General features: G+C 47.1%; 3 protein-coding genes across 4 annotated transcripts; 1 reads left to right on the top strand and 2 right to left on the bottom strand.

The window, feature by feature from the left end:
* The first annotated feature begins 4,846 nt into the window (after positions 1 to 4,846).
* LOC144506275 (tubulin alpha-3 chain-like) lies at positions 4,847 to 8,484 on the top strand. Its single transcript, XM_078232155.1, has 4 exons — positions 4,847 to 5,063; positions 5,178 to 5,326; positions 6,099 to 6,779; positions 8,043 to 8,484. The coding sequence occupies exons 1-4, from the start codon at positions 4,943 to 4,945 to the stop codon at positions 8,340 to 8,342; spliced, it is 1,251 nt and encodes a 416-aa protein (XP_078088281.1). The 5' UTR covers positions 4,847 to 4,942; the 3' UTR covers positions 8,343 to 8,484.
* A 23,126-nt stretch (positions 8,485 to 31,610) lies between these two features.
* On the bottom strand, positions 31,611 to 56,177 carry ufc1 (ubiquitin-fold modifier conjugating enzyme 1). The gene is made up of 6 exons (XM_078232153.1): positions 56,019 to 56,177; positions 54,704 to 54,771; positions 51,096 to 51,159; positions 48,419 to 48,495; positions 33,280 to 33,370; positions 31,611 to 32,432 (listed from the first exon to the last, which is right to left on the bottom strand). The coding sequence occupies exons 1-6, from the start codon at positions 56,139 to 56,141 to the stop codon at positions 32,349 to 32,351; spliced, it is 507 nt and encodes a 168-aa protein (XP_078088279.1). The 5' UTR covers positions 56,142 to 56,177; the 3' UTR covers positions 31,611 to 32,348.
* Positions 56,178 to 62,240: 6,063 nt separating this feature from the next.
* On the bottom strand, positions 62,241 to 69,631 carry LOC144506112 (uncharacterized). 2 transcript variants are annotated; one of them, XM_078231930.1, is made up of 3 exons: positions 69,361 to 69,631; positions 67,476 to 68,355; positions 62,241 to 63,980 (listed from the first exon to the last, which is right to left on the bottom strand). In XM_078231930.1, the coding sequence occupies exons 2-3, from the start codon at positions 68,320 to 68,322 to the stop codon at positions 63,712 to 63,714; spliced, it is 1,116 nt and encodes a 371-aa protein (XP_078088056.1). In that variant the 5' UTR covers positions 68,323 to 68,355; positions 69,361 to 69,631; the 3' UTR covers positions 62,241 to 63,711. The 2 variants fall into 2 exon arrangements, with proteins under 2 accessions (XP_078088056.1, XP_078088057.1); XM_078231931.1 differs by having other exon boundaries at positions 67,485 to 68,355; positions 69,361 to 69,628.
* Between the last annotated feature and the right edge of the window lie 1,521 nt (positions 69,632 to 71,152).

Below are 71,152 nucleotides of genomic sequence, written 5' to 3'. Positions count from 1 at the left end.
GTGGTTGGTGCAGACTCGATGGGCCAAATGGCCTTCTGCACTGTAGGATTCTATGATTCTGTGATGCTGACTGTTTGCACATTTCTGTTTTCAAAGTTTAGATTAATACATTTCAAGTTTAAACACATTAAATGTTATTCATTTATATAAAACATATAAATCATGTTTTAATTTCAATGAAATCTTTTTAGTATAAATTCAGCTGTTTATTTATCCTCATGTTGGGTAAGATTGATTCTGTGTCTCTCTAACTCTTATGTGTTCGCTTGCTAATGCCTACAAATTCTGTCTGACTAAATTCCCTTCTGCAGTGATGGATTTAGATGATAGATTGGATGATGGTCTCATAGATTCTTTGACTGATTGCTTGATGATTTTGTGCATTGGATGATGGTGTGAGAGGATGAATGAATTTCTGCTGGTTTGGATATTTGTCTGATGGATTGAATAATGGTCTAAGGCACTGGCTGAATGTCTGATGGATTAGAAAATGGATTCAGTGATGGATTAGACAATGGTCTAATGGATTGGATGATGAGCTACATGTTGGTTCCATGGATAAGGTGATGGATTGGAAGCTGGCATGATTGGTTCGATGATGGATTGGATGATGGACTAATAGTTTGAATGAATGCCTGCTGGATTTGGATTGACAGTCTGCTGGAAGGATGATGGTGTGATGGATTGTATAATAGTTTGATTGTTTGGATTATCATAGAAACCCTACAGTGCAGAAGGAGGCCATTCGGCCCGTCGAGTCTGCACCGACCACAATCCCACCCAGGCCCTAACCCCGTAGTCCCACATATTTACCCCGCTAATCCCTCTAACCTACCGGTCCTGGGACACTAAGGGGCAATTGAGCATGGCCAATGCACCTAACCCGCACATCTTTGGACTGTGGGAGGAAACCGGAGCACCCAGAGGAAACCCATGCAGACACGGGGAGAATATACAAACTCCACACAATGCGACCCAAGCTAGGAATCGAACCCAGAGTCCCTGGAGCTGTGAGGCCGCAGTGCTAATCACTGTGCCACCATTATGGATTGGATGTTGGTCTGATGGGTTGTATGATGACCTGATGTTGTGGATATTGATCTGATGGATTGGATAATGAATTGGTTGATGCTCTGATGGATTTGAAGATGGTCTGACAGATTAGATGGTGGATTGGATGATGGTCTGGTGGATTGGATACTAGTCTGATGGAGCAGATAATCGATTAGATGGTGCTCTGATGGATTGGATGATGAATTGGTTGATGCTCTGATGGATTTGAAGATGGTCTGACAGATTAGATGGTGGATTGGATGATGGTCTGGTGGATTGGATACTAGTCTGATGGAGCAGATAATCGATTAGATGGCGCTCTGATTGATTGGATGATGGATTGCTTTCTTATCTGATGGACTGGACGATGGATTGGCTGATGATCTGATGGATTAGATGATACTTTAGATGATGGACAGTTAAATTAGAGGATGGATTGCATGATAATCCAATGGATTAAATCATGGTCTAAGGGATTAGATAATGGATTAGATGATGTTATCATGGATTCGGCGATGGATTCGATGATGCTCTTATGAATTAGTTGATGGATTGGATAATGATCTGGTGATTTGAATGATGGTCTGATGGAATGGATAATGGATTGGGTTATGACCTGATGGATTATGAGATGGATTGGATCATGATCTCATGGATTAGTTTATGGATTAGATTGTGGTCTGATGGATGTTTTGATGGTGTGATGGATTGGATAATGGTTTGGGTGATGATCTGATGGATTGGTTCGTTATTGGATAGATTGGATGTAGGTCTGATGAATTTGGATAATGGATTGGAAGATCATCTGTGGTTTTGGTGGTTTCATTGAATCTCTGATGGATTAGATGATGGATTCGATGATAGTTTGGACGATGGTCTCATGGATGATGATTTGCATAATGTTCTAATTGATCAGGTATTGAATTGGATGATATATTGAATGATGATCTAATGGTGTGGATGGATTAGGTGGTGGTCTGATGGATTGGGTGATCTATTGGCTGATGGGCTTTTGAATTGGATGATGGATTTGCAGATGGTCTGGTGGATTGGAGGTTGGGTTAGAAGATGGCCTTTTGAATTGGATGATGGATTGCAGGATGATCCAATCAATTAAATGATGGCCTGACGGATTAGATGATGGTTCTGTGGATTGGATGATAATCTGATGGATTGGATGAAGGTCTGATGAATTTGCAGATGGATTAGATGGTGGACTTGATGATGAAATGGATGGTGGTATTATGGGTTGGATGATGGACTACATGATGGTCTGATGGATTAGATGATGAATTGGATGATGAATTGGATCTGATCTAATGATGTGGATGATGGTCTGATGGATTAGATGACGGATTGGATGCTGATCTGATGTGTTGGCTTGTTATCAGATCAATTTTATATAGGTCTGATGGATAGGATAATGGATTGGATGACCGTTTGGTGCATTGGGTGATGGTCTCATGAATTTGTTGAATCTTTGATGGATTGGATGATGAGTTGAATGATGGTCTTTTGAATTGGGTGATAGATTGTCTGATGGTCCGGACGATTGGATGATGGTCTGATGTTGGGATGTTGGATTGAAAGATGGTCATTTGAATTGGATGATGCATTGGATGCTGATCCAATATCCACCATCCAAATTAGATTAAAGTCTGATGGATTAGATGATAGATTTGATGATGACCTGTTTTTAGTCCTATCCATTGAATGATGGACAGCATAATAATGGTTCCCTGGATTGGATAATGGTCTGATGGATTTATATGATGGTCTGATGGATTGGATGATGGTTTGATTGATTAGCAGATGGATTGGATCATGGTCTCATGGACTAGTTGATGGACTGAGTGATTGTCTGATTAATTGGATGATGGTCTGATGGTGTGCGATGTTGGTTTGATGGATTGAATGATGGATTGGTTGATAATCCGGTGGATTAGATAATCGTCTGATGGTTTGGACGATGGCTTTGATGATGCTCTGATGCGTTGTATGAACACCGGATAGAGTGGACAATGATCTGACGGTGTGGATGCTGTTCTGATTGATTGGATGATGGGTTAATCGATGGTCTGATAAATTGGATGAAAGTTGGATGGAGTGGATAGTTGTTTGAAGTAGGGGGTGATGGATAGAATGATGGATTGTTTGATGGTTTGGTGGATTGGAAGAGTTTCTGATGGATTGGATAATTGGCTGATGGATTGGATGATGGATTTGATGGTTCTCTGATGATTGAAATATGTTCAAATTGTTTGCATGATTGTCTGATGAAAGCCCCAGAGCCCACAAATGCCCAGAAACCTGAACAGACACCAATAAAACCAAAACATAGGAGAAAGGCTTAGAATAATGCTCTGTACTCAAAATGACACTCTATGGCATACTGGATGATGGATTAGATAATGTTCAGATGGTTTGGATGAATATCTGATAAATTTGGGTTATGGGCTCATAGATTAGATGGTGGTCTGATGGATTGGAAGAAGGTCAGATTGGATTGGATGATGGTCAGATTGGATTGGATGGTGGGCTGGATGATGGTCAGATTGGATTGCATGATGGTCAGATTGGATTGGATGGTGGGCTGGATGATGCTCTGATAGATTGGATGATGCTTTGATGGATTGGATCACTGCCTGATGTCCGGGGTGTATCTGAGTGGAATAGATGAGGCCAGGTTGATGGAGTTCAGTTCAATGGAGTGTGATTGATTAGTGCCTGTGATGAGACACTGATAATCTGCTTTGGAGGTGCGGGTCTGATTGATGCCGCTTGACCTGGGACATTAATAGACAAATGTCCTCCTTTGTCGCCCTGTAATCCTCCCATAATCAATTGTGGCGAAGACTTCGGCTCCGCCCTTTGCACAAAGCACCCAATCAGCGCGGTCCACACTCGTCCTCATTGTGATGTGTCTCTAAGCAACCAGAGCCCATTGTTCTAACAGACCAATCAGATGTGGAACTGGCCAAACAGGACGTGGTATAAATAGGGCGGGCGGCCAAGTGCGCAGCATATTGGCAGCAGCTGCGAGTATAGAAGGACATTATGGTAAGAACATGTGATAGAATCTGGCGGGAAACAGTGTTCCAGACACAAAGAGCGGGGTTTGATTGGTGATGTCTGGTTGATGGGGTTTGATTGGTGATGTCTGGTTGATGGGATTTGATTGGTGATGTCTGGTTGATGGGGTTTGATTGGTGATGTCTGGTTGATGGGGTTAATTGGTGATGTCTGGTTGATGGGATTTGATTGGTGATGTCTGGTTGATGGGGTTTGATTGGTGATGTCTGGTTGATGGGATTTGATTGGTGATGTCTGGTTGATGGGGTTTGATTGGTGATGTCTGGTTGATGGGGTTAATTGGTGATGTCTGGTTGATGGGGTTTGCTTGGTGATGTCTGGTTGATGGGGTGTGATTGGTGATGTCTGGTTGATGGGGCTTGCTTGGTGATGTCTGGTTGATGGGGTTTGATTGGTGATGTCTGGTTGATACCCAGTCATTTAGTGGGTTGATTGATGGGGTTTGGGGAGGTGACACCCATAGGGAGCAATCATGGGGGAAGGGGGGATTTTATGGTGTTTACAGAACCTAGTGCTCAACAAACAATCCAAGAAGAAGGAAAAGGTTCTGAAATTCTGGGGGCAGTCACCAGGCAGACGCATCCAATGGGAAAGAGAATGGAGCCTCAGTTTATCCCAATGTATCCCTCCATCAGCATCCTGAATGTGTAAACTCTCCATACTGTGTGAATAATCAATTTTGTCCCCTCTTTAGCGCGAGTGCATTTCAATCCACATTGGCCAGGCCGGTGTACAGATCGGTAACGCTTGCTGGGAGCTGTATTGTCTAGAACATGGGATCCAGCCGGATGGGCAGATGCCCAGTGACAAGACCATCGGAGGTGGTGATGACTCCTTCAACACCTTCTTCAGTGAGACAGGGGCCGGTAAACACGTTCCCCGAGCCGTGTTTATAGATCTGGAGCCCACTGTGATTGGTAAGAGGAGAGATTGTTGCTGGGTTGGTCAGTCAGGGATCTCACTAAACTCATTGAAATATTTCCTTCAGTCTCTGAGTTCCTGTTGTCAAATCTCTGTTCCTTGTCCCCCAGATGAGGTCCGTACCGGCACCTACCGACAGCTCTTTCACCCCGAGCAGCTCATCACCGGCAAGGAGGATGCGGCTAATAACTACGCACGGGGCCACTGCTCCGTGGGCAAAGAGATTGTGGACCTGGTCTTGGATCGTGTCCGGAAGGTGGTGAGTTTTCTCACTTGGGTATTCTGCATTTCTGTCTCATGTATTTTAAAAACAATCATTCAGGGGATGTGGGCATCACTGGCTGGGCCAGGATTGTCTGCCCATCCCTACAACCTTGAACTGAATGCTTTGCTCAGCCATGTGAGAGGGGGGTTTTAACAGTAAACCAAATTGCTGTTAGTTTGGAATCACATGCAGCCCAGACTCGGTAAGGGTGGCAGATTTCCTTCACTAATAGACATTAGTGAACGAGATGTGTTTTCAATATCTTTGATGATAGTTGTCATGGTCACAATGGTGCACCTAGATTTCCTGTTCCAGATATTTAATTGAAGTTAGATTCCACTATCCGTAGCAGTGGGATTAGAAACCGTGTCCCCAGAACATGAGCCTGGTTCTATGAATTACTAGACCTGTGACAGTACCACCAGCGCCACCTTGGTGTGATGTTAACTCTTGTATCTGATCTTCTATCCTGCTGGGTCACTCCAGTATCTAGTGTTGATTTCAATTCTCTAAAGCGGGCAAGTTTCAGACGGGTCTGTAAGCACTCACTGGGAATTTGCTGTTACTGAAAACATTGGGGTCTATATACCTCCTCCCCAAATGTCACTCTACACCCAAGCTCCAAACTGTCCAATCCCAGCGTCTCACTGCCACATCCCAGCCTGACAGTTCAACACTTATCCTCCTGTCCAGATTTTGCATCAAACACTTGTGGAGAGATTCCGTTTCCTGTTTAATGTTTCTTCTGTATATTTTTTCCCCACAGGCTGATCTGTGCACAGGACTGCAGGGTTTCCTCATCTTCCACAGTTTTGGGGGTGGCACTGGCTCGGGTTTTACCTCCCTCCTGATGGAGAGACTCTCCGTTGACTACGGCAAGAAATCCAAGCTGGAGTTTTCCGTCTACCCTGCTCCACAGATTTCCACCGCGGTGGTCGAGCCGTACAACTCCGTGCTGGTCACCCACTGCACCCTGGAGCACTCTGACTGCGCCTTCATGGTGGACAATGAGGCCATTTACGATGTCTGTCGGCGTAACCTTGACATTGAGAGACCAACTTACACCAACCTCAACCGTCTGATTGGACAGGTAGTGTCGTCCATCACGGCCTCACTCCGGTTCGACGGTGCCCTCAACGTGGACCTGACTGAGTTCCAAACCAACCTGGTTCCCTATCCCCGCATTCACTTCCCTCTGGCAACCTTTGCCCCCCTTATTTCGGCTGAGAAGGCTTACCACGAGCAACTCTCGGTGTCGGAGATCACCAACTCCTGCTTTGAACCAGCCAACCAGTTGGTGAAGTGTGACCCCCGCCAGGGCAAGTACATGGCGTGCTGCATGCTGTACCGAGGAGACGTGGTACCCAAGGATGTCAACGCCGCCATTGCTACTATCAAGGGCAAACGCTCGATCCAGTTTGTTGATTGGTGCCCGACTGGGTTCAAGGTAAGTGAAGCTTTTGTGTTCCATTCATGGAGACCTGGGAGAACCTCTCCATTCAGGGACAGTAATGGAACAGGCTCCCGCCATTCCTGATCCAATGAAGAGTTCCTCTGTTGCTTCAGAAGCAACTGGAAGCCAGTGTCCAGTGGCACACCAGAGGCATCTGTGTTGGCCCCTTATTATTCATCATTTATATAAATGACATTGATGACAATGTAGAGGGTAGGATTAATAAGTTTGCAGGTGACACAAAGATTGGATGGGTGGTTAAGAGTGAGGTGGAGTGTCTTGGGCTACAAGAAGATATAGATTGAATCATTAAATGGGCAGACAAGAGGCAGATGGACTTTAACTCAAAGTGTGAGGTGATAAAGTATTCAATGAATGGGAGGATACGAGGAAGTTCTGTGGAACAAGGGGACCATGGCGTGTTTGTCCACATCTAAAAGTAGAAGGGCATGTTGGAAGGGTCGTCAAAAAGGCTTACAGGACACTTGCCTTTATCAATTGAGGCACAGATTGCAAAAGCAGGGAAGTCATGTTGGAGTTGTATAGAACTTTGGGGGCCACAGCTAGAATACTGTGTGTAGTTCTGGTCGCCACAATATCAGAAAGATGTGATTGCACTGGAGGAGGTGCAGAGGAGGTTCACCAAGATGCTGCCTGGGATGACAATGTCGAGGGTACATCGAGGGTTCGAGGAAATGAGATTAGTGCTGGAAAACGGGATTCGTGCAACAATAGTGGTAGATATTGTCAGTGCAGACTCGATGGGCCAAAGGGCCTTTTCTGCACTATACGACTCTTATGAATTTATTTTGTCCTCTTTACAAAGTCATATTCTGTCAGAAACTGTGGCTTTGTAACTGGGTGAAGAACCGAGTCAATATCCAGAACTGGGTTCTTGCTCAGAAATAAAAAAAAGTTTATTTGTCACAAGTAAAGCTTATATTAACACTGCAATGAAGTCATTATGAAATTCCCCTAGTTGCCACACTCCGGCGCCTGTTTGTGTCAATGCACCCTAACCAGCACGTCTTTCAGACTGTGGGGGGAAACCGGAGCACCCAGAGGAAACCCACAGGGATGAATGTGCAAACTCCACACAGACAGTGAACCAATCCGGGAATCAAACCCGGGTCCCTGGCGCTGTGAGGCAGCACTGCTAACCACTGTGGCTCCCACACAAATGTACCTTTCTTAGAAATAATGGGCTCCCTGATATTGAATTTGTTACTTTAATAGTCGAATTCCTTCTTCCCACAGGTTGGCATCAACTACCAGCCCCCAACAGTGGTGCCAGGGGGTGATCTGGCAAAGGTACAGCGGGCGCTCTGTATGCTGAGCAACACCACCGCCATTGCTTTCGCTTGGACCCGCCTCAACATCAAATTTGATAAGATGTACGCCAAGCGGGCCTTTGTCCACTGGTACGTGGGGGAGGGGCTGGAGGAAGGGGAGTTCCAGGATGCACGGGAGGACCTGGCTTCACTCGAGAAGGATTACGAAGAAGTGGGCGTCGATTCTTCATACCTGGACAGAAAGGCGGAGGAGGAGGAAGAATAATATTTATTAATTCATATTTTTAAATGCTTTAACTAAATTTCAAATATGTCACAAAATGCCTTATTAATGCAGAAGTCAAAAGCTTGACTTAATTTCAGATTCCAGTAGTTAATTTTTAAGAAAATAAATGTATTCGCAAATTTCTTTGGAACTGTTTTTGAACACTCAGAATGCACAAGTGTTACGAAGGGGAGAGTAATCTCCTCTCAGAAAACTAACACTCAACCACTGAAAGATAAGTACCTCCCTTTCATAATCTTTTAAAAAGAATGTGAGGAATGGTACAATCACTCTCCAAAATGCAATCAGGTTTGATGTCTTCCGGAAATCTTGTGTCTTCTTTGCTGACTCCTTCTGTTGGTCTGTGATGCAATGAGGCTTTCTCTCGTGACATAAAATGTGGCTGCGACACTGGCAGAGAATTGTCTGTCGGTGTCTCTCTCTCTCTCTAGCTGTTTGCTGTGGCAGGTGATCTTCCTGTGGCCTCTAGCCATTTCCCTGAGCTGGGAGTGATTTTTATACTCAAACCAATCCTATTGTGTGAATTTTGGTATGACACGTTATCAAAGCACCAAATTCAAATTTGATAGGCTGATGCGATTCAGATGCTTATTTTAAATTGATTGGTTAACATTCAAAAACATGTTGCGATTCAAATGCCTTAAGCCTGTTACCAAAGCAACCCTGTTGTTTTTCTCTTGATGCATTGTTTCATCCTGTACTGGATTCTTGCAGCTTCCCAGTACACAAAAAAAACTAAACCACCTTTTCCACAGAGAATTTTACAACTCTTAGCATTTTACCAGTGTTTATCATTTAATGGCATTGTGGGTCAACCCACAGCACGTGGACGGCAGTGATTCAAGATGGCGGCTCACCACCACCTTGTCAAGGGCAACTAGGGATGGGCAATAAATGCTGGCCAGCCAGCGACGCCCATGTCCCACAATGAAAAAAAATTCACAAACACTAATTTCACAACACAAGAGATGGACAAATACATTACATATGCAGCATAATGTGGACAAATGTGAAATTCAGACATAGCAACAGAATGGCAGAGTATTATTTAAATGGTGATAGTTTGGGAAATATTGACGTACAAAGAGACCTGGGTGTTCAGTCACTGAAAGCAAGCATGCAGGTACAGCAAGCAGTTGGCACATGGGATGCTGGGCTTCACTGCTAAAGGACTTGAGTACAAGAGCAAGGGTGTCTTACTGCAGTTGTACAGGGCCTTGGTGAGAACACACTGAGTATTGCATGAAGTTATGGTCTCCTCACCTAAAAAAGGATATGCTTTCCATAGAGAGAGAGTGCAGTGAAGGTTCACCAGACTGATTCCTGGGCTGGCAGAACTGTTGACGGCCTGTATTCACTGGAATTTAGCAGAATGAGAGGGGATTAAATTGAAACATATAAAATTTTGAAAGGTTGGACAGACTGGCTGCCAAGATGTGGTTTCCTCTGGCTGAGGATTTCAAACTCTTCTGAGTCTATCCAGAGAACTGCAGACTTCATCCAAGGACTGAAGTCCAGTACCACATGAGCATTAGTCTTTGCTATGTTAAATCTATGAAAAAGGTCTTTTGTCTACGGGATTGGTTTGATTGGAACACATTAGATATTTGTTAAGGATTATACATTATTGTGATTGTTTTGTTTCTTGTTTGTAATTGATAAAAGTTCATGCTAATTTTCTTACTTTACATGTTAACTATATTCTTAAATAAACTTTGTTTGATAAAAGCTCCCTCGTGGGTCATTTGAATCACACCTGAAGTGAAACATCTCATGCTTATCCCAGCCAAATTCAAGATGCAAAACTTATGATCCAGGCGGGCTTCATAAAACACTTTGGAGTTTCTGACCTGAACCGGAACATGTTGGTAGTGTATAAAACTGCAGTCAGAATGTGAATACAGTACTGTGCACAATTCTGGTCACATTTAGCACCAGCACTGATTTAGACTGGCGGCATGATGGCACAGTGGTTAGCACTGCTGCCTCACAGCGCCAGGGACCCGCGTTTGACTCCCGGCTTGGGTCACTGTGTGGAGTCTGCATGTTCTCCCTGTGTCTGTGTGGGTTTCTTCCGGGTGCTCCGGTTTCCTCCCACAGTCTGAAAGATGTGCTGGTTAGATGAAATGGCCATGCTAAATTTTCCCTCATTGTTACCCGAACAGGCGCTGGAGTGCGGTGATCAGGAGAATTTCACAGTAACTTCATTGCAATGTTAATGTAAGCCTACTTGTGACTAATAAATAAACTTTAAAGTCAGAAACAGCTTCCCAAAACAACAGGGACTCCAGGCAAGCCACTAACAGCCGATTCCCTCCTTCAGAAAGGTAAGACCTTGCTTTCAGCTAACCCGCAGAATTTCCAAAACCAGGGGGGGAGAGAGAGAGAGACAGAGACTTCCTTTCAGCCTTCTGTCCTTTCTAAAACTCAACTCTAACTGCATCCAAACAGAAAATGAAACCTTAACCTGGCTGGAAAGGAAAAGAAAAACACATGACATCTTCCTAACAATACAGGATCATAAAACAACCCAGAGTTGAAATAAGCAGAGCCCATTTAGTCTATTGAAGCAGCAATAAAAGGACCCCACATAGACAACCCGGCAGCAATGAAACCATACTGAAAAAGGTCTGCTTACAACTGCAGAGAACAGGATTTTAAAAAAACTATTAAAGGTACACGAACCTCACATATAACCTCCCTGATCCTTTACGCTTGGTTATTGGCACTTGTTTCTGCTGTTGATCAATGCTCCATAAGGATTTGTTTGACTTTGTTGAGTTTGGCAGGAGATTGGGAAGCCACAGCCTTCAATCAAGCTGACCCCACTAACGCACATTGTTGCATTTTATGCCACATTGCTGTAGCTGGAATATGTTCAGTACAGTGGTCAGCACTGTGGATTCATGGCACCAGGGACCTGGGTTCAATTCTGGCCTTGGGTCACTGTCTGTGTGGAGTTTGCACGTTCTCCCTGTGTCTGTGTGGGTTTCCTCCGGGTGCTCTGGTTTCCTCCCACAATGGTCCCTTTGTGTCCCAAGATGTGTAGGTTAAGAGGATTAGTCATTGTAAATGCATGGGTTTGTGGAAATAAGGCGGAAGGATGGGGTGCTCTTTTAGAGAGTCAAAAGCAGTATTACTGGAAGCCAGCCAAATTCAGTTAAGATGACAGCCTTAATTGTGGGATAATTAAAGAATAAGTGGATGGCCCGACTAGAGAGGGGACAAAACTTGACCTCCTCTTGGGAAATAAGGAAGGGCAGGTGACAGAAGTGTTAGTGAGGGATCACTTTGGGACCAGTGACCATAATTCTATTGGTTTTAAGATAGCTATGGAGAATGATAGGTCTGGCCCAAAAGTTAAAATTCTAAATTGGGGCAAAGCCAATTTTGATGGTATCAGGCAGGAACTTTCAAAAGTTAATTGGGGGAGTCTGTGGGAAGGCAAAGGGACGCCTGGTAAGTGGCACGCTTTCAAAAGTGTGTTAACCAGGGTTCAGGGTAAACACATTCCTCTTAGAGTGAAGGGCAAGGCTGGCAGAAGTAGGGAACCCTGGATGACTCGGGATATTGAGGCCCTGGTCAAGAAGAAGAAAGAGGCACATGACGTGCATAGGCAGCTGGGATCAAGTGAATCTCTTGAAGAGTATAGGGGGTGTAGGAGTAGAGTTAAGAGAGAAATCAGAAGGGCAAAAAGGGGACACAAGATTGTTTTGGCAGATAAGGCAAAGGAGAATCCAAAGAACTTCTACAAATACATACAAGGGAAAGAATAGGGCCTCTTAAGGATCAACAAGGTCATCTATGTGCGGATCCACAAGAGATGGGTGAGATTCTAAATGAATATTTCTCATCAATATTTACTGTTGAGAAAAGCATGGATGTTAGGGAACTTGGGGAAATAAATCGTGATGTCTTGAGGAGTCTACATATTACAGAGAAGGAGGTGCTGGAAGTCTTAAAGTGCATCAAGGTAGATAAATCCCCGGGACCTGATAAGGGATATCCCAGGACATTGTGGGAAGCTCGGGAGGAAATTGCGGATCCCCTGGCTGAGATATTTGATGTGGAGATGCCGGCGTTGGACTGGGGTAAGCACAGTAAGAAGTTTAACAACACCAGGTTAAAGTCCAACAGGTTTATTTGGTAGCAAAAGCCACACAAGCTTTCGGAGCTCCAAGCCCCTTCTTCAGGTGAGTGGGAATTCTGTTCACAAACAGCATATAAAGACACAAACTCAATTTACATGAATAATGGTTGGAATGCGAATACTTACAACTAATCAAGTCTTTAAGAAACAAAACAACGTGAGTGGAGAGAGCATCAAGACAGGCTAAAAAGATGTGTATTGTCTCCAGACAAGACAGCCAGTGAAACTCTGATGTTTGAATCATCGATCGTCACGGGTGAGGTGCCTAAAGATTGGAGAGTGGCAAATGTTGTGCCTTTGTTTAAAAAGGGCTGCAGGGAAAAGCCTGGGAACTACAGGCCAGTGAGCCTCACATCTGTGGTGGGTAAATTGTTGGAAGGTATTTTGAGAAACAGGATCTACAGGCATTTAGAGACGCAAAGACTGATTAGGGACAGTCAGCATGGCTTTGTGAGTGGAAAATCATGTCTCACAAATTTGATTGGGTTTTTGAAGGGGTAACCAAGAAGGTAGATGAGGGCAGTGCAGATGATGTTGTCTACATGGACTTTAGCAAGGCCTTTGACAAGGTACCGCATGGTAGGTTGTTGCATAAGGTTAAATCTCACGGGATCCAGGGTGAGGTATCTACATGGATACAAAATTGGCTTCTGTGAGGGTGGTTGCATAGAATTTTTTTTCAAACTGGAGGCCTGTGACCAGCGGTGTGCCTCAGTGTTCAGTGCTGGGTCCACTGTTATTTGTCATTTATATTAATGATTTGGATGAGAATATAGGAGGCATGGTTAGTAAGTTTGCAGATGACACTAAGATTGGTGGCATAATGGACAGTGAAGAAAGTTATCTCCAATTGCAACGAGATCTTGATCAATTCGGCCAGTGGGCTGACGAATGGCAGATGGAGTTTAATTTAGACAAATGCGAAGTGATGCATTTTGGTAGATTGAAACAGGGCAAGACTTACTCAGTTAATGGTAGGGCGTTGGGGAGAGTTACAGAACAAAGAGATCTAGGGGTACATGTTCATAGCTCCTTGAAAGTGGAGTCACAGATGGACAGAGTGGTGAAGAAGGCATTCAGCATGCTTGGTTTCATCGGTCAGAACATTGAATACAGGAGTTGGGATGTCTTGTTGAAGTTGTAGAAGACATTGGTAAGGCCACACTTGGAATATTGTGTGCAATTCTGGTCACCCTATTATAGAAAAGATATTATTAAACTAGAAAGAGTGCAGAAAAGATTTACTAGGATGCTACCCGGACTTGATGGATTGAGTTATAAGGAGAGGCTGGATAGACTAGGACTTTTTTCTTTGGAGCGTAGGAGGCTGAGGGGTGATCTTATAGAGGTCTATAAAATAATGAGGGGCACAGATCAGCTAGATAGTCAACATCTTTTCCCAAAGGTAGGGGAGTCTAAAACTAGAGGGCATTGGTTTAAGGTGAGAAGGGAGAGATACAAAAGTGTCCAGTGGGGCAATTTTGTCGCACACAGGATGGTGAGTGTCTGGAACAAGCTGCCGGAGGTAGTAGCAGAGGCGGGTACAATTTTGTCTTTTAAAAAGCATTTGGTTACATGAGTAAGATGGGTATAGAGGGATATGGGCCAAATGAGGGCTATTGGGATTAGTTTAGGGGTTTTAAAATAAAAAGACGGCATGGACAAGTTGGGCCGAAGGGCCTGTTTCCATGCTTTAAACCCCTATGACTCTAAGTAAGTCATTAAGAGATATGTTAGAAAGGCTGGAATGTAATTTGGAACACAAATGTTTGTAACTTTTGTAATAATAAGCATATTTTCCTAACCACCTGATCATTAATACTGACTTTTAAAGTGCTGTGAGAAGAAGGGATTATTAATGTGTTTCTCAGACCACTGAGTTAAGAGATGATATGAATGTTAACCTTGACTGGGGAAAGGCTGAATGAGCCCATGTCTAAGGGGCTTCAATTAACAAATTGGCGAGCTCTGATTCCATCATTAATAAGTTTTAGACCAATTGGCTTTTTTCCCAACAATTGGCTAAGGTGGCTTTCAATATTTTAAGGTATAAAAGAAAGGTCTGGAGAAACCATTTTGGATAAGGACAGAGGCAGAGGCAGAGGCAGAGGCAGAGGCAGAGGCAGAGGCAGAGGCAGAGGCAGAGGCAGAGGCAGAGGGAGAGGGAGAGGGACAGGGACAGGGACAGGCAGAGGCAGAGGGACAGGCAGAGGCAGAGGGACAGGCAGAGGCAGAGGGACAGGCAGAGGCAGAGGCAGAGGGACAGGCAGAGGCAGAGGGACAGGCAGAGGCAGAGGGACAGGCAGAGGCAGAGGGACAGGCAGAGGCAGAGAGACAGGGACAGGCAGAGGCAGAGGGAGAGTCAAGAGAGTGAAGTGCTGAGAGCTGTCTTCGAGGTTCTTTGGATTTGTTACTTTACAATCTGGTTTGAGAAGGGTTGTGACAAGTCGCTTCCATTGCTAAAGTTAAGTTTTCTCTTTTGACTGTTAATTACTGCTAACACCTCCCTCCATCCGCACCCCCCCTCCCCCCCCCCCCCACACCCGGAGAATGATTTGACCTGCCTCCCTCCTCACCCCCCCCCCCCCCACCAGAGAATGATCTGATCCCCCTACCCCCCCCACCCCACCCCCTCCACCACCGATCTGAGTCAGAGAGCCGTTGGAAGCTCTGAACTTACCGCTTCAGCAGCTGGAGCACCCAAAACAGACCTTTGCCGAGCATGTCTGTTTCATGCTGAATCTGGACGGGCGAACGGGATGGTAAAGGGCCAATCCCCCTAACCTACACATCTTTGGACACCAAGGTCAACTAAGGGACGAGCACTCAGATCCTCCATGAACCAGCTGGCGGGGGTATTCGCAGACATCTTCAACCTCTCTTTACAACAATCTGAGATCCCTGTCTGCTTTAAGATGACGGTACCAAAGAAAAGTGAAGCAATGTGCCTTAATGACTATCATCTGGTGGCTCTGACATTCATCATTCGAAAAGTTAGTCATGGCACGAATCAATTCCGACCTTCCAAATTGCTGGGATCCAGGACAGTTCTACCGCTGCAACAGGTGCACAGCAGATGCCATCTCCCTGGCCTTGCACTCAAACCTGGAACACCAGATAACAAACACACCTATGTCAACTCCTATCTATCAATTACAGCTCAGCCTTCAACACCATTATTCCTATGAAACCCATCTCCAAACTCCATGGCCTGGAGCTTGGCTCCTCCCTCTGCGACTGGATCCTGAACTTCCTAACCCACAGACTACAATCAGTAAGGATAGGCAACAACACGTCCTCCACGATCATCCTCAACACCGGGTGCACCACAAGGCTGTGTTCTCAGCCCCCTACTATACTCCTTATACACCTATGACTGTGTCGCGAAATTCCCCTCCAACTCGATTTTCAAGTTTGTTGATGACACCACCGTAGTGGGTCGGATCTCAAACAATGACAAGATGGAATACAGGAATAAGACAGAAAATCTGGTGAACTAGTGTGATGACAATAATCTCTCCCTCAGTGTCAACAAAACATAGGAGATTGTCATCGACTTCAGGAAGCATAGAGGAAAACATGCCCCTGACTACATCAATGGGGAAAAAGGAGAAATGGTCGAGAGCTTCAAGTTCCTAGGTGTCCAGATCACCAACAACCTGTCCTGGTCCCCGCCATGCTGACACTATAGTTGAGAAAGCCCACCAACACCTCTACTTTCTCAGAAGACTGAGGAAATTTGACATGTCTGCTACGACTCTCACCAACTTCTAAAGATGCACCATAGAAAGCATTCTTTCTGGTTTTGTATCACAGCTTGGTATGGCTCCTGCTCTGCCCAAGACCGCAAGGAACTACAAAGGGTTGTGAACGAAACCCAGTCCATCACTCAAACAGAATCTATTGACTCTGCCTAAACTTCCTGCTGCCTTGCAAAAGCAGCCAGTATAATTAAGGACCCCACACACCCCGGACATTCTCTCTTCCACCTTCTTCCATCGGGAAAAAGATGTAAAAGTCTGAGGTCACGTACCAAGCGACTCAAGAACAGCTTCTTCCCTGCTAGAACAGCTTCTTCCCTGCTGCTGTCAGACTTTTGAATGGACTTACCTCACATTAAGTTGATCTTTCTCTACACTCTAGCTATGACTGTAACACTACATTCTGCACTCTCTCCTTTCCTTCTCTATGAACGGTATGCTTTGTCTGTATACCGCGCAAGAAACAATACTTTTCACTGTATACTGACACATGTGACAATAATAAATCAAATGAATTGAACGTGGCCAGTTCACATCATTTACGCACCTTTAGACTGTGGGAGGAAACCACAACACCTGATGGAAACCCATGCCGACACTGGGAGAACATGCAAACTCCACACAGTCACCCAGGGCCAGAATCAAATCTAAGTTCCTGGTGCTGTGCCACCCTTACTGATTTACGATAGAAGTTATTGCAAAAAAGTGAACCCCATATGTCTTGGCATATAAATAAGAAAACACATAAACTTAAACAATTTAATTGGCTTGGTGTGGATTAAAAACGTAGAAACTGGAAGCAGGAGTAGGCCATTCGGCCCTTCGAGCCTCCTCTGCCATTCATCTTGATCATGGCTGTTCATCAAATTCAAAGTCCTGATCACCCCTTCCTCCCATATCCCTTGATCCTTTTAGCCCAAGAGCTATCTAATTTATTCTTGAAATCAGACAACGTTTCGGCCTCAACTACTTTCTGTGGTAGTGAATTCCACACATTCACTACTCTCTGGGTGAAGAAATTTCTCCTCACCTCAGTTCTAAAAGGTTTACCTCTTATCCTCAAACTATGACCCCTAGTTCTGCATGCCCCCACCATTGGGAATACTCTTCCTGAATCCACCCTGTCTAACCCTGTTAGAATTTTATAAGTTTCTATGAGATCCCCTCTTACACTTTTAAACTTCAGTGAATATAATCCTAACTGACTTAGTCTCTCCTCATATGACAGACCTGCCATCCCAGGAATCAACTTGGGAAACCTTCGCTGTACTCCCTCTATAGCAAGGACATCCAACACTGCACACAATACTCCAGGTGTGGCCTGACCAACACCCTATACAATTGCAGCAAAACATCCCAATCCCTACACTCAAATCCTCTTGCTAGGAAAGCCAACATGTCATTTGCCTTCTTTACTGCCTGCTGTACCTGTGTGCTTGCTTTCAATGACTGATGCACAAGGACTCCGAGGTCTCGTTGAGTGTCCACCTCTCTCAATTTACACCCATTCAAGTAATAATCTGTCTTCCTATTATTGCTACCAAAGTGGATAACCTCACAATTATCCATATTATACTGCATCTCCCATGCAGATGCCCACACACTCAGCCTGTCCAAATCACACTGAAGCATCTCTGTATCCTCCTCACAGCTCACCCTCCCACCCAACTTTGTATCATCTGCAAATTTGAAGATAATACATTCAGTTCCCTCTTCCAAATCATTAATATATAATGTGAACAGCTGGGGTCTTAGCACAGATCCCTGTGGAACTCCACTTGTCACTGACTACCAATCAGAAAAAGTCCCATTTATGCCAGCTCTTTGCTTCCTATCTGCTAACCAGCTTTCTATCCATCTCAAGACATTATCCACGATCCCATGTGCTTTAACTTTACATCGTAGTCTGTTATGCGAGACCTTGTCAAAAGCCTTCTGAAAGTCTAAATAAACCACATCCACTGGTTCTCCTCGGTCAACTCTATTCATTACTGTGGTGAACCATAGATGGTTACCACTATGGGTACTTGTACACATGTTACTCTTGTTACTGTTGGGGTTAGGGTTTGGGGTGTTCCACCTGTTATTATTGTTTATGTGGTACACCCCGTTCGGCTCCGCCTTCTTACAGGAGTATAAAGGTCACTGCTACTTCCTAGTAGCCCTTAGTCTGGGATAGTATTGTTAAGCAGTGTGCTCCAATCTTGTTGTGAATAAAAGCCTTTATTCCCGGGTACGTCCTAGCCTCCCGAGTGAATCAATCGCGCATCAGTTACATTCTCAAAAAATTCCAAAAATTCGTCAAGCATGATTTCCCCTTTGTAAATCCATGCTGACTTTGTCTGATTATACCACTGCCTTCCAAATGCTGAGCTATGGAATCCTTGATAATGGACTCTAGCGACTTCCCCAGTACTGACGTTAGGCTCACTGGTCTATAGTTCCCTGTTTTCTCTCTACCTCCCTTTTTGAATAGTGGATTGTGTTAGCTCCGTGCCTAAGTCTGAATCGCGTAGAGATACCTCTCAACTATTCTGGTTTTGTCAGTGTAAAAAACACATGCTGGAATTTAAAAGGCTGAGTTTTGAGTAAAAATGATGCACAAAGACTGGTTCTGCATGGAACTCCTATGGTTGGTCTGGCCTGGCCTTTCCTGTGACTCCATTCCCACACCAACACTGATTCTGCTGCACCCTCTCCATTGAGCAAGCAAGAAGGCCCAAGGCAACTAGACATTGAGATTTGATGAAGGAATATCCAGACTCGAAATGCTGGCGCTACTCTCTCCAGAGTTGCTGTCAAAGCTGCTGAGATTTTCTAGCATTTCATAGAATCCTACAGTGCAAAAGGAGGCCATTCAGCCCATCGAGTCTGCACCGACCACAATCCCACCCAGGCCCTATTCCCGTAACCCCAGATATTTACCCTGCTAATCCCCCTGACACTAGGGTCAATTTAGCATAGCCAATCAACCTAACCTGCATATCTTAGGAGTGTAGGAGAAAACCGGAGCACCCGGAAGAAATCCACAAGGACACCGGGAGAATGTGCAAACTCTACACAGACAGTGACTGAGGCCAGAATTGGACCCGGGTCCCTGGCGCTGTGAGGCAGCAGTGTTAACCGCTGTACCATTGTGCCACCCTTAATGACAAGGAAGTGTCACTTGATAGCGCGATGATGACAACTTCAATCTCTGTACTGATGATCGACAGTACATTGATGGGGCGGTAATTACCCAGTAGGTACCAGTATCGTAGTTGTACTGGAACAGTTTGGCCAGGAGCGCGGCAAGTTCTGGAGCACCAGCCTTCAGTGCTCTTCCTGAGATCTTGTCAGGACCCATAGCCTTTGCAGTATCCAGTGCCTTCAGCTGTTTCTTAATATCACTTGAAGAGAATTGAACTGGCTGAAGACTGGTATCTGTGATACTAGGAGCTCCTGAGAAAGCCGAGATGTATCGTTCACTTGGCACATCTGGCTGAAGATTGTTGCAAATGCTTCAGCCTCAGCTTTTACACTGATGTGTTGTTTTTGTTTCAGATTCCAGCATCCGCACTAATTTGTCTTTGTATTGGAGGGTTCACACCAGTCTGCCAAGCATGAGCCACAATCTGAGAACGCATTTTCAAAATCCTCAAAACCAAGATGGGGATTAGGAAGGGAACTTGCAAATGATGGGCTTCTCCTGCGGTTACTGCCCTGGATCTCCCTGGCTTACAGGGGATAATTGAATAAACTTTAGAGACAAAGAGAGTGACTCAATCGAGTTGCTTTCTACGACTGCAATGAACAGCAGCAATCCTACTGCTAATTGAGTCACTGGAGATCTTCCAGGTGATATAAATAAGATTCGCTTCATTGTCTCCCAGTGTAGGCTCTCTTGAATTCACCTCAATTCTCACAGAGTATGCATGGGCCACTGACTGGTGCGGTTTATGCTATTTACTATCCAACTCTGGCAGCTGCTGGCATACTAAGTAAGAGCTTGTTGAGAATATATACATATATATATATATATATACCGTATATATATTTACAAATCAGTGGTAGAGATAACGAGGCTCTTTCATTGAATAGAGAGTAAGAAGGGTATATTTTTATATGGAGGGGGTTTGGAAACATGGATTGGGACAATGGTGTCTCGTCCACTTGCTGACAAGCTTTTACTGATATAAAATATAAAGAGGTGGAGAATCTGGAATAAAATGCCATCCAAAGATGGTGTTCAGGGAAGCGGATGATTTGCTATGTGGAATGGTTGAAACAGGACTAATTGTTTTTAAGGAGGTAACTGGGTAAATATTTGCAACCAAGACAGGAACAAGATGAGGCAATAGAATTAGTCTGCACTTGTGGGAGGCTAATGGCAGCATGTGGGATTAGTTTGGAGATTGATACGAGGTTATGGGGACAGGGGGGCAATGGGATTAGTTTGGGGATTGATACAGGGCTATTGGGAGAGAGGGGGTAGTGGGATGAGTTTGGGATTGATACAGGGCTATGGGGAGTGGAGCAATGGAATTAGTTTGCGGATTAATACCAGGCTATTGGGAGAGAAGAGGCAGTGGGATTAGTTTGGGATAAAGACACGGCTGCGATCAATATGCATACGACAGTGATATTTGCTTGGGTTTGATATAGGACTGTGCAGAGTGGAAGAAAAGTTCCAATGGGAGGACGATCACTGCATGGTTAACTAAAAAGTTAAAGACTGTTTTAAACTTAAGGAAAAAGCAAATTTTTTTGTGCAAAGGTGACTGGCAGGTCAGAAGATTGGAAATAATATAAAGAACAGCAAAGAAAGATAGGAAGATTGATAAGAGAGAAGAGTAGAACAGAAAACTACCTAGTAATATACGGACAGGTAGTAAAAGTTTCCATTGATATTATATTGATATTAATCAATAAGGGTTAACAAAGAGCATTAGTCCTATAGAAATTGCATCTAAGGCATTAGTTATCGAAAGCAAGGTTAAAGTCCAACAGGTTTATTTGGTATCACAAGCTTTCGGAGCGCTGCTCATTCATCAGGTGAGTGGAGAATTGGGTTCACAAACACGGCATATATAGACAGACTCAATTGCAAGATAATGGTTGGAATGCGAGTCTTTACAGGTAATCAAATGTTTACAGGTACAGACAATGCGAGTGGAGAGAGGGATAATGACAGGTTAAAGAGGTGTGAATTGTCTCAAGCCAGGACAGTTAGTAAGATTTTGCAAGCCCAGGCCAAATGGTGGGGGTTACACGCAGTGTGACATGAACCCAAGATTCCGGTTGAGGCTGTCCTCATGTGTGCAGAACTTGGCTATCAGTTTCTGCTCAGCGATTCTGCATTGCTATGTGTCTCGAAGGCCATCTTGGAGAACGTTTACCCGAAGATCAGAGGCTGAATGCCATTGACTGCTGAAGTGTTCCCCGACAGGAAGGGAACACTCCTGCGTTGTGATTGTCGAGCGGTGTCTGTTTATCCGTTGTCGTAGCGTCTGCATGGTCTCGCCGATGTACCATGCCTCGGGACATCCTTTCCTGCAGCATATCAGGTAGACAACGTTGGCCGAGTCTCATGAGTATGTACTGTGTACCTGGTGGATGGTGTTCTCACGTGTGCATGGGCAGCATGGTTGGTGCAAGCTTGGAGGGCCGAAGGGCCTGTTCCTGTGCTGTAATTTTCTTTGTTCTTTGTGCGATGATGGTATCCGTGTCAATGATCCGGCACGTCTTGCAGAGGTTGCTGTGGCAGGGTTGTGTGGTATCGTGGTCACTTCTTCTGAAGGCTGGGTAGTTTGCTGCGAACAATGGTCTGTTTGAGCTTGCGCGGTTGTTATGAAGGCAAATTGGGGAGGGGTGGGGATGGCCTTCGTGAGATGTTTGTGTTCATCGATGACATATTGAAGACTCCGGAGAAGATGTCGTAGCTTCTCCACTCTGGGGAAGTACTGGACGATGAAGGGTACTCTGTCGGCCGTGTCCCATGTTTGTTTTCTGTGGAGCAGTTTTTCGCTGTGGCGCGTTGGAACTGTCGATCGATGAGTTGAGCGCCATATTCTATTCTTACGAGGGTGTCTTTCAGCATCTGTAGGTGTCTGTTGTGTTCCTCCTCATCTGAGCAGATCCTGTGTAGCCGGAGGGCTTGTCCATAGGGGATTGAGTCTGTGTCTATATATGCTCTGTTTGTGAACCCAACTCTCCACTCATCTGATGAATGAGCAGTGCTCCAAAAGCTCGTGATACCAAATAAACCTGTTAGACTTTAACCTGGTGTTGTGAGGCTACTTACTGTGCCCACCCCAGTCCAAAGCCGGCATCTCCACATAATAGAAAGCAAGGAGATGGTCGATGAATTAAACAGGCATTTTGCATCTCTCGTCCCTACAGAGGACACAAGTAACATCCTCGAATGAGCTGTAAATCAGGAAATGCACGGGTGGAACAAACTCTGGAAAATTCCAAACAGCAGGAAAGTGGGATTGGACAAATTATTAGGTCTGCGGGCTGAGAAATCCCCTGGTCCAGATGGACTTCACCCTAAGCACGTGAAAAAAGTGGTTAGTGAAATAGTTGATATATTGCTTTTAATTTTCAAAATTCCATAGACTCAAAGAAGGTTCCATTAGGTTGTAAGAAGGCAAATGTTACTCCATTATTCAAAGAGGGAGGGAGACATAAAACTACAGGCCAGTTAGCCAAACATCTGACGCAGGGAAAGATATTATTAATGATGATATAACAGAGCACTTCGAGAAAATTAAGGTTACCGGGCAGAGGTTTTGTGAAAGGGAAATAAAGTTTAATCAATTTATTGGCGTTCATTGAAAGAGTCAGCTGTGCTGTGGTTGGCAGGATGTGACACGTGGTGTACCACAGGGACCAGTGCTGGGACCTCAAGTTTGTACAATTTATATAAATGATGTAGATGAAGGGACTGAAGGTATGGTTGCTAAATTTGCTGAGGACAAAAAGATAGGGAGAAAAATAAATTATGAAGAGGAAGTAAAGTAACATAGGTTAAGTGACTGGGCAAAACTCTGGCAAATTGAGTATATAGAACATAGAACAGTACAGCACAGTATAGGCCCTTCGGTCCACGATGTTGTGCCGAACCTTTTCCGAAACCATATAATGTGGGAAAATGTAAAATTCTCCAGTTTTGACAGTAAGAAAAAAAGTTTATTATCTAAATGGTAAGAAATTGCAGAGATCTGAGGTGCAGAGGGATCTGTTGTCCTAGTGCATAATCACAAAAGGCTCAGTACAGCCAGTAAGTTGTACAGGGCATTGGTGAGACCACATCGAAGTTAAAGTTTATTTATCAGTCACAAGTAAGGCTTACATTAACATTGCAATGAAGTTACTGTGAAATTCCCCTTGTCGCCACACTCTGGCGCCTGTTCGGGTCAATGCACCTAACCAGCATGTCTTCCAGACTGTGGGAGGAAACCCACACAGACATGGGGAGAACGTGCAGACTCCACACAGTGACCCGAGGCCGGAATTGAACCCGGATCCCTGGCGCTGTGAGGCAACAGTGCTAACCACTGTGCCACCCAGGGGGTGTTGTGTACAGTATTGGTCTCCTTATTTAAGGCAAGATGTAAATATGTTTGAAGCAGTTCAGAGAAGCTTCCTAGACTAACACCTAGAATGGACTGTTTGTCTTATGAGAAAAGATAGGACAGGTTAGGTTTGTATTCACTGGAATTTAGAAGAGTAAGAGATGACTTGATTGAAATCTTAAGATCCTGAGGGGTCTTGACAGAGTGGATGTAGAGATGATGTTTCCTCCTGTGGGAGAATCTAGAACGAGGGGGGTCACGGTTTAAAAGTATGGGGTCATTCGCTTAAGCAGGAGATGAGGAGAAATATTTTCCCTCAGACGGTGGTTAGTTTCTGGAAATCTCTTCCTCAAAAGGCAGTGGGAGCATTTTTGAATATTTTTAAAGCCGAGTTAAATAAATTCTTGATTAACAAGGGAGTAAAAGGTTACCGGGAGAGGCAGGAGTGTGGGGTTGAGGTGACAATCAGATCAGCCATGATCTCATTGAATAGCGGAGTAGGTTTGAGGAGCCGAGGTCCTACCTCTGCTCTTAATTTGCATGTTTCTTCAGATTTGAAATTCACAACACGGGTGAAATTGCTGAAGCAAAATTCCCTGAATTGTTTGGGTGAAGACCTGAAGTCGATGATGTAAAGTTCTTGTCTTATTTGGGATATCAGGAATGCAGCTCATGTTTGAGATAGACATGATTGCAGATGGTGTAACCGGGTTCAAAGTGTCGGAGACTGTGGGACAGCAGTGCGGAAGAGGGACAGCATCGCAAGGCTGAAGAACTACCTTTCTTCTTCTGGAAAGCACTTAAAGAAAGAAAGGATTTGTATGTAAATCTATACAAGAGGCAATGAGGATTAGGCATGTCTGCTGATGGGGTGAAATGGGTGGCACACTGGTTAGTATTACTGCCTCACAGTAGCAGGGACCTGGGTGCAATTCCGGCCTTGGGTGACTGTCTGTGTTCAGCTTGCATGTTCTCCCCGTGTCTGCGTGGGTTTCCTCCGGGTGCTCCAGTTTCCTCCCACAGTCCAAAGATGTACAGGTTAGATGGAGTGACCATGCTAAATCACCCCTTAGTTTCTAAAGCTGTGTAGGTTAGGTGAATTAGCCATGGTAGATGCACAGGGTTACAGAGATAGGGTTGGAGGAGAGGCCCTGGGAATGGTGTTCTTTCGGAGGGTTGGTGAAGATTCAATGGGCCAAATGGCCTTCTTCAGCAATGTAGGAATTCTATAGATTGCGTGGGAACAGAGGAAAAGAGTAAAAGTTGGAAGTACTTAGCATGTCTTATATACTTATACTTTAAAACAGAGATAAGGAGGAATTTCTTCAGCTAGAGAGTGGTGAATCTGTGGAACTCTTTGCCGCAGAAGGCTGTGGAGGCCGGGTCATTGAGTGTCTTTAAGACAGAGATAGATAGGTTCTGGATTAATAAGGGGATCAGGGGTTATGGGGAAAAGGCAGGAGAATGGGGATGAGAAAAATATCAGCTACGATTGAATGGCGGAGCAGATACGATGGGCCGAGTGGCCTAATTCTACTCCTATGTCTTATGGGCAGGCAGCATCTGGAGAGAGGAAATCTGAGTGAAAGTTTCAGGTTGATGGCCTTTCAACAGAGGGTGGGAAAAGATAGAGATGTGACTGGTTTTAAGCAAGTGAAAGGGGGGAGGAGGATGTGGAGGCTGCAAAAAAGGATAAGAATGAGGGACGGAATTCCCCAGCCCTCCCCGCTGGCATGATTGTCTGTCCCACCATAGTTGATCCCCATCGCAGATTCCAAAATGGCTGCAGGGGCAGGGAACGTGATTTTGCCGAGACCTGGTAGATCCCGCCAGAAGCTGACGGCGAGCCACCTCCATCATAGCAACACACACACTGCGGGGCGAAAGCAGAGGCTGGAAAATTCTGCCCAAGGTTTTGGATAGGGTGGAGGTCAGGAGAGCTTAGGTGACAGAAGTTTTGGCAATGCATTGAGACGATTTAAAAAACAAACCATATTTAGAGATGGTGTCAGTGGAAGGATGATGAACAGCAAAACAAAACAAAATGATGAGTTAAAGCCAACACCAGCAAAGGAAAAGGAAACAAAATGCAGGCAGAAATTAGGTTGAAAATGTTAACCACAATGTTTGGTCCATAATGTTTCATTGCAACACTTGCAAGGACTGAGTAGAGTGTGAATTAAAATATAGGCCTTGATTTTACCGGCATGGCTGCCTGAGGCTTGTAAGATCGTGCCCCAGGCCAACAGGGAATGCTGTTCTGCGAGCTTTGCTCGCCCCGATTTTGGGGAGGCCGTGCCGGTAAAATCAGGGCCATAGTGTCGAGAACTTTAACATCATTCTTTCAGACTGAGTGGGGGTGCTGTGCAAAAAAGTCATCAAGTGTAGCTTTGGCTTCCCCAGTGTGGAGCAAACCACACTGTGAGCATTCTCCAACCTCGCCCGTGGCTGGGATTCTCCAGCCCCGCTGCTATGAATGGAGATTTGGCTAAGCGCCCAAGTTTTCCATTCTCGCTGGCATGCGAGATCCGAGAATCGTGTAAATCACTGGAAGGAGCCCTGGAAAGTGAGCTGGATACTTCTAAATGCTGGTGCAGACTGAGATGGAGCGAATGGCCTGTTTTCCTGTACGTTCAATGACATTTGCTAATTTCCTGCCTGTTCCAACAGTGAATTTGATCACGATCACGATTCTGTACCGAGGAAAGTGCGGCCTTTCCAGGTGTGTTAGCCACTACCTGGTGGCCATGGCAGTGACGGACCTGCTCCTGGTCATCACCGCGGTGATACTGAACCGAATCGGCAGCATTTATTTCCCCCTCAGCCTCCTCTCCAGCACGCCCGCCTGCAGCCTCAGCACCGTGCTCGTCTACATGACCAGAGACAGCTCCGTCTGGCTGACTGTGGCTTTCACTTTCGATCGGTTCATCGCCATTTGCTCCCAGAAGCTGAAAGGCAAACACTGCACCGAGGGACGGGCAGCAGCAGTTATCGCAGTGGTGTGCACACTGTGCTGTTTGAAAAACATTCCCTATTACTTCACCTACGAACCCCTGTACAGAATCGATGATGAACCATGGTTTTGCAGCTTCAGGTCCACATTCTATTCTTCCCTTGCCTGGAAGGCATTTGACTGGGTTGACCGTGTCTTAACCCCCTGCGCTCCATTCTTTCTCATCCTCCTACTCAATGCTTTGACCATCAGGCACATTCTAGCAGCGAACAGAGCTCGGGGACGTCTCCGGGCACCCAGTACCAGGGAACAGCAGACTGATCCAGAGGTGGAGAACAGGAGGAAGTCCATTGTGTTGCTCTTTGCCATTTCGGGCACCTTCATCCTGCTCTGGATGACATACATCATCAATTTCCTCTACGTCCAAATTCGTAAAAGTTCCTATTTCTCTGGTTTCAACTTCAGTGACCCACGGTTTATTCTCCAGGAAAGTGCAAACATGCTGCAGCTTCTGAGTTGCTGCACCAACTCCTGTATTTACACTGCAACTCAGAGGAAGTTTAGGCAGGAACTGAAGAACGGCATGAGATATCCTCTGAATTTTGTTATTAAGGTATTGAAACAGTGACCAGCTCTGCCCATTCCATATTCTTAGAACCCTTAGGTATATTGACAGGCAGAGATCTGGACGTACATGTCCACAGATCACTGAAAGTGGCAACACAGGTGGATAAGGTAGTCAAGAAAGCATATGGCATGCTTGCCTTAATCGGTCGGGGCATTGAGTATAAAAATTGGCAGGTCATGCTGCAGTTGTACAGAACCTTAGTTAGGCCTCATTTAGAATATTGTGTGCAATTCTGGTCACCACACTACTAGAAGGATGTGGAGGCTTTGGAGAGGGTACAGAAGAGGTTTACCAGAATGCTGCCTTGTCTGGAGGGTATTCGCTATGAGGAGAGTTTGGATAAACTCAGCTCACTGGAACGATGGAGGTTGAGGGGTGACCTGATAGAGGTCTACAAGATTGAGTGGTATGGACAGAGTGGATAGTCAGATGCTCTTTCCTAGGGTAGAAAAGTCAAGTATGAGGGGACATAGGTTTCTCCCAAAACAAATGTAGTGGGAAAATGGGAGAATTTCCTGCCCGTTCTTTGGGCGTATTTAGCATCACAGAGTGCTTCAGAGGGATTCACACCAGAAAGTACGGTGCGGGGCCTCATCCCGCTGGAGAGGCTGGCAGCATAGTGCTGAGCAGGTCACTGAGCATGCGCCAATCCATCAGTGGGGAGATTGACAAATGCTCACCCTCCCTCCCAATCGCCGGCCTCCTGATCGCAGTTCTACCCGCCACCACCCTCTCTCCCCCGATCGCCAGCCTTCCCCCTCCCCTCCCCTCCTCTCCAATCACTGGCCTACCTGACCACAGTAAGAAGTCTCACAACACCAGGTTAAAGTCCAACAGGTTTATTTGGTAGCACAAGCCACTAGCTTTCGGAGCGCTGCTCCTTCATCAGGTGAGTGGGATTTCAGTTCACAAACAGGGCATATAAAGACACAAACTCAATTTACAAACTAATGGTTGGAATGCGAGTCTTTACAGGTAATCAAGTCTTAAAAGTACAGACAACCCGAGTGGAGAGAAGGTTAAGCACAGGTTAAAGAGATGTGTATTGTCTCCAGCCAGGACAGTTAGTGCATGATATGCTGAAGGAGCAGCGCTCCGAAAGCTAGTGGCTTGTGCTACCAAATAAACCTGTTGGACTTTAACCCGGTGTTGTGAGACTTCTTACTGTTTACCCCAATCCAACGCCGGCATCTCCACATCATGGCTACCTGACCGCCCCTCCAACTGATCGCCGACCACCCCACCTTCTGCCTCCCCCAGGCCAGCCCCAATCATCAGCCCCCCAAGGCCAGCCCTGAGCCCCCTCCCCATGTGCAGCCCCGATCACCTCCTCCCTCCCAATCTAACCGATCCTATTGCAGTGTGAGCAGCCGGACCTTCCCCTCCCACCACTGATCTGTCTCTCAGTGGGCCCCACCCACTTTGGCCCCGCCCGGTACCAGGCTGGCATTGCCCAAGGGGCATGCCCCTGTGCACCACCTCCTGGGGGGGGGGGGGGGCTCAATGGCCTCTGCCCCCACCAAAAGTAAAGTTTATTTATTGGTCACAAGGCTTACATTAACACTGCAATGAAGTTAGTGAAATTCCCCTAGTCGCTACACTCTGGAGCCTGTTCGGGTCAATCCACCTGACCCGCACGTCTTTCAGACTGTGGGAGGAAACCAGAGCACCCGGAGGAAGCCCACGCAGACATGGGGAGAACGTGCAGACTCCGCATAGTGACCCAAGCCGGGAATTGAACCCGGGACCCTGGCACTGAGACAGCAGTGCTAACCACTGTGCCACCCTGTACCAGCATGCCTGTTCCTTGCTGGTTGGCAGGTCAGGTGATAGTTTTTTTCTCATTTTCAGTTTGCAGCTGCAGGTTTTAATTTTAGAAAGGGCATTAAGCTGACAAGTCTCTCTCTCTCGCCCTGGTTTTGGAAATTCTGTGGGTTAGCTGAAAGCAAGGTCTTGGCTTGCTGAAGGAAGGGGGGGAATCGGCTGTTGGTGGCTTGCCTCGAATCCCTGGTATTTTGGGAAGCTGTTCTGACTTCAAAATATTCTGAGTCCATCCAGAGAATTGCAGACTTCTCCCAAAGGTCTCAAGTTCAGAATCAGGTGAGCATTAGTCTTTGCTGTGTTAGACCTGTGAAAAGGGTCTTTTGTCTACGGGACTGGTTTGATTGGAACACATTAGATACATTTGTTAAGGGTTATACATTATAGTGGTTGTTCTGTTTCTTGCTTGCAATTGATAAAATTCATGCTAATTTACTTACCATACATGTTAACTGTATTCTTAAATAAACTTTGTTTGATAAAAGCTCCCCAGTGGGTCATTTGGATCATACCTGAAGTGAAACGTATCATGCTTATCATAGCCAAGTACAAGAGGCGAGGCTCCGTTAAACACTTTGGAGTTTCTGACCTGAACCATAACAATCTCCATGGTGTCACTTTCAATTCTGCAGTTTCTGACCTCCTACTCTTGTGCAATCACTAAAAGCGGCTAAATGCGCCTCTGTCATGTCATCCAACTGTGCCTTGTCCAAGCTGATTTACTGCCAAAACCCGTCATTACCTCTCAATGTAACCATTTTAATGCCCTCCAGGCTGCTCTTCTACATCTGACCCTCCCTAACATGAGGTCATCCAAATCTCTGCTGTCCATGTTTTGACTAACACCAAGTCCCTCTGGGCTCCCTGATTTACACTGACGACTGGTCAAGCAGTCTCATGATTTTAAAATAATGAATCCTTGTTTTCAAATCCCTGCATGTCCTCACTCCTTTCTTTCACACTAATCTTCCATAGCCCCAAGACATCACGCCAAGGTTCTTGCACTTATTTAATTCTGCCTGCTTATGGAGCCCTGGCTTTAACAGCTCCACCACCAAAGGCCAAGTCTTCAGGTCCACACAATACTCACAACTGGGAGATGGGTTTGCAATGCAGTTCAGCTTGACTGCCATTCTCAGAAGAAACGGACACATTTAGGAATCAAATCCGTCCCTCCTGTGGACAGCATCATTCAAACGCAGGCGGCTGGCCTCTAACTCCCAGAGACAAGTCCTCCATCATTTAATCACAGTCAGTTTCCAAGGACATGTTCTGTGACTGTGCCTCACCAGAGAATCACAGATAATTGTAAACCGTGATGCATCTGCCTGGCGAGTGTTTGACGGGGACAGGGTAAAAGCGAGTTCACTCCGTGTCTAAACCTGGACTGTACTTGTCCTGGGAGTGTTTGATGGGGACAGTGTAGAGGGAGCTTTAGTCTGTATCTAACCCCGTGCTGTACCTGACCTGGGAGTGTTTGATGGACACAGTGTAGAGGGAGCTTTACTCTGTATCTAATCCCGTGCTGGAAGTGTTTGATGGACACAGTGTAGAGGGAGCTTTATTCCGTATCTAACCCGTGCTGTACCTGTCCTGGGAGTGTTTGATGGGGACAGTGTAGCGGGAGCTTTACTCTGCATCTAACCCCGTGCTGTACCAGTCCTGGGAGTGTGTATGGGGACAGTGTAGAGGGAGCTTTACTCTGTATCTAACCCCGTGCTGTACCTGTCCTGGGAGTGTTTATGGGGACAGTGTAGTGGGAGCTTTACTCTGTATCTAACCCCATGTTGTACCTGTCCTGGGAGTGTTTATGGGGACAGTGTAGAGGGAGCTTTACTCTGTATCTAACCCCGTGCTGTAGCTGTCCTGGGAGTGTTTGATGGGGACAGTGTAGAGGGAGCTTTACTCTGTGTCTAAACCCGTGCTGTACCTGTCCTGGGAGTGTTTATGGGGACAGTGTAGTGGGAGCTTTACTCTGTATCTAACCCTGTGCTGTACCTGTCCTGGGGGTGTTTGATGGGGACAGTGTAGAGGGAGCTTTACTCTGTATCTAACCCCGTGCTGTCCCTGTCCTGGGAGTGTTTGATGGGGGACAATTTACAAGTTTCCTTTGAATTTCTGATTTGGTGTTAGTTTGCCCACCAAGGGCACTCCCTTTCCTCTGCCGACTCCCCCACACCCCCACCTTTCCCATTAGTTTGATTTAACAATTATCTAAAAGAGAATATAAATTGCGAATTGCTCCATCACTGGGCACTGGATGTTGAGTCTAAGCAATGACAATAAAATATCTCAGCAAAGAGCTGTCTGTTTTGGGTATTCCAGCTCGTTTGGATAACACTCAGCTGGAAAAGCAATCTTCAAACGCCAAAGGAAATATTCTGCACTTTTATTCTGTGTAATTTCTGACAGGAGGAAATTGTTTCCACGTTAAGTTCGCTCTTCAGCTCCTCGTCCACTCTCCATGCTTCCTGTCCCTCTCGGCCTCAATCCCAGACACGCACATTGGCTGATTACATCCGGCCACAAGCAGTTCTGGTTCTGGAGGATGGCGGGAAATAATCACCCAGCTCCAGTTCTCACACTCTGCCTCTCTCCCCGCTCCTCCTGCGTCCGAGAGACACTTCCCAATTCCTCCACACAAATCCCAGCGACGTTGGCACAGAGTCGCCCTTTCTCGGCAGTCATCCCATCCCACCGGGAATCTGGGCTTCGCTCGATAATACCTCAGGAAGCTGCGGACAAGGGCTAGGCATTTCTGAGGCAGGATAGGTTCCAACCCTGAGGAGGAGAGTTTGAAACATTTCTGCTTCACCCTGTGTGCCTGGATAATCCCTGTTATTGGGGAGAGGAATACAGTCTGCTTCGGGGGTGGGTTGGGGGCGGATGGCACAGAGAGTGGGGAAGAGGAAGTTGCTGGGGGCGAGATAGGAGTAACGACTTGCCAAAGTTTGGGATGGTTTACACGGAGCACGAGGAACTGAGCAGAGGTCCAGCAGGAAGTTGCAGGTGATGATTTGCCGACGGGCTGCGCAGCCTCCACTTTCCCTTTACCGAGACGTTTGCCCCGGCAGCCAAGGGGGTCTCCTCTGCCCGTCGCTCCCATTCTCCTCTTAGCTCTTGTCCTGCCCCTCCTTGTGTTGGATGTAGCCTTTGCTGATCAGCTCCGGGATCTCCACCGCAAGCCACGGTCCTAACTAGGAAAGAAACAAACAGTCAATTGCAAGTACAACCCGGCCTGCCGAGGCCTAATAATCCTGCCCTGGCTGTGATGGAGAGCAGCTTCACACCTTCAGTGTAGCCAGCCCACAAGCAGGAATGCCAATTACTGTGGAGGGGAAGTGGATCCAATTTCAGAATAAATGGATGGCCTTTCATTATCATTGCAATTCACACAACTATTTAGTTTGAGACAGATCGATGGCCAACAGTGCCAAAGCTCTCTCCTGTGGTGGCAAATGATCGGCAGAGAGAGGATTCACACTGATGGATGTCTGAGAGTGATGCGCATAAAATAGTGGTTAGATACAGAGTATCTACACTGTCCCCATCAAACACTCCCAGGACAGGTACAGCACGGGTTAGATACAGAGTAAAGCTCCCTCTACACTGTCCCCATCAAACACTCCCAGGACAGGTACAGCACGGGGTTAGATACACAGTAAAGCTCCCTCTACACTGTCCCCATCAAACACTCCCAGGACAGGTACAGCACGGGGTTAGATACAGAGTAAAGCTCCCTCTACCCTGTCCCCATCAAACACTCCCAGGACAGGTACAGCACGGGTTAGATACAGAGGAAAGGTTCCTCTAATCTGTCAGGAGGACATTTCGATTTCAGCCATTTGCAGCTGGCTTGATGCACCATCACTTTGTGTGTGGACCTTTGAGCTCCAGGGAAAGGGTGAATTCTTGGAACTTTGCCGTTCTATGACGTTGCAGTTCTGCATACAGTTTCCATTTGAGAGTTTAACAAAATGCACTGCATTCTTATCAGTCCTGTCAGGGAATGGATCGATTGAACATTGACAATTCGGAACTCACCCCCAGTGCCATCAGATGTCCCAAACCGAACTTTGGGACATTACGTGCCCACAGTGGCTTGAAGTGATCTGTTAGACAAATCTTTCCACCTCTGCATAAAGAGAATAGAAATGTGAACATAGTCACAACATGAAGCAGCAACAGGCAGTCACTGTGCTAAACATGAAGCAGCAACAGGCAGTCATTCTGCTAAAAATGAAGCAGTAACAGGCAGTCACTGTGCTAAACATGAAGCAGCAACAGGCAGTCATTCTGCTAAAAATGAAGCAGTAACAGGCAGTCACTGTGCTAAACATGAAGCAGTAACAGGCAGTCATTCTGCTAAAAATGAAGCAGTAACAGGCAGTCACTGTGCTAAACATGAAGCAGCAACAGGCAGTCATTCTGCTAAAAATGAAGCAGTAACAGGCAGTCACTGTGCTAAACATGAAGCAGCAACAGGCAGTCATTCTGCTAAAAATGAAGCAGTAACAGGCAGTCACTGTGCTAAACATGAAGCAGTAACAGGCAGTCATTCTGCTAAAAATGAAGCAGTAACAGGCAGTCACTGTGCTAAACATGAAGCAGCAACAGGCAGTCATTCTGCTAAAAATGAAGCAGTAACAGGCAGTCACTGTGCTAAACATGAAGCAGTAACAGGCAGTCATTCTGCTAAAAATGAAGCAGTAACAGGCAGTCACTGTGCTAAACATGAAGCAGTAACAGGCAGTCATTCTGCTAAAAATGAAGCAGCAACAGGCAGTCACTATGCTAAACATGAAGCAGCAACAGGCAGTCACTGTGCTAAACATGAAGCAGTAACAGGCAGTCATTCTGCTAAAAATGAAGCAGTAACAGGCAGTCACTGTGCTAAACATGAAGCAGCAACAGGCAGTCATTCTGCTAAAAATGAAGCAGTAACAGGCAGTCACTGTGCTAAACATGAAGCAGTAACAGGCAGTCATTCTGCTAAACATGAAGCAGTAACAGGCAGTCACTGTGCTAAACATGAAGCAGCAACAGGCAGTCACTGTGCTAAACATGAAGCAACAACAGGCAGTCACTGTGCTAAACATGAAGCAGCAACAGGCAGTCATTCTGCTAAACATGAAGCAGTAACAGGCTGTCACTGTGCTAAACATGAAGCAGTAACAGGCAGCCACCCTGCTGATAGATGAGGAAAAGGCAGTGGATGTTCTATACATGGACTTCAGTAAACTTTGACAAGGTACCTCATGGTAGACTAGTACGAAAGATGAAGTCACACGGGATCAGAGGAGAGCTGGCAAGATGGATACAGAACTGGCTTGGCCAGAGAACACAGTAAGAGTCTTAACAACACCAGGTTAAAAGTCCAACAGGTTTATTTGGTAGCAAATACCATTAGCTTTCGGAGCACTGCTAGCGCTCCGAAAGCTAATGGTATTTGCTACCAAATAAACCTGTTGGACTTTAACCTGGTGTTGTTAAAACTCTTACTGTGTTCACCCCAGTCCAACGCCGGCATCTCCACATCTTGGCCAGAGAAGACAGAGGGTTGCAGTAGAGGAATGCTTTTCTAAACGGAAGGCTGTGACTAGCAGTGTTCCACAGGGATCAGTTCTGGGACCTTTGTTGTTTGTAGTTTATATAAATGATTTGGAGGAAAGTGTAGCCGGCCTGATTAGTAAGTTCACAGACAACACAAAAATTGGTGGATTGCGGATAGCGAAGAGGATTGTCAGAGGATACAGCAAGAGATAGACCGGTTGGAGACTTGGGCAGAGAAATGGCAGATGCAGTTTAATCCGGATAAATGTGGGGTAATACATTTTGGAAGGTCCAATGCAAATAGGAATTATATATTAAATGGTAGAACCCTTAGGGGTATTGACAGGCAGCGAGATCTGGGCGTACATGTCCACCGAGCACTGAAAGTGGCCACGTAGGTGGATAAGGTAGTCAAGAAAGCATACAACATGCTTGCCTTCATCAGTCGGAGCATTGAGTATAGAAATTAGCGGGTCATGCTGCAGCTGTACAGAACCTTAGTTAGGCCTCATTTGGAATATTGTGTACAGTTCTGTTGCCACACTATCAGAAGGATATGGATGCTTTGGAGAGGGTACAGAAGACGTTTACCAGGATGTTGCCTGGTCTGCAGGGTATTCGCTATGAGGAGCGGTTGGATAAACTCGGTTTGCTCTCACTGGAACGACGGAGGTTGAGGGGTGATCTGATCGAGGTTTTTAAGATTACGAGTGGCATGGAGAGAGTGGATAGTCAGATGTTCTTTCTTAGGGCAGAAAGGTCAAGTACTCGGGGACATAGGTTTAAGGTGGGGAAAAGTTTAGAGTTTAGGTGGGGAAAAGTTTAAAGAAAGAGTTAAGAAGAGCCAGGAGGGGACATGAGAAGTCTTTGGCAGGTAGGATCAAGGAAAACCCTAAGGCTTTCTATTGGTATGTCAGGAGTAAAAGAATGACTGGGGTAAGATTAGGACCAGTCAAGGACAGTAGTGGGAAGTTGTGCGTGGAGTCTGAAGAGATAGGAGAGGCACTAAATGAATATTTTTTGTCGGTATTCACACAGGAGAGGGGCAGTGTTGTCGAGGGGAGTACTGAGATGCAGGCTGTTGGACTGGACGGGATTGAGGTTCATAAGGAGGAGGTGTTAGCAATTCTGGAAAGGGTAAAAATAGATAAGTTCCCTGGGCCGGATGGGATTTATCCTAGGATTCTCTGGGAGGCGAGAGAGGGGATTGCAGAGCCTTTGGCTTTGATCTTTGTGTCGTCATTGTCTACAGGAACGGTGCCAGAAGACTGGAGGATCGCAAATGTTGTCCCCTTGTTCAAGAAGGGGAGTAGGGACAACCCTGGTAATTATAGAGCGGTGAGCCTTACTTCTGTTGTGGGCAAAGTTTTGGAAAGGATTATAAGAGATAGGATTTATAATAACCTAGAAAGGAATAATTTGATTAGGGATAGTCAGCACGGTTTTGTGAAGGGTAGGTCGTGCCTCACAAACCTTATTGAGTTCTTTGAGAAGGTGACCAAAGAGGTGGATGAGGGTAAAGCGGTTGATGTGGTGTATATGAATTTCAGCAAAGCATTTGATAAGGTTCCCCATGGTAAGCTTTTGCAGAAAATACGGACACATGGGATTGAAGGTGATTTAGTGGTTTGGATCAGGAATTGGCTAGCTGTAAGAAAACAGAGGGAAATGGGAAATGGTTGATGGGAAATATTCATCCTGGATTCAGTTACTAGTGGTGTACCGCAAGGATCTGTTTTGGGGCCACTGCTGTTTGTCATTTTTATTAATGACCTGGATGAGGGCGTAGAAGGATGGATTACTACATTTGCGGATGACACTAAAGTCGGTGGAGTTGTAGACAGTGCGGAGTGAAGTGGCAGGTTACAGAGGGACACAGATAAGCTGCAGAGCTGGGCTGAGAGGTGGCAAATGGAGTTTAATGCGGAAAAGTTTGAGGTGATTCACTTTGGAAGGAGTAACAGGAATACAGAGTACTGGGCTAATGGAAAGATACTTGGTAGTGTGGATGAACAGAGGGATCTGGGTGTCCATGTGCATAGATCCCTGAAAATTGGCACCCAGGTTGATAGGGTTGTTAAGAAGGCGTACGGTATGTTAGCTTTTATTGGTAGAGGGATTGAGTTTCGGAGCCAGGAGGTCATGCTGCAACTGTACGAAACTCTGGTGCGGCCGCACTTGGGAGTATTGCGTACAGTTCTGGTCGCCGCATTATAGGAAAGATGTGGAAGTGTTGGAAAGGGTGCAGAGGAGATTTACCAGGATGTTGCCTGGTATGGTGGGAAAATCGTATGAGGAAAGGTTGAGGGACTTGAGGTTGTTTTCGTTAGAGAGAAGAAGGTTAAGAGGTGACTTAATAGAGGCATACAAGATGATCAGAGGATTAGATAGGGTGGATAGTGAGAGCCTTTTTCCTTGGATGGTGATGGCTAACACGAGGGGACATAGCTTTAAATTGAGGGGTGAGAGATATAGGACAGATATTAGAGGTAGGTTCTTTACTCAGAGAGTAGTAAGGGCGTGGAATGCCCTGCCTGCAGCAGTAGTGGACTCGTCAACATTAAGAGCATTCAAATGGTTATTGGATAAACATATGGATGATATTGGAATAGTGTAGATTAGAGGGGCTTTAGATTGGTTCCACTGGTCGGCGCAACATTGAGGGCCGAAGGGCCTGTACTGCGCTGTAATGTTCTATGTTCTATGAGATGTGCAAGGTGGGTTTTTTTTTACACAGAGGGTGGTGAATGTCTGGAACGCGCTGCCTGGGGAGGTGGTGGGAACAGGTACGATAGCGGCATTTAAGGGGCAACTAGATGAATACATGAATAGAACAGGAATGGAAGGTACGGACTCCGTAAGTGTATACGATTTTAGTTTAGGCAGGCATCGTGATCGGCGCAGGGTTGGAGGGCCGAAGGGTCTGTTCCTGTGCTGTACTGTTCTTTGTTCTGTATAAAACATTCGTTCAGCTGCATTTGGAGTATTATGTGCAGTTCTGCTCACCACATTATCAGAAGGATATGGAAACTTCGCAGAGAGTTTAAAGAAGGTTCACCAGGATGTTGCCTGGTCTCAAGTGTGTTGGCTATGAGCAGAAGATGGATAAACTGGGATTGTTTTCAATGGAAACACAGAGGCTGAGGGGAGACCTGATAGGGGTCGACAAAACTTTGAGAGGCATAGACAGGGTGGATAGTCAGAGGCATTTTCCATGGGTGGAAGTGTCAATTACAAGGGGACACAGGTTTAGGGTGAGAGGGGGAAGGTTTAAGGAAGCAGTGCAGGGGAGGTTTTTCACGCACAGAGTGATGGATGCCTGGAATGCACTGCCACAGAAGGCGTTTGAAGCAGGAACAGTGGCAACAATTAAGAGGCATCTGGATGGGTACATGAATAGAGGGATATAGCTCGAGTAAGGGCAGAAGGAGTTTTTTTAAGTTTAATTAGAGCATCATGATCGGCACAGGCTTGGAGGGTCGAAGGGCCTGTTCTAATGCTCTACAGTCCTTTGTGCTAAACATGAAGCAACAACAGGCAGTCACTGTGCTAAACATGAAGCAGCAACAGGCAGTCACTGTGCCAAACATGAAGCAGCAACAGGCAGTCACTGTGCTAAACAGGAAGCTACAACAAGCATTCAGTGCTAAACATGAAGCAGTAACAGGCAGTCACTGTGCGAAACATGAAGCAGTAACAGGCAGTCACTGTGCTAAACATGAAGCAGTAACAGGCAGTCACTGTGCTAAACATGAAGCAGTAACAGGCAGTCACTGTGCTAAACATGAAGCAGTAACAGGCAGTCACTGTGCTAAACATGAAGCAGTAACAGGCACTGTGCTAAACATGAAGCAGTAACAGGCAGTCACTGTGCGAAACATGAAGCAGTAACAGGCAGTCACTGTGCTAAACATGAAGCAGCAACAGGCAGTCACTGTGCTAAACATGAAGCAGTAACAGGCAGTCACTGTGCTAAACATGAAGCAGTAACAGGCAGTCACTGTGCTAAACATGAAGCAGTAACAGGCAGTCACTGTGCTAAACATGAAGCAGTAACAGGCACTGTGCTAAACATGAAGCAGTAACAGGCAGTCACTGTGCTAAACATGAAGCAGTAACAGGCACTGTGCTAAACATGAAGCAGTAACAGGCAGTCACTGTGCTAAACATGAAGCAGTAACAGGCAGTCACTATGCTAAACATGAAGCAGTAACAGGCACTGTGCTAAACGTGAAGCAGTAACAGGCACTGTGCTAAACATGAAGCAGCAACAGGCAGTCACTGTGCTAAACATGAAGCAGTAACAGGCACTGTGCTAAACATGAAGCAGCAACAGGCAGTCACTGTGCTAAACATGAAGCAGCAACAGGCAGTCACTGTGCTAAACGTGAAGCAGCAACAGGCAGTCACTGTGCTAAACATGAAGCAGTAACAGGCAGTCACTGTGCTAAACATGAAGCAGTAACAGGCACTGTGCTAAACGTGAAGCAGTAACAGGCACTGTGCTAAACATGAAGCAGTAACAGGCAGTCACTGTGCTAAACATGAAGCAGTAACAGGCACTGTGCTAAACGTGAAGCAGTAACAGGCACTGTGCTAAACATGAAGCAGCAACAGGCAGTCACTGTGCTAAACATGAAGCAGTAACAGGCACTGTGCTAAACATGAAGCAGCAACAGGCAGTCACTGTGCTAAACATGAAGCAGCAACAGGCAGTCACTGTGCTAAACGTGAAGCAGCAACAGGCAGTCACTGTGCTAAACATGAAGCAGTAACAGGCACTGTGCTAAACATGAAGCAGCAACAGGCAGTCACTGTGCTAAACATGAAGCAGTAACAGGCACTGTGCTAAACATAGAAATCATAGAAACCCTACAGTGCAGAAGGAGGCCATTCGGCCCATCGAGTCTGCACCGACCACAATCCCACCCAGGCCCTACCCCCACATATTTACCCGCTAATCCCTCTAACCTACGTATTTTAGGATTCTAAGGGGCAATTTTTAACCTGGCCAATCAACCTAACCCGCACATCTTTGGACTGTGGGAGGAAACCAGAGCACCCGGAGGAAACCCACGCAGACACGAGGAGAATGTGCAAACTCCACACAGACAGTGACCCGAGCCGGGAATCGAACCCGGGACCCTGGAGCTGTGAAGCAGCAGTGCTAACCACTGCGCTACCGTGCCGCTACTACATGAAGCAGTAACAGGCAGTCACTGTGCTAAACGTGAAGCTACAACAGGCATTCACTCTGCGAAACATGAAGCAGTAACAACCATTCACTGTGCGAAACATGAAGCAATAACAGGCAGTCACTGTACTAAACATGAAGCTACAACAGGCAGTCACAGTGCTAAACATGAAGCAGCAACAGGCAGTCACTTTGCCAAACATGAAGCAGCAACAGGCAGTCACTGTGTGAAACATGAAGCAGCAACAGGCAGTCACTGTACTAAACATGAAGCGACAAGAGGCAGTCACTGTACTAAACATGAAGCTACAAGAGGCAGTCACTGTACTAAACATGAAGCAGCAACAGGCAGTCACTGTGCGAAACGTGAAGCAACAAAAGGCAGTCACTTTGCCAAACATGAAGCAGCAACAAGCAGTCACTATGCTAAACGTGAAGCAGTGACAGGCAGTCACTGTGCCAAACATGAAGCAATAACAGGCAGTCACTGTGTGAAATGTGAAGCAGTAACAGGCAGTCACTGTGTGAAATGTGAAGCAGTAACAGGCAGTCACTGTGTGAAATGTGAAGCAGTAACAGGCAGTCACTGTGCTAAACATGAAGCAACAACAGGCAGTCACTGTGCCAAACATGAAGCAGCAACAGGCAGTCACTGTGCCAAACATGAAGCAGTAACAGGCAGTCACTGCTAAACATGAAGCAGTAACAGGCAGTCACTGTATTAAACATGAAGCAGTAACAGGCAGTCACTGTACTAAACATGAAGCAATAACAGGCAGTCACTATGCTAAACATGAAGCAATAACAGGCAGTCACTATGCTAAACATGAAGCAGCAACAGGCAGTCACTATGCTAAACATGAAGCAGCAACAGGCAGTCACTCTGCTAAACATGAAGCAGTAACAGGCAGTCACTCTGCTAAACATGAAGCAGTAACAGGCAGTCACTGTGCTAAACATGAAGCAGCAACAGGCAGTCACTGTACTAATTGATGCGGGGGAGGATGCAGGGGTAAGGAGAATTACAAAATTAATGGTAGAGGAGAGGGTGCAAGTGAATGAAGGCGGTAATTTAGATAAGGGAGTAGAGGGAGAGGGTGTTCGCGACTCATCAAAGCGGGTCCAGATAAAAGCTGGAATAAGGACACTTTGCCTGAATGCACGAAGCATTCGGAACAAGGTAAATGAGTTGATGGTGCAAATCAGCACAAGTGGGTACGATCTAGTGGCCATTACAGAAACGTGGCTGAAAGGTGACCAGGACTGGGAGATGAATATCCAGGGGTATCAGGTGTTTAGGAAGAATAGACAGGAAGGAAAAGGTGGTGGGGTCGCGCTTTTAATAAGAGATAATATCAGGGTAGTACTGAGGGATGACATAGGCTCTGAGGAACAAAACGTGGAATCATTATGGGTAGAGATGTGGAATAGTAGAGGGAGAAAGACACTAGTAGGTGTGGTATATAGGCCCCCAAATAATAATGTTGAGGTAGGGAGGGCTATAAACAAGCAGATAAGGGATGCGTGTAAAAACGGAACGGCAATAATCATGGGGGACTTCAACATGCACATTGACTGGCAGACTCAAGTCGGTAAGGGTGGAATGGAGGAAGAGTTCTTAGAATGCTGTCGGGATAGTTTCCTTGAACAGCATGTTACGGAACCGACGAGGGAACGAGCTATTTTGGATCTGGTATTGTGTAACGAGGTAGGTAGAATTAAGGATCTTATTGTGAAGGACGCTCTTGGGTCTAGTGACCACAATATGGTCGAATTTCTGATTCAGATGGAAGAGGAGAAAGTTTGGTCCCAAACCAGTGTCCTCTGTTTGAACAGAGGGAAATATGATAGGATGAGGGATGAATTGGCTAAGGTAGACTGGGAGAGCAGGCTGGCAGGTAGGATAGCTGAGGAACAGTGGAGGATTTTTAAGGAGATCCTTTTCAGTTCTCAGCAAAAATATATTCCAGCAAAAAACAAGGATTGTAAGAAAAGGGAGAACCAGCCGTGGATAACGAAGGAAATAAAGGAGAGTATTAAAATAAAAACAGCTGCGTACAGAGTGGCCAAAAATAGTGGAGAAACAAGTGATTGGGAAAAATTTAAGAAACAACAAAGAGAGACTAAGAAAGCGATAAAGAAAGGAAGGATAGACTATGAAGCTAGGCTAGCAATTAATATAAAAAATGATAGTAAAAGTTTTTATAAATATATAAAAAGGAATAGAGTGGCTAGAATGAATGTTGGACCCTTGGAGGACGAGAGGGGGGAGTTAATAGTGGGAAATGAGGATATGGCTGAGTCTTTAAATAAGTTTTTTGTGTCGGTCTTCACGGTGGAGGACACAAATAGTTTGCCAAATATTAACGATAGAGGGTTGGCAGCAGGAGAAATACTTAATACAATTAATGTTACCAGAGAGGCAGTGCTGGGTAGACTAATGCGACTGAAGGTGGACAAGTCCCCGGGTCCGGATGGAATGCATCCCAGGGTATTGAAAGAAATGTCAGAGGTAATAGTGGATGCGTTAGTGATTATTTATCAAAACTCGTTGCATTCTGGGGTAGTGCCGGTTGATTGGAAAACGGCTAATGTTACGCCGCTGTTTAAAAAAGGAAGGAGACAAAAGACGGGTAACTATAGGCCGGTCAGCTTAACGTCTGTAGTAGGGAAAATGCTGGAATCCATTATTAAAGAGGAGATAGCAGGGCATCTGGATAGAAATGGTTCGATCAATCAGACGCAGCATGGATTCATGAGGGGAAAGTCGTGCTTGACGAACATGTTGGATTTTTATGAAGATGTGACTAGGGCGGTTGATGGAGGAAAACCGGTGGATGCGGTGTTTTTGGATTTCCAAAAGGCGTTTGATAAGGTGCCCCATAAAAGGCTGCTGAAGAAGATTAGGGCACACGGAGTTGGGGGTAGTGTGTTAAAGTGGATTGGGGACTGGCTATCCGACAGGAAGCAAAGAGTCGGAATAAATGGGTGTTTTTCCGGTTGGAGGAAGGTAACTAGTGGCGTGCCGCAGGGATCGGTACTCGGGCCGCAACTATTTACCATTTATATAGATGATCTGGAGGAGGGGACGGAGTGTAGGGTAACGAAGTTTGCAGACGACACAAAGATAAGTGGAAAAGTGAATCGTGTGGAGGACGGAGAAGATCTGCAGAGAGATTTGGACAGGCTGAGTGAGTGGGCGAGGATATGGCAAATGGAGTATAACGTTGATAAATGCGAGGTTATACACTTTGGAGGAAATAATAACAAATGGGATTACTATCTCAATGGAAACAAATTAAAACATGCTACCGTGCAAAGGGACCTGGGGGTCCTTGTGCATGAGATGCAAAAGCCCAGTCTGCAGGTACAACAGGTGATCAAGAAGGCAAATGGGATGTTGGCCTATATCGCGAGGGGGATAGAATATAAAAGCAGGGATGTCTTGATGCACCTGTACAGGGCATTGGTGAGGCCGCAGCTGGAATACTGTGTGCAGTATTGGTCCCCTTATATGAGGAAGGATATATTGGCATTGGAGGGAGTGCAGAGAAGGTTCACCAGGTTGATACCGGAGATGAGGGGTTTGGATTATGAGGAGAGGCTGAGGAGATTGGGTTTGTACTCGTTGGAGTTTAGAAGGATGAGGGGGGATCTTATGGAGACTTATAAGATAATGCGGGGGCTGGATAGGGTGGAGGCGGAGAGATTCTTTCCACTGAGTAAGGAAGTTAAAACTAGAGGACACAGCCTCAAAATAAAGGGGGGTCGGTTTAAGACAGAGTTGAGGAGGAACTACTTCTCCCAGAGGGTGGTGAATCTCTGGAATTCTCTGCCCACTGAGGTGGTGGAGGCTACCTCGCTGAATATGTTTAAAGCGCGGATGGATGGATTCCTGATCGGTAAGGGAATTAAGGGTTATGGGGATCAGGCGGGTAAGTGGTACTGATCCACGTCAGATCAGCCATGATCTTATTGAATGGCGGGGCAGGCTCATGGGGCTAGATGGCCTACTCCTGCTCCTATTTCTTATGTTCTTATGTTCTAAACATGAAGCAATAACAGGCAGTCACTGTGCTAAACATGAAGCAATAACAGGCAGTCACTGTGCTAAACATGAAGCAGTAACAGGCAGTCACTGTACTAAACATGAAGCAATAACAGGCAGTCACTGTGCTAAACATGAAGCAGTAACAGGCAGTCACTATACTAAACATGAAGCAATAACAGGCAGTCACTGTACTAAACATGAAGCAATAACAGGCAGTCACTGTACTAAACATGAAGCAATAACAGGCAGTCACTGTGCTAAACATGAAGCAGTAACAGGCAGTCACTGTACTAAACATGAAGCAATAACAGGCAGTCGCTGTGCTAAACATGAAGCAATAACAGGCAGTCACTGTGCTAAACATGAAGCAGTAACAGGCAGTCACTGTACTAAACATGAAGCAGTAACAGGCAGTCACTATACTAAACATGAAGCAATAACAGGCAGTCACTGTACTAAACATGAAGCAATAACAGGCAGTCACTGTACTAAACATGAAGCAACAACAGGCAGTCACTGTACTAAACATGAAGCAACAACAGGCAGTCACTCTGCTAAACATGAAGCTACAACAGGCAGTCACTGTACTAAACATGAAGCAGCAACAGGCAGTCACTGTACTAAACATGAGGCAGTAACAAGCAGTTACTGTGCTAAACATGAAGCAGCAACAGGCAGTCACTGTATTAAACATGAAGCAATAACAGACAGTCACTGTATTAAACATGAAGCAATAACAGGCAGTCACTGTATTAAACATGAAGCAATAACAGGCAGTCACTGTGCCAAACATGAAGCAGCAACAGGCAGTCACTGTGCTAAACATGAAGCAACAACAGGCAGTCACTGTATTAAACATGAAGCAATAACAGACAGTCACTGTATTAAACATGAAGCAATAACAGGCAGTCACTGTATTAAACATGAAGCAATAACAGGCAGTTACTGTGCTAAACATGAAGCAGCAACAGGCAGTCACTGTGCTAAACATGAAGCAGTAACAGGCAGTCACTGTGCTAAACATGAAGCAGTAACAGGCAGTCACTGTATTAAACATGAAGCAATAACAGGCAGTCACTGTATTAAACATGAAGCAATAACAGGCAGTCACTGTATTAAACATGAAGCAGCAACAGGCAGTTATTGTGCTAAACATGAAGCAGTAACAGGCAGTCACTGTGCTAAACATGAAGCAGCAACAGGCAGTCACTGTATTAAACATGAAGCAATAACAGGCAGTCACTGTATTAAACATGAAGCAATAACAGGCAGTCACTGTATTAAACATGAAGCAATAACAGGCAGTCACTATGCTAAACATTGAAGCAATAACAGGCAGTCACTGTGCTAAACATGAAGCAGTAACAGGCAGTCACTATGCTAAACATGAAGCAGCAACAGGCAGTCACTGTACTAAACATGAAGCAATAACAGGCAGTCACTGTGCTAAACATGAAGCAGTAACAGGCAGTCACTGTGCTAAACATGAAGCAGTAACAGGCAGTCACTATGCTAAACATGAAGCAGCAACAGGCAGTCACTGTACTAAACATGAAGCAATAACAGGCAGTCACTGTACTAAACATGAAGCAGTAACAGGCAGTCACTCTGCTAAACATGAAGCAGTAACAGGCAGTCACTGTGCGAAACATGAAGCTCTCCATCCCACTCTCTCTTTCACGTCCCATTATTCTCTTACCCAGCCTCTCGCTCAACCAACCCCTCTCCCACCCCATCTCTTTTATCTCCTCTCCCTCTGTCACACCATTTCTCTTTCACTCCGCTTCTCTCTCTCTCATGTCTCCCTCATCCTGTTTCCCTCTCCCAGCCCGCCCCACCCCCTCCCTCCCTCTCCCAGCCCGTCCCACCCTTTCCCTCCCCCAGCCCGTCCCACCCTCTCCCTCCCCCAGCCCGCCCCACCCCCTCCCTCCCTCTCCCAGCCCGCCCCACCCCCTCCCTCCCTCTCCCAGCCCGCCCCACCCCCTCCCTCCCTCTCCCAGCCCGCCCCACCCTCTCCCTTCCCCAGCCCGTCCCACCCTCTCCCTCCCCCAGCCCGCCCCACCCTCTCCCTCCCCCAGCCCGCCCCACCCCTCCCACCCTCTCCCTCGCCCAGCCCGCCCCACACCCTCCCTCCCTCCCCCAGCCCGCCCCACACCCTCCCTCCCCCAGCCCGCCCCACACCCTCCCTCCCCCAGCCCGCCCCACCCCCTCCCTCCCTCTCTCAGCCCGTCCCACCCTCTCCCTCCCCGCCCCCTCCCAGCCCGTCCCACCCTCTCCCTCCCCCAGCCCGCCCCACCCTCTCCCAGCCCGCTCCACCCCCTCCCACCCTCTCCCTCCCCCAGCCCGCCCCACCCCCTCCCTCCCTCTCTCAGCCTGTCCCACCCTCTCCCTCCCCCAGCCCACCCCTCCCTCTCCCAGCCCGTCCCACCCTCTCCCTCCCTCTCCTTACCCCAGCCCTCCCTCTCCCAGCCGGCCCCACCCCGTCCCTCCCTCTCTCAGCCCGTCCCACCCTCTCCCTCCCCCAGCCCGCCCCACCCTCTCCCAGCCCGCCCCAATCCCTCCCTCTCTCAGCCCGCTCCACCCCCTCCCACCCTCTCCCTCCCCCAGCCCTCCCTCTCCCAGCCCGCTCCACCCCCTCCCACCCTCTCCCTCCCCCTCCCTCCCTCTCTCAGCCCGTCCCACCCTCTCCCTCCAAGCCACCTCCCTCCCTCAGCCCGTCCCACCCTCTCCCTCCCCCAGCCCGCTCCACCCCCTCCCACCCTCTCCCTCCCCCAGATCGCCCCACCCCCTCCCTCCCTCCCCCAGCCCGCCCCACCCGCCCTCTCTCAGCCCGTCCCACCCCCTCCCTCCCTCTCTCAGCCCGTCCCACCCTCTCCCTCCCCGCCCCCTCCCTCTCCCAGCCCGTCCCACCCTCTCCCTCCCCCAGCCCGCTCCACCCCCTCCCTCCCTCCCCCAGCCCGCTCCACCCCCTCCCTCCCTCCCTCCCCCAGCCCGCTCCACCCCCTCCCTCCCCCAGATCGCCCCACCCCCTCCCTCCCCCAGCCCGCCCCACCCTCTCCCTCCCCCAGCCCGCCCCACCCTCTCCCACCCCCAGCCCGCCCCACCCTCTCCCTCCCCCAGCCCGCCCCACTCTCTCCCTCTCCCAGCCCACCCCACTCTCTCCCTCTCCCAGCCCACCCCACTCTCTCCCTCTCCCAGCCCACCCTACTCTCTCCCTCTCCCAGCCCACCCCACTCTCTCCCTCTCGCCCCGCCCCACCCTCTCCCTCCCCCAGCCCGCCCCACCCTCTCCCTCCCCCAGCCCACCCCACTCTCTCCCTCTCCCAGCCCACCCCACTCTCTCCCTCTCGCCCCGCCCCACCCTCTCCCTCCCCCAGCCCACCCCACCCTCTCCCTCCCCCAGCCCACCCCACTCTCTCCCTCTCGCCCCACCCTCTCCCTCCCCCAGCCCACCCCACTCTCTCCCTCTCGCCCCGCCCCGCTCTCTCTCTCTCTCGCTCTCAGCCTGCCCCGTTCTCTCTCTCAGGCACCCCCCCCCGCACCCCCAACCCTCTTAGCCCATCTCTCCCTCTCCCCCTCTCTCAAATTGGTAGATTAGCATAATGGAGATCTGTTTTCCAATAATTTGAGTTTGAGTATCCCTGTATACAGCGTTAGTTGACCCGAGTTCAAGGGCAACACATCCCATCTCCTTTTCTGTGTGTGTGTGTGCGCCCCTCCCTCCCTCCCTGTGGCCCTCCCTCTGTCCCAGTCTCCCCCTCTCTCTGACCCAGTCTCTCTCTCCCTCCCTCTCTTCCCCAGTGACTCTCTCCCCCCCCCCCTTACCCAGTGACTCTCTTTCCCCCCCCCCTTACCCAGTGACTCTCTCCCCCCCCCCTTACCCAGTGACTCTCTCCCCCCCCCCTTACCCAGTGACTCTCTCCCCCCCTCCTTACCCAGTGACTCTCTCCCCCCCCCCTTACCCAGTGACTCTCTCCCCCCCCCTTACCCAGTGACTCTCTTTCCCCCCCCCTTACCCAGTGACTCTCTCCCCCCCCCTTACCCAGTGACTCTCTCCCCCCCCCTTACCCAGTGACTCTCTCCCCCCCCCCCCTTACCCAGTGACTCTCTCCCCCCCCCCCTTACCCAGTGACTCTCTCCCCCCCCCCCTTACCCAGTGACTCTCTCCCCCCCCCCCCCCCCTTTCCCCCAGAATGATGTCCTGTGCTGATCAAGGCTGGAAGTAACACACAGCATCAATGAGATAGAGAGATTGCCTCAGTGTGAGGGAGAGAAAGAGGAGTGAAGGGATTAATCACCTCTGAATCAGGGATCTTTGCTTTGCGTCACCATCTTTCCATCTCCGGTTCTCCACTATCCTCCCACACCCACCTCCCTCATTCCTACCTGTACATTTTGGCTGTCTTTCCATCCAGTTCTGGAATGGCAATCTCAGGTGCTGTCGTGGGGTACGTGATAGGAATCTGCGGAAAGCGAGAAGTCAATTGATCCTGGACCTGTACACAACAGACCGTACCGATTTGTCCCTTCCTGCCTCCAATACTAGTGGACACATCCTGTCATTACGGAACCTCTGGGACCTTGCGCGAGGGAACCTTCTTCAATTAAGTTCACTCAAGATGGGCAACTTTGCAATGTGGAGACCAGAAACAAGCACAATTCCCTCAACATTCACGGCTTTGGCTGCAGAAGAGATTGACCAGGAGAATCCCAGGAATCAGAGGCTGGAGTTACGAGGAGACTGGTGGGGAGTTTGTTTCCTTACAACAGGAAAGGTGAAGAGACGGGTAACGGCGGCATTCTGCAGACTCGCTCCCCACTTAAATAATGCTCTGCTTATTTTAACTTTTCCTGCCAAACCTCACATTTTTCCACGTTAAACTCCATCAACCAATTTTTTTACCCACTCAGTAACCTACCTATATCCCTTTAACCAAATTGCTTCCCGATCTATCTTCGTAGCGTCAGCAAATTTGGCCTCAGTAGAATCAATCCTTTGATCCAAATAACTAATATAGATTGGAAATAGTCGAGGTCCTGGCAGGAAACCTTGTGACACTCCACTAGTTACAGTTGGCCAACCTGAAAACACCCCATTTATCCCGACTCCATGTTTCCAGTTCCTTAGTCAATCCTTTATCCATGCTGATATATCACCACTAACTGATAAAAAGTTACTACACAAGATACGTGTATATGTGACACGAATCCAAATACTTCACATCTGCTGGTGCCCCTTTATCGAACTTGTCAGAAGTTACAGAGGGACATAGATAGGATGCAAGACTGGGCGGACAAGTGGCAGATGGACGTCAACCCAGATAAATGCGTCGTGGTCCATTTTGGCAGGTCAAATGGGATGAAGGAGTACAATATAAAGGGAAAGACTCTTAGTAATGTAGAGGATCAGAAGGACCTTGGGGTCCGGGTCCATAGGACTCTGAAATCGGCCCCGCAGGTGGAGGAGGTGGTTAAGAAGGCGTATGGTGTGCTGGCCTTTATCAATCGAGGGATTGAGTTTAGGAGTCCGGGGTTAATGATGCAGCTATACAAGACTCTCGTCAGACCCCACTTGGAGTACTGTGCTCAGTTCTGGTCGCCTCATTACAGGAAGGATGTGGAAAAGATTGAAAGGGTGCAGAGGAGATTTACAAGGATGTTGCCTGGATTGAGCGGCATGCCTTATGAGGATGGGCTGAGGGAGCTCGGTCTTTTCTCCTTGGAGAGACGAAGGATGAGAGGAGACCTAATAGAGATATATAAGATGTTGAGAGGCATAGATCGGGTGGACTCTCAGAGGCTTTTTCCCAGGGTGGAAATGTCTGCTACGAGAGGACACAGGTTTAAGGTGCTGGGGGGTAGGTACAGGGGAGATGTTAGGGGAAAGTTTTTCACACAGAGGGTGGTGGGCGAGTGGAATCGGCTGCCGTCAGTGGTGGTGGAGGCGAACTCAATAGGGTCTTTTAAGAGACTCCTGGATGAGTACATGGAGTGTAATAGGATGGAGGGTTATAGGTAGGTCTAGAAGGTAGGGATGTGTTCGGCACAACTTGTGGGCCGAAGGGCCTGTTTATGCTGTAGTTTTTCTATGTTTCTAACTTGCTTTTGCATCCTCAAAGATCAGTTAATTTCATATGATTTTCCTTTCAGTAAACCATGTGGACTCTGGCCGATTGGATTCTGCAGGGAATATGGAGAGGAAATTAGCTGAGTGACAGGAAACAGGGCAATGATAAATAGCTATTTCATGGGCTGGAGGAAGGTTTGTCGTGGGTCGATATTGCTTTTCCTGACATAAATTAATGATCTAGATCTTGGTGTGCAGGGGACAATTTAAAATCTGTGGATGATACGAGGCTTGGAAATATTGTAAACTGTGGAGAGGACAGTGTAGAACTTCAAAAGCTCATAGGCAAGTTGGTGGAGTGGGCAGACAGGTGGCAGATGAAGTTCAATGCGGAGAAGTGTGAGGTGATGCATTTTGGTAAGAAGAACACGGAGAGACAATATAAAATACAGGGTAAAATTCTAAAAGGAATGCAGGAGCAGAGGGTAATCCTTTAATGAGCAGGAACAGTTGTTCCCGATCTACTCTGCCCAACCCCTTCATGATTTTGAACATCAAATCTCCTCTCAGCCTTCTTCTCTCCAAGGAGAAACAGATTGGAAAAGTTAGGATCCTTACAGCTGAAGTTTCTCAACCCTGGAACCATTATTGTAAACCTCTTCTGCACTCTCTCCAATATGTTCACATCCTCCCTATAGTGTGGTGCTCAGAACTGTGCACAATATTCCAGCTGAGGTCTAACTAGTGCCTTGTATAAGTTTAGCATAAACTTCTTGCTCTTGTACGCTATGCCCCTATAAACAAAACCTAGAATACCAAGCACTTTATTACGTGAGTTTATAAATGTGTCTGTATACGTGTGTTTGTGGGTGCGGTGATATATATGCCGATTTAGATGTATGTATATATTTGTCCGTGTGTTAATGTACCCATACATATGTGAGATGAGAAAAAGATCCAGCCGAGCTCTATATTAAGAAGAAAGTTGTTACTCACATCAAACTCAATGTCAAATTCATATTTCAGAAGCTCGTGAATGTACCAACATTTTCCAAACCACCTGGAAAAGAGAGAGACAGAAAACTGCTCACAATCTGATCAAAGCCAGTTCCTCTGCGTTCCCTCCCTCTAACTGGGATGAGTGCAGCCAGGCCAACGGTTACAAGAGTACCTGTCCAGAGCAGTTCAAATAATCAGTGTTCTCGCCACTGGATTTAACATTCATTCCCTCCAGCACCCACTCAGAGTACATTTCAGCAACTCACCAATCCTCCTGAACCTCCTGTCTGCCCTAGGAGCTCCATCGATGAGGACAAGACCAGGGATGTTATGGGAACCACCCCGCCCACCTCCTCTGGTGTCCCTCAGGGATTCATATGTTGGTTTTCTCCTTTTTCTCAACTAAATGCTGTCCCTTGGAGACTTCATCCTGAACACAGTGTTCACACGGACACTGACGCCACCCAGCTCTATCTCAGCTCATCCAAAACCCCCGTACTGGAGGAGCTGACACTTCCTCTGATTAAATATTGGGAAGAGTAAAGCCATTGATGTGCGGGTTAGGTTGATTGATCAGTCCAAAGATATGCGGGTTAGGTTGATTGGCCATGCTAAAATTGCCCCTTAAGTGTCCTGAGATGCGTAGATTAGAGGGATTAGTGGGTAAAATATGTAGGGATATGGGGGTAGGGCCTGGGTGGGATTGTGGTCGGTGCAGAATCGATGGGCCGAATGGCCTCTTTCTGTACTGTAGGGATTCTATGATTGCATCCAGTTGCTGCTCTAAACTCCAATTGCTTGCTCCGGGCTCGATCCCTCTCCCCGACAACAGACCCTGATTAAGATTCATACCATCACAAGAACTGCCCATTTCTGCCCACGGCAATGGCGGCAGCGCCTGTGGCAACGGCGGCAGCGCCCGCGGCAACGTCTCTGCTCACTGGCTGCTGAAAGCCTCATTCCTGCCTTCAGTACCTCCAGAACCGACTAGTCCAATGTACTCCTGGGTGCTCTCCCCCATTCTACCCTCTAAGCCAGTGCCTTAAGTCAAGTCCAATTCATCCCTCAGCCCTGTTCTTGCTGACCTACCATACTTCCCAGTCAAGCAGCATCTTGACTTGCAAACTCTCAGCCTGGTTTCCAAATCCCTCCGTAGCCTCCCGAGATCTCTGTGTTCCTCTAACTCCGGCCTCCTGAGCATCCCCAAATTTTAACCGCTCCGTAACCCCAAACCCTCCGTACAACTCTCCCCCTTTGGTCTTCCTCCATCAGGACATTTCTTCAGCTTTCGGTCGCCTCTAACTCGCTCGGTGGTATAATTTATTCCCTAACACTTTGCCCTGACCCATCTTTGTTAAAGATGCCACAGAAACTGGCCATTCAGCCTGAACACTACGTGCCAGTGTTATCACTTCAAAGAACAAACAAAATTACAGCACAGGAACAGGCCCTTCGGCCCTCCAAGCCTGCACATGCTGCCTGACAGAGAGTGGTAGGTCTGTGGAATTCATTGCCACAGAGGGCTGTGGAGGCCGAGACGTTGAGCGTCTTCAAGACAGAAATTGATAAATTCTTGATTTCTCGAGGAATTAAGGGCAATGGGGAGAGAGCGGGTAAATGGAGTTGAAATCAACCATGATTGAATGGTGGAGTGGACTTGATGGGCCGAATGGCCTTACTTCCGCTCCTATGTCTTATGGTCTTAAAAACCCCTAGCCTTCCGGGGACCATATCCCTCTCTTCCCATCCTATTCATATATTTGTCCAGATGGCTCTTAAAAGTCATTATCGTATCTGCATCCACTACCTCCCCCGGCAGTGAGTTCCAGGCACCCACCACCCTCTGTGTAAAAAGTCTTGCCTCGTACATCCCCTTTAGACCTTGCCCCTCGCACCTTAAACCTGTGCCCCCTAGCAATTGACTCTTCCACCCTGGGAAAAAGCTTCTGACTATCCACTCTGTCCATGCCCCTCATAATCCTGTAGACTTCTATCAGGTCGCCCCTCAACCTCCGTCGTTCCAGTGAGAACAAACCAAGTTTCTCCAACCTCTCCTCATAACTAATGCCCTCCATACCAGGCAACATCCTGGTAATTCTTTTCTGTACCCTCCCCAAAGCCTCCACATCCTTCTGGTAGTGCGGCAGCCAGAATCGAACACTATATTCCAAGTACAGCCTAACTAAGGTTCTATAAAGCTGCAACTTGACTTGCCAATTTTTAAACTCAATGCCCAGCCGATGAAGGCAAACATGCCGAGTGCATTCTTGACTACCTTCTCCACCTGCGTTGCCACTTTCAGTGACCTGTGTACTTGTACACCCAGATCCCCCTGCCTATCAATACTCTTAAGGGTTCTGCCATTTACTGTATATTTCCTACCAGTATTAGACCTTCTAAAATGCACTACCTCACTCGAGCCTCCTCCTATCTTTTCTCATCTAAATCTATCACTGCCACCCTCTATATTTCACATACTTTTTAAAAACTAATTTACGGCATTGTTGACTGAGACCAGCCTTTATTGCCCATCTATAAATGTCCTTGAGAGGGCAGTGTGGCTCTGGAGTCACACGTAGGTCAGACCAGGTAAGGATGGCAGATTTCCTTCCCTGAAGGACATTAGTGAACAAGTTTTTATGACAATCGACAATGGTTTCATGGTCATCATCAGACTTTTAAGTCCAGATTTGTATTGAATTCAAATGTCACCATCTACCATGGTGGGATCAAACAGCTGTCCAGTCAACTGAGCCAAAGTTTCCTCAAATCCCCTCTAAATCTCCTGCCCCTTACCTTAAATCTATGCCCCCCTGGTTATTGATCCCTTAGGGGAAAAGTTCCTTCCTATCCATCCTATGTCCCTGCTTTTTACCACCTGAGTGACATAGTGGCACAATGGTTAGCACTGCTGCCTCACAGCGCAAGGGATCCGGGTTAGATTCCCAGCTTGGGACACCGTCTGTGCGGAGTCTGCATGTTCTCCCCGTGTCTGCGTGCGTTTCCTCCGGGTGCTCCGGTTTCCTCCCACAGTCCAAAGATGTGCGGGTCAGGTGGATTGGCCATGCTAAATTGCCCCTTAGTGTCAGGGGGATTAGCAGGGTAAATACTTGGGGCTATGGGCTGGGTGGGATTGTGCTCGGTGCAGACTCGATGGGCTGAATGGCCTCCTTCTGCACTGTAAGGATTCTATGGATTCTGTGTCTGTGTGGGTTTCCTCCGGGTGCTCCGGTTTCCTCCCACAGTTCACGTTAGGTGCATTGGCCGTGCTAAATTGCCCCGGGATGCGTAGGTAAGAGGGATTAGCAGGGTAAATATGTGGCGTTACGGGGATAGGCCTGGGTAGGACTGTTGTTGGTGGAGACTCGATGGGCCGAATGGCCTCCTTCTGCACTGTAGAGTTTCTATGATTCAATGATCATATTACCACTGTTCACCTTCTGGTTGTTGGTGTTTACAAGTGGGTCAGATTCTTTAAAAGGCAGAAGAACCAGTCGAAGCCTTTCGGCTGTCCGATGTATACCACACTGAGCTCTGGCTGCAATACCTTTAGGCCGACCGGCAGGCTGCTGGAGAGTTCCTGCCTGACATTTACAGTCACTCACCGTGTTCCATCCTTGTTTGACTCCAGTCTGAACCAGTCATTGTCTGCTTGCTTGTTATTTTCCACATACTGAAATGAGAATGAACATTATTAAAATGAAAAGGAGTGCATCGTTGAACAATACTAAAACACCTCTGGTTTGCTCCGCTTATTTTTGCAGAGTCTGACTTTGACGTTCCATACAACTCCAACATGACTTTCCTGCTTTTGGAATCTATACCTTGATTGATAAAGGCAAATGTCCCATATGCCTTTTTCACCACCCTAACATGCTCTTCTGTGTTCAGAGATCTGTGGACAAACACGTCAAGATCCCTTTGTTCCACAGAACTTCCTAGTGTCCTACCATTCATTGAGTACTTTCTTACCAAATTACTCCTTCCAAAGTGCATCACCTCACACTTTTCAGGGTTAAATGGAGCAGGTTCATCCCTTCCAACTCGGGGCCTTAACAAGTATGGGGCATCTCAACTGGAATGTAACAAATTGAGGGATCTGATCATGGATGGCAAATTTGAGGACCTGGTCCGCGAACCAGTCACACCGGGTGGTTGAACAGAGATTTGATAGAGGTGTGCAAAATGATGAAGGGCCTGGACAGAGTAGATGGGGAGAAAGTGTCCTCATTGGTGGAAGGGTTGAGAATGAGATGGACAGAGTGAATAGTCAGAAGCTTTTTCCAAAGATGGAAGAGTCAACCGGGGGCATTGGTTTAATGTGCGAGGGGCAAGTGGGTGGCTGGAACTCGCTGCCGGGGGAGGTAGTGGAAGCAGATATGATCGTCACTTTTAAGGGGCACCTTGACAAAGACATGAATAGGGTGGGAATAGAGGGATATGGTCCTCGGAAGGGTAGGGGGTTTTAGTTCAATCGGGCAGCACTGTCGGCGCAGGCTTGGAGGCCAAATGGCCTGTTCCTGTGCTGTACTTTTCTTTGTTCTTTTAAAAGAGTAATTGTCTCTGGATTACGACCTGAGTCACGAGCTAATTGGCACAGGGTCAATAAGATTAAGCAGGTAAATGCACGGCTTAAAGATTGGTGTGGGAGAAATAGGTTTCAATTTATGGGACATTAGCACCAGTACTGCGGGGAAGAGAGTACTAATGAATCCGGGAGAGTTGGCAACCCTCAGCAGTAAAAACCAAAGAAAGGCACAAAGCACAAGTCAACGCCCGGATGTATTTGAGGGTAACACTCAGCCGATTCTCACTTCGCTGACGCCGGAAGTGGTAAGCCGGAAGTTGTTCCGGCGGACGCGCTTTCCCCGCAGCAGCCAATTCTCGCCGCCTCAGCTAACCGAGTGGCGCGGACGTTACCTTGATCAGCGCCTGGTACTCCTCCTTGAGCCGCTCTCGCCAGCGCTCACCGTCCCGCGGGCCGGCGTTGTTTCGCAGTAGTGGGATTCCGCTCAGGATGCGGCGGGTGCTCTCATCCGCCATCTTCCCTCAAGTCAGCAGCCGCGGCGGAGTGCGGGTACTACGCAGGCGCGTAGGTCCGGGAGGTCCCGGGGTGACGTCAGTGCGGCGGCCAGCTCCGCGGAAGTGACCTGATGGTGGATTCTGGGAGTTGTAGTCTATCTCAGTGCTGGGCCTTTCCTGCTGATAGTCAATTGAAATCACTGTGAACTTGACTTTGATTTGATTTATTATTGTCACGTATTAGTATACAGTGAAAATTATTATTTCATAGAAACCCTACAGCACAGAAAGAGGCCATTCGGCCCATCGAGTCTGCACCGACCACAATCCCACCCAGGCCCTACTCCCATACCCCTGCATATTTTACCCACTAATCCCTCTAACCTATGCATCTCAGGACACTAAGGGCAATTTTAGCATGGCCAATCAACCTAACCCGCACATCTTTGGACTGTGGGAGGAAACCGGAGCACCTGGAGGAAACCCACACAGACACGAGGAGAATGTGCAGACTCCACACAGACAGTGACCCGAGCCGGGAATCGAACCCAGGTCTCTGGAGCTGTGAAGCAGCAGTGCTAACCACTGTGCTACCGTGCCGCTCATTTCTTGCACGCTATACAGACAAAGCATACCGTTCATAGAGAAGGAAAGGAGAGGGTGCAGAATGCAGTGTTATAGTCATAACTAGGGTGTAGAGTAAGATCAACTTAATGCGAGGTCGGTCCATTCAAAAGTCTGACAGCAGCAGGGAAGAAGCTGTTCTTGAGTCGGTTGGTACGTGATCTCAGACTTTTGTATCTTTTTCCCTACGGAACAAGTTGGAAGAGAGAATGTCCGGGGTGCGTGGGGTTCTTAATTATGCTGGCTGCTTTGCCAAGGCAGCGGGAAGTGTAGACAGAGTCAATGGATGAGAGGCTGGTTTGCATGATGGATTAGGCTATATTCATGACCTTTTGTCATTTCTTGCGGTCTTGGGCAAGGCAGGAGCCATACCAAGCTGTGATACAGCCAGAAAGAATGCATAGGTTGATGTGTTGCAGAAGTGTCACGCACAGGCCCATGAACCAGCAGGTCTTGGGCTTCTTCCTCTATTCTTTCACAGGATGGCTGGGCCAGCATTTTTCGCCAATCCCTAGTTGTCCCTTGAGAAGGTGGTGGGTGAGCTGCCTTCCTGACCTATATGTACACCCACAGAGCTGTTTGGGAGGAATTTCCAAGATTTTGACCCAGCAACAGCAAAGGAACGGCTGATATATTTCCAAGTCAGGATGTTGAGTGGCTTGGAAACATAGAAACATATAAAATAGGAGCAGGAGTAGACCATTCAGCCCTTCGCGCATTCTCCACCGTTCAATATGATCATGGCCGATCATCCAACTCAGTAGCCTGACCCTGCCTCCCCCCATATACATCGATCCCTTTAGCCTCAAGCGATATATCTAACTCCTTCTTGAAAACATACAATCTTTTGGCCTCAACAGCTTTGGTAGAGAATTCCACAGGCTCACCACTCTGAGTGAAAAACTTTTCCTTATTTCAGTCCTGTATGCTTTGACATTGACCCCTGGTTCCGAACTCCCTCGCCAACAGGAACTTCCTTCCCTATGAGATCTACCCTCATTCTTCTGACCTCCAGCGAATATAATCCTGAGTGACTCAATCTCTCCACATACAATCAGTCCTGCCATCCCAGAAATCAGTCTGGTAAACCTTCACTGCGCTCCCTCCTAAGCAAGAACATCCATCCTCAAATGAGAATAAAACTGCACACAATACTCCAGGTGTGGTCTCAGCAAGGCCCTATGTAACTGCAGCAAGATATCCCTGCTCCTGTACTGAAATCCTCTGATGAAGGCAAAAATACCATTTATCTTCTTTACTGCCTGCTGCAGCTGTATGCTCACCTTCAGGAACTGATGTACAAGGACACACAGATCTCGTTGCACATTTCTCTCTTTTAATTTCTAGCCAGTCAGATAATAATCTACCTTCCTGCTCTTGCCACCAAAGTGGATAACCTCATATTTATCCGAATTATACTGCAACTGCCATTCATTTGCCCACTTACTCATCTTGTCCGAATCAAACTGAAGGATTTCTGCATCCACCTCACACCTCACCCAGCTTTGTGTCATCTGCAGTTTTGAAGATCTTAGTTTCCTCATCTAAATCATTAACATATATCCCTGCGGTACCCCACTAGTCACTTGAGAACATCCGGGTGCTGATGTTCTCGAATATCTGCTGCCCTCGTCCTTCTAGATGCTCATGGGTCTGGAAAGTCATGGATCAGCAATGGTCTCATTGAATAATAGTGGGGTTAAGTGACCTCCTGTTCCTTCGGTGCTGCCAGAGCAGCCTTGGTGATGTAGGACAGAATGAGGCCATTCAGCCCATCTTATCTGTGCAAAGATTCCCCCCTTTTACATGTATGTTCAATTTCATTTTGGAAGTTCTTAAAATCTACTTCCCCTGCCCTAGTTCAGATTACAAGAGCAAGAAAATCATTTGTGTCTCCTCTCTGCTTTAACTAAAGTTAACTAAAACGTGTGTCCTCTGGCCCCTTATGTTCCTGCAGTGATGCACTTACTCTCGATTTACTGAATCAGAACCCCTCTTAAATCTCTGCATAACATTTTTGCTTGAAAGAGAACAATCTTAGCTTCTCTCATCTCTCTGTCTAACTGAAGTCCCTCCACCCCGTTATCGCAATAAAGGGGGTTGAAGTACAGGAGTGAGGATAGAATGCTTCAGTTTCATTGGGCTTTGATGCAACCACCCATTTGAAGTACAGTCTGAAATTTTTGCTTTAGTGGGGATGAACAAAGGTTCACTAGATTGACCCTCGTATCCTGGGAATCAATCAAGCAGAACGGTCCTGTACCCACTGGAACTAAGGATGAGAGGTCCACTAAGGATGGAAGATTCAGAGTGTGTGACGGGATAGCTTCTGAGAGGCTGTTTTCTCGGACTGGAGTGTATATATTTAAGTGGTTGCAGGTTGCTTTAAGAGCTGGTTACATGATTTCATGTTGATGTCATTAGCAGATGCTGCTGTTTTACTGGGTTTGTCCTCTGTACAAGCAATACCTCTTAAAATAAATCTGTTGTTATTAGTTTGAATCTACGTGTGCGAAACACATATTCTTTTTGTGTAAAACCCACTACCATAGTTAGGAAATTACAAGCGCCTAGAGCTATGGGACATACTCTCGGGATAAGGGAACAATAATTGACGATTGAGATTAGTAGAAATGTCTTTACTCGGAGGGTTAGGAATCTTTGCGATTGTCTGGCCCAGAGGGTTTTGGAAACTCAGTTACTGAGCATGTTGAAGGCTAAAACCTATAGTGTTTGGACTGGATGGATAATCAAGAGAATTTGGGGATCAGGTCGGAGATTGGAGCTATGAATGTATTAAACGTGGAGCAGGCTCTTCAGCCTACTCCAACTCTTGTTTCCTATATTCCTACCATTCTGGTAAACCTCTTCAAGGTCTTGACATCCTTCCCAAAGTGCCCTGAATTGAACACAGTACTCAAGCTGAGGTCTGACCAGTGAACTGTGAGGGTTTACCATAACTACCTTTCCTGGACTCTGGTCGTCTCCTCGCCAACCAGCCAGCACTCTCTTCTCATGCATTGTAAATTCTTGTTCCCTTTTTCTCTTGGATGATCTGTCCTGATAAGTGCAAGATGAAAAACTTTGACAGCACATCTTTCTTCAGCAATAATAGAGTTCTTATCACCAAGTGACTATAACTCCCCTGGTTCTGTACTGTAAGCCACTTTTAATAAAGGAGACTGCATGCTTTACCAATCATGCTCTCGCCCTGTCCTGCCACCTTCAATGATTTAGGCATGTTACATTACCATTTTGCTATCATTTCTTCATGAGGCAACATCCCAATGACTCTTTAAAACTTCAATAACCTCATTCATAAAGGACAACCCAAACTATTATACAAAGCATGCAAAAAAAAAACACATTTCTTGTTGCAGAACATCGTTTATTTATCACAGAAATATCGGGATATCAGTTGTCAGGCAGGACTTCAGGTAAAATTACCCAGTCATTTTTCCTGATGGATTGTATTCACTTAGATTTTTTTTTAAATGGCAAGGTTTCACAGAAAACATCCACAGGTAAAGAAATATCTGCAACCAAAACTTTTCAATTTGAGTGCGCAGTGTTGCTATTGCTGAGGCAGAAAGATAAATGGATGAAATTGAAATTGTACAGGACATTAGGAACCCTACATTACAGAAAGAGGCCATTCGGCCCATCGGGTCTGCACCGACCACAATCCCACCCAGGCCCTACTCCCATACCCCGACATATTTACCCACGAATTCCTCTAACCTACGCATTTCAGGACACCAAGGGCAATTTTTAGCATGGCCAATCAACTTAACCCGCACATCTTTGGACTGTGGGAGGAAACCGGAGCACCCGGAGGAAACCCACGCAGACACGAGGAGAATGTGCAAACTCCACACAGACAGTGACCCAAGCCAGGAATCGAACCCAGGTCCCTGGACCTGTGAAGCAGCAGTGCTAGCCACTGTGCTACCATGTCGTGGTAAGGCCACACTTGGAAAACTGTACAGTTCTGGTCACCCTATTGTAGAAAGGATATTATTAAACTAGAAAGAGTGTAGAAAAGATTTACTGGGATGCTACTGGGACTTGATGGTTTGAGTTATAAGGAGAGGCTGGACAGACTGGGACTTTTTTCCCTGGAGCATAGGATGCATCGGGGTGAACTTACAGAGGTCTATAAAATCATGAGGGGCATAGATCAACTAGATAGTCAATATATTTTCCCAAGGGTAGGGGAGTCTAAAACCAGAGGGCATAGGTTTTTGGTGAGAGGGGAGAGATACAAAAGGGTCCAGAGGGGCAATTTTTTCATATAGAGGGTGGTGAGTGTCTGGAACAAGCTGCTAGAGGTAGTAGTAGAGGCGGGTACAATTTTGTCTTTTAAAAAGCGTTTCGACAGTTACATGGGTATAGAGGGATGTGGGCAATTGGGACTAGCTTATGGGTTAAAAGGAGCGGCATGGACAAGTTGGGCCAAAGGGCCTGTTTCCATGCTGTGAACCTCTGTAACTATGACAATTGATCGCTGAGCAAACAATCATTACACAGCAGGACTCCAAAGCCTGCCACTGCCCACCCCCAACCAGAAGCCTTTCCAGTTATTCAAAATGAACCTCGGAGATCAAGGCGTATGCATTGATGGGTGGGCATCCTTAGGAGGGTGCAGAATGCCTCGGCCAGACTGTAGACTTGACCTCGAAAATAATAGGGAGGTGGAATGAGGTACAGTCCCAGATCCTGGAAATGAGCCGGTCAATGTTCCCACTTGTTTCGCCTATCAAAGGGCCCCAACTAACATCTTCTGCAAATGGTGCCACATGCAAGACAATCCAAACTTCATGGAGGTTGGCACCGAATCACGATTGGCAAATGTCAAGGGCATTTATGTGGGATTATAACTACATTCTTAGACTGTGGCACAGCAGGAAGTATCACATTGAATAAACTAGCACCATGCAAGCATCACGTTTATCTAAGTTCAACTAATATACAGAAGCAAAGATTCTCAAATTATACTGAAAATTACAGGCAGTAATTTATAAGTCTCCTGGAATAATTGGTAAGGTGTTACATGTGAATAATATTTGATCAACAGATGGAGAATTCATTGCCCTGCTTAGTCCGTTCCTTTGCAAAATGAACAGAGCAAAGGATCCACGAAAAGCATTTTCCATCTCCTTTAGCACCTTAGCATCAACGTAAAGTCATCATAATTTTGTGATGCCCGGTAGCACAGTGGTTAGCACTGCTGCTTTACAGCGCCAGGGACCTGGGTTCGATTCCTGGCTTGGGTCACTGTCTGTGTGGAGTTTGCACGTTCTCCCCATGTCTGCGTGGGTTTCCTCCAGGTGCTCCAGTTTCCTCCCACAGTCCGAAAGATGTGCTGGTTAGGGTGCATTGGCCGTGCTGAATTCTCCCTCAGTGTACCCGAACAGGCGCCGGAGTGTGGTGACCAGGGGAACTTCACAGTAACTTCATTGCAGTGTTTATGTAAGCCTTACTTGTGACACAAATAAATAAACTTTTACTTTAATACATATTCCAACATGCAGCAATTATTTCACATGTACAACATTTATCAGAAAAGCTGCTGACTGACGTCAAGCTGTAAGGTCTGTGATAAGAGGCAAGTCCTCGAGTTTGAAATGCTGACACACCGTTAAACTGATCAAAATGAAGAGGCAATGCTGTCATGGTAACACCAGAAATCTCCCGTGCTTGGTGGGCACTGCTGGGAGTAGGGTGCTTTATCGACCCCCTTCATCACATCTTGGTTTGACTGGGACTTGATGGTTTGAGTTATAAGGAGAGGCTGAGTAGACTGGGACTTTTTTTCCTGGAACTTAGGGGTGATCTTATAGAGACCTATGAAATAATGAGGGGCATAGATAAGGTAAAAGTCAACATCTTTTCCCAAAGATAGGCGAGTCTAAAACTAGAGGGCATAGGGTTTAAGGGGGAGAGATACAAAAGGATCCAGAAGGGCATTTCTTTCACTCGGAGAGAGGGTGATGAGTGTCTGGAATGAGCTGACAGAGGCAGTAGTAGAGGCAGCTACAATTTTGTCTTTGAAAAAGCATTTAGGCAGTTACATGGGCAAAATTGGTATTGAGGGATATGGGCCAAATGCGGGCAATTGGGACTAGCTTAGTGGTACAAACTGGTGGCGGCGTGGACAAGTTGGGCCGAAGGGCCTGTTTCCACGCTGCAAACCTCTATGACTCTATGGTTTAAATTTAATTTGTGATTCATTTTTGTTTCAGGCAGTATCCCTTTAAGGGGCTGCCCCTTTAACCTGTCCCTCAGTTTGGTTTATTCTAATTGGTTATTTGATTTTTTTTTCACCAAAACATGGAGTAACATTTATCTAATGTTAGGTAAACATGGAAAATAAACCAGAAACTCTTATTTTCTCCCGGGGCAGCGAGGAAAAGGAATCTGTTATTCTTACTTCCTCCAGTGTTATTGCCTGTTGCAACAGAGAGTCAAAATGACCAGGCAGTTGTTCCAGGGAGCAGCAATGCCATGGCCACTGGTTCCTGTCGAGGCAACCGGAAGATGTGGGTGAGGTAGGTGCACCCCCTTGGTGGAAAACAAACGACATAAACATGAACGCCTTCAAACAGGAAAAAGAAAATCAATGAATATTTACATGATGATCACCCAGCACTGGCATCCCAGGCCAACGCTTCCTGTGCACAACTCAGAAGGCCATTTAGCTGAGAGACAAGGTCCTGACTGCCTTCCCAGACACTATCTGTGGGATCTGACATTCCTCCCTCAATCGACACAGGGCGAGCCGGCCACGTATCTCACTGCTGCTTGTGGGATCTTGCTGTGCACAAATTTCCCCCGCTTGCTTTGGGGGTCTGTCATAAGTCAAAGTTGTTCGCTCACCCGCTCAAGCTGAAGTCAAACTGGAGTCAGAGTTCTCCCCCCCGCCTCTCCCCGGCCGCTGAGCCTTCCCTCCCCCCACCCGGTCCCTCTAAGGGGCGTGAGTCTGCTGATGCATTCGCAACCCGTTGGCGGTGCAGAACCGCTTGGTGCAGTGGGCGCAGTCGAAGGGCTTCTCGCCGCGGTGGACGCGTAAGTGGGCGTCCAGCAGGCTGGGCCAGCGGAACCACTTGCCGCACTCTGCGCAGCAAACGCCACAGCCCTCCCTGGCGGCAGAGGCGCCCGTGCCTTTGAAAGCTCCCGTCTCCTTCGCCACTTCCTTGTTACTCTGCTCTCCGTCACCTCTTGCATCATCGCGATCTGCCCGGCAAAGAAGAAAACAGAGATCAGCAGCCAAACAATTTACCCGCCGCTGGAAAATAATACCCTCAGCCCTCCACCCGGTCTCCTTCAATTTCCTCCATGGAAAAATGTCTCATTCCCCCAGTGCGACTGAGCAGAGATAAATGTCTCATCACCCCCCACTCCCCCATGCCCGACATCCACCCCTGCTGTTTCCAAATATCTTTGCAAACTTTCCGTTCCAAGTATCTAACCATTTCCCTTTGGAAAGCTACAACTGAATCTGGTTCCATTGCCCTCTTAGGCAGCACCTTTACTGCCTCTCTTGCCAATGATTTGAAATTTGTATCCTCCCAACCTCATGAGAAATGGCAATGACCATCACCAAGAGACACTCTCACCAGCGCCCCTTGACATTCAATGGTGTTACACCGCTGAATCCCCACTATCAACATCCTGAGGAATACCATTGATCCGAAACTAAACTGCACTAGCCAGTTTCTCTGGAGCGTAGGAGGCTGAGGGGTGACCTTATAGAAGTCTATAAAATAATGAGGGGCATAGACAAGGTAGATAGTCAATATCTTTTCCCAAAGGTAGGGGAGTCTAAAACTAGAGGGCATAGATTTAAGGTGAGAGGGGAGAGATACAAAAGGGTCCAGAGGGGCAATTTTTTCATACAGAGGGTGGTGAGTGTCTGGAGCAAGCTGCCAGAGGTAGTAGAGGCGGGTACAATTTTATCTTTTAAAAAGCATTTAGATAGTTACATGGGTATGATGGGTATAGAGGGATATGGGCCAAATGTGGGCAATTGGGATGAGCTTAGGGGTTTAAAAAAAAAGGGCGGCATGGACAAGTTGGGCCGAAGGGCCTGTTTCCATACTGTAAACCTCTATGACTCTATGACTAAGAAGCTTGATACTAAGCAGGACAAAGCAGCCCTGCTTGATTGACACGCCATCCAAAAACATTCAATCCCTCCATCACCAATACACAGTGGCTACCGTGTGTACAATCTACAAGATGCACTGCAGGAACTCACCAAGGTTCCTTAGGCAGCACCTTCCATGACCACCATCGTCCAGAGGGACAAGAGCAGCAGACACCAGGGAACACCACCACCTTAAGGTTCCCCTCCAAGTCCCTCACCATCTGGACTCAGAAATATATTGCCATTCCTTCGCTGTCACAAAATCCTGAACTCCCTCCCTAACAGCACTGTGGGTTATTTTTTATTCATTCATGGGACATGGGTGTCGCTGGCTGGCCAGCATTTACTGTCCATCCCTCGTTGCCCTTGAGAAGGTGGTGGTGAGTTTCTTGAATCGCTGCCGTCCACGTGCTGTGGGTTGACCCACAATCCCGTTAGGGAGGGAATTCCAGGATTTTGAACCAGTGACTGTGAAGGATCCGTGATATATTTCCAAGTCAGGATGTTGAATGACTTGGAGGGGAACTTGCAGGTAGTGGAGTTTCCATGTATCTGCTGCCCTTGTCCTTCCAGATGGAAGTGGTCATGGGTTTGGAAGGCGCTGTCTCAAGATCTTTGGTGAATTGCTGCAGTGCATCTTGTAGATAGTACACACTGCTGCTACTGAGCATCTGTGGTGGATGGAGTGGATGTGGTGTCAAATCAAGAGGGCTGCCCTATCCTGGATGGTGTCAAGCTTCTTGAATATTGTTGGAGCTGCACCCATCCAGGCAAGTGGGGAATATTCCATCACACTCCTGACTTATGCCTTGTAGATGGTGGACAGGAGGGGAGTTACTTGCTGTGGTATTCCTAGCTTCTGACCTTCTCTTGTAGCCACTGTGTTTATGTGGTGAGTTCAGTTGAGTTTCTGGTCAATGGTAACCCCAAGGATGTTGACAGTGGGGGATTCAGTGATGGTTACCCATTGAATATTAAGGAGCGGTGGTTAAAGTGTCTCTTTTTGGTGGTGGTCATTGCCTGGCATTTGTGTGACGTGTATGTTACTTGCCACTTGTCAGCCCAAGCCTGGATATTGTCCAGCTCTTGTTGCATTTGAACATAAACTGCTTCAGTTGTGAACAGTGCTGAATATTGTGTAATCATCAGAGAACATCCCCACTTCTAACCTTATGATCATAGAAACTCTACAGTGCAGAAAGAGGCCATTTGGCCCATCAGGTCTGCACCGACCACAATCCCAACCAGGCCCTACCCCCATATTCCTACATATTTTACCCGCTAATCGCCTCTAACCTACGCATCTCAGAACACTAAGGGGCAATATTAGCATGGCCAATCAACCTAACCCGCAGGGGCGGCACGGTAGCACAGTGGTTAGCACTGCTGCTTCACAGCTCCAGGGTCCCGGGTTCGATTCCCGGCTCGGGTCACTGTCTGTGTGGAGTTTGCACATTCTCCTCGTGTCTGCGTGGGTTTCCTCCGGGTGCTCCGGCTTCCTCCCACAGTCCAAAAATGTGCGGGTTAGGTTGATTGGCCAGGTTAAAAAAATTGCCCCTTAGAGTCCTGGGATGCGTAGGTTAGAGGGATTAGCGGGTAAAATATGTGGGGGTAGGGCGTGGGTGGGATTGTGGTCGGTGCAGACTCGATGGGCCGAATGGCCTCCTTCTGCACTGTAGGGTTTCTATGATTCTATGACTGTGGGAGGAAACCGGAGCGCCCGGAGGAAACCCACGCAGACACGAGGAGAATGTGCAAACTCCACACAGACAGTGACCCAAGCCGGGAATCGAACCCAGGTCCCTGGAGCTGTGAAGCAGCAGTGCTAACCAGTGTGCTACCGCGCTGGAGGGAAGGTCATTGGTCAAGCAGCTGAAGATGGTTGGGCCTAGGACACTACCTGGAGGGACACCTGCAGAGATGTCCTGGAGCTGAGATGACCGACCCTCGACAACCGCAATCACCTTTCTATGTGCTAGGTATGGCTCCAACCAGCGGAGAGTTTGCCTCCTGATACCCATTGATTCCAGTTTTGCTCGGGCTCCTTGATGCCACACTTGGTCGAATGCGGCCTTGATGTCAAAGGCTGTCACTCTCACCTCATCTCTGGAATTCAGTTCTTTTGTGCACTTAAACCTTAGGGACTGCAGCTATTGAAAACAGCAGCCCACTATATCATCTTCTCAAGGGCAACTATGGATGGACAATAAATGCTGACCTGGCCATCAACACTCACATCCTGTGAACTAATTTGTTTTCAAAAGATCTTTATTCTTCCTACTTCACATTTATATATCTGTAAGGAGGGAAAAGAGATGATGTTTCGAGAACAGATGATCTTTTGTCAAAGCTTTGACAAAGGGTCATCTGGACTCGAAACGTCAGCTCTTTTCTGCTGAGATTTTCCAGCATTTTCTCTTTTGGTTTCAGATTCCAGCATCCACAGTAATTTGCTTTTATCACATTTATATATGTTGAACTTTGTTTGCCAGAGAGAGAAAAAGAGAGAGGGAGAGAAGGGGATATCAATATGAGCCAGAGAGACATGGAGAACGAGACAGAGTAGAAAGGGTGAAGTCTACGTTTCTCACTGTGGCCCTCGTTGCGTTGATGGCGGGTCAGGTTACTCGAACGGTAGAATCTCTTCTTGCAGACAGAACACTGAAAGGGTTTTTCTCCAGTGTGGATGCGTTGGTGCTGGATCAGGTTGCTGGAACGGTAGAACCGCTTGGAGCAGACGGAGCACTCGAAGGGCGTCTCGCCAGAGTGGAGCCGCTGGTGGACGACCAGCTCGCTGGGCCGGTTGAACTGTTTGTGGCACTCGTTGCACTCGGGCCGGTTCTGGCTGGTGTGGGCACGCATGTGGACTGTCAGGTCGCCCACCCGGTTGAAGCTCTTGGCACAGTCCGAGCAGTTGTAGGGCTTCTTGCCAGTGTGGACCCGGCGGTGTACGCCCAGCTCGGCGGAAGTATAAAAATGTTTGCCACAGTCAGCGCAGCCGTGAGGTTTCTCGCCGCTGTGGATCCTCTGGTGCCGGCTCAGGTGGCTGGAGGTGGAGAAGCATTTGTGGCATTCACCGCAGTGGAAGGGCTTGATGCCATTGTGGAAGCTCTGGTGCCGGTTCAGCTGGCTGGAGCGGTAAAACGTCTTTCCGCACAATGGGCAGGCAAATGGCTTGTCGCCAGTGTGCGTTCGCTGGTGCACCCGCAAATCACCAGACTTGCCGAAGCGCTTGAGGCACAGCTGGCAGACAAAGGGCTTCTCACCAGTGTGCACCCGCAGGTGGGCATCCAGCAAGCAGCGCCAGCGGAAGTCCTTCCCGCACAGCAGGCACGAGAAAGCTCGGCCCCCCTGCACCCCCAAGTGGCTAGGCCCCGGGACCTCAGCCCGGTCGCTCAGCAACGCTTTTGATTCCTTTGCAGTTTCCATCTTCCGCTAATCCCAAACTCCTCCAGTTCAAACCTGATAAAAATAAACAGACATTCATCATTAAGTGATCTGGTCAGGTTGTTGGTTCAGAGGCAACTTTCAATTGAAAGTGAAAATCCAATAAGAGTCACAGACACAAGGCAGGAGGCCATTCAGCCCATCAATGCCATGCTGGTTCCCCCTTTAGTATTCCTATCCAGTCATTCCTATTCCACCCCAGGCCCCCATTCCCACTCCATTATCCTACAAGTTTATTTCCCTCAAGCGCACATCCAATTTCCTTTCAAAATCAGTCATTGTCTCTGCTTCAACAGGTTGGCAATGAGTTCCCCATATTTGGCTGTAAATAAAAATGACCAAACAAACTAAATCAAATAAAACTGAGGGACAAATTAAGGTGACAGCCTCTTAATGGGACACTGCCTTAGACAAAAAAAACCCACAAATAAACCTTACAACATCAAACCAAAACATGATGAAGAGGTTCGATATGGCACCCCAGTCCCCAAACACATGAGTACGTTGAAGATTTCATTATGATCTTGCTGCAAAATTATTTTTTTACTAATATATAATTCATTATATATTATTATACTTCTGCACGGTGGTTAGCACTGCTGCCTCACAGCGCCAGGGACCCAGGTTTGATTCCTGGCTTGGGTCACTGTCTGTGTGGAGTCTGCACATTCTCCCCGTGTCTGCGTGGGTTTCCTCTGGGTGCTCTGGTTTCCTCCCACAGTCCAAAGATGTGTGGGTTAGGTGGATTGCCCCTTCGTGTCAGGGGGATTAACAGGGTAAATATGTGGGGTTATGGGAATAGGGGCTGGGTGGGATTGTGGTCGGTGCAGACTCGATGGGCCAAATGGCCTCCTTCTGTACTGGAGGGATTCTATTCTATTCTATCAGCAGACAGAAAAGTTTAATGAAAAGCATACAAAATAAAGCTGGCTTCAAAATAGAATTACAATCCGGATCAAACATAAATCTCCCTCTCTTGCCCCAACCACTAGATTTGCAAATATATCCAGGCCTACTTACTAGGACACCCAGATCTTGCTGGGAATTGCTGGGCAACCTTTGGAGTCTGTTGGACAGGTCTTGCTGGGATCTGCTGCACAGGTCGGTCTGGGATCTGCTGGACAGCTCTTGCTGGGGTCGGCGGGGCAGTCCCTGTCCTCCTGGCTCCAATCCCTATTCTCCTGGCTGCAGTCCTTGTCCCTTTTTGCAATCCCGCTCTTTGCAACAAGCTGCCAGAGCCCAGGCTCAGCTCTCTGACCCACACGGCACCGCAGTCCTTTGTGTAGTCGCCTCCCATTTAGCTGATAGAGGGCTTTCTGGGCCGCACTGCACTCTGGGAAGGCCTGCCGCCATAGGCGGCTGGGCGGAACTTGTTAAAAACACAATTGTGTTGAATATTCTTCCGCTCAGCCTTCTAAGTAACATGGGCAAAAATCATCTGGCGATTTGTAATTTTTTTTGCTGAACAAACTCAAGGTCTGAACGCATACATTATGAGAAGGTGGTAGACAAATGAGCCCTTGTGGTATTTTTAAGGTTTAACAACTTTAAAATTCAAATGTCATCACCTGCAGCAGGGAGCATACGGCAACCTTTCTCTTCCATGCCTTTGTTACCCTCGACTTGACTATTTACTGGCTGCCTCCCCCCGCTCCCCCCCCCCCCCGCCTTTTCATGTTAAAAATCCTTGAGACGTGTTAGTATGTTCAAGTTATTGTTGTTCAATATCACTTTGGGATATCCTGAGGTCATGAAAAGTGCTTTATAAATGAAACTCAAAATTTCTTCTCTCATCGGATCTTTTTGAATTTGCATGTTTTTAATATAACTCCTCTTAGACTTTCTGATAAATGATCACTGGAACCACGGAGGTTGAGGGGCGACCTGATAGAAGTTTACAAGATTATGAGGGGCATGGACAGAGTGGATAGTCAGAAGCTTTTTCCCAGAGTGGAAGAGTTAATTAGTGGGGGCCTTGGTTCAAGGTGCGATGGGCAAGGTTTAAAGGAGATGAACGAGGCAAGCTTTTTACACAGAGGGTGGTGGGTGCCTGGAACTCGTTGCCTGGGGAGGTAGTGGAAGCTGATACGTAAGTGACTTTTAAGGGGCATCTTGACAAATACACGAATAGGATAGGAATAGAGGGATACGGTCCTCAGAAGGGTAGGGAATTTTAGTTCAGATGGGCAGCATGGTCGGTGCAGGCTTGGAAGGAAGAAGGGCCTGTGCCTGTGCTGTAATTTTCTTTGTTCTTTGTTCTTATCATTCCTGACTATTAAGGGACATTCAGGCCGGAATTCTCTGACCTCGTACATCGCTGATAGTGAGATATTTTAGCCCAAATCTCAATTCACAGCAGAGAAACCAAAGAATCCCAGCCACAGAAGATGTTGGAGAATTTCAGCCTCATTCATTTTTTTTTTAAAACAACAATTTGCTATTGTCTTTTTTTCCATCAATCTTACCAAAAGCATTGGCTTCAATTTTGCAGCTCACCACTGGTGGGGTTTGAACTCCCAGGCCGCAGTTCAGCAACCACGTTAGCTGCAAGCACAATTTCCGTAATGACTGCTACATCTCACAAGATGCTGAAAACACAAATCTCGATGGTGATATTTGGATTTGCAATCTTCCCAACCCCCACAATAAAGTTTCTACCCAGGAAGGATACGAGCCTGATTTGCAACCATTATCATATCATTAGCGAGCGTCATGGGGGCTGTACAGTGGACAGTGTTTAGCATTGCTGCCTCACAGCACCAGGGCTCCCGAGTTCGATTCCAGCCTTGGGTGACTGTCTGTGTGGAGTTTA

Source organism: Mustelus asterias, chromosome 17, assembly GCF_964213995.1.
Source record: "Mustelus asterias chromosome 17, sMusAst1.hap1.1, whole genome shotgun sequence".
Lineage (NCBI taxonomy): Eukaryota > Metazoa > Chordata > Chondrichthyes > Carcharhiniformes > Triakidae > Mustelus > Mustelus asterias.
The sequence above is the reverse complement of the archived record's forward strand: the minus strand, read 5'-3'. Positions and strand labels throughout refer to the sequence as shown.

Coding starts and splice junctions, on each gene's coding strand:
- LOC144506275 (XM_078232155.1), top strand. CDS start 4,943: ATGCCCAGTGACAAGACCATCGGAGGTGGTGATGACTCCTTCAACACC. Junction 5,327..6,098: donor TGGATCGTGTCCGGAAGGTG/GTGAGTTTTCTC, acceptor TTTTCCCCACAG/GCTGATCTGTGCACAGGACT. Junction 6,780..8,042: donor GGTGCCCGACTGGGTTCAAG/GTAAGTGAAGCT, acceptor TTCTTCCCACAG/GTTGGCATCAACTACCAGCC.
- ufc1 (XM_078232153.1), bottom strand. CDS start 56,141: ATGGCGGATGAGAGCACCCGCCGCATCCTGAGCGGAATCCCACTACTG. Junction 54,772..56,018: donor AGTACCAGGCGCTGATCAAG/GTAACGTCCGCG, acceptor TTCTCATTTCAG/TATGTGGAAAATAACAAGCA. Junction 51,160..54,703: donor TCAAACAAGGATGGAACACG/GTGAGTGACTGT, acceptor TCTCTTTTCCAG/GTGGTTTGGAAAATGTTGGT.
- LOC144506112 (XM_078231930.1), bottom strand. CDS start 68,322: ATGGAAACTGCAAAGGAATCAAAAGCGTTGCTGAGCGACCGGGCTGAG. Junction 63,981..67,475: donor CGAGGGCCACAGTGAGAAAC/GTAGACTTCACC, acceptor TTTGCCGGGCAG/ATCGCGATGATGCAAGAGGT.